Raw genomic sequence first — 67,275 nt, forward strand, 5'->3', positions numbered from 1 at the left:
GCCTCACCAGTGCTGAGTACAGGGGGACCTTGCCTAGTCCTGCTGGCCACACTATTTCTGACACAAGCCAGAATGCTGTTGGCTGCTTTGCTGGCTCATGTTCAGTCAGGTGTTCACCAACACCCCCAGGTCCTTTCCCACCAGGCAGCTTTCCAGCCTCTCTTCCCCAAGCCTGCAGCATTGCACGGGGTGGTTGTACCCCAAGTGCAGGACCCAGCACTGAGCCTTGTTGAACCTCATACAGTTGGCCTCGGCCCATCAATCCAGCCTGTCCACATCCCTCTGTAGAGCCTTCACACCTCCAGCAGATCAACACTCCTGCCCAACTTGGTATCACATTCAAACTTACTGAGGGTGCACTCAATCCCCTTGTTCAGATCACTGATAAAGACATTAAACAGAACTGGCCCCAACACCGAGCCCTGGGGGACACCACTTGTGACTGGCCACCAACTGGATTTAACTCCATTCACCACAACTCTTTGGGCCCGGCCATCCATCCAGTTTTTTACCCAGCAAAGAGCACACGCGTCCAAGCCATGAGCAGCCAGTTTCTCCAGGAGAATGCTGTGGGAAGTGGTGTCAAAGGCTTTACTAAAGTCTAGGCAGACAACATCCGCAGCCTTTCCCTCATCCACTAAGCAGGTCACCTTGTTGTAGAAGGACATAAGGTTTGTCAAGCAGGATCTGCCTTTCACAAACCCATGCTGACTGGGCCTGATCCCCTGGTTGTCCTGTACATGCTATGTGATGGCACTCATGGTGACCTGTTCTATAACCTTCCCTGGCACTGAGGTCAGGCTGACAGGTCCTAGTTCCCCAGAAGCTCCTTCCAGCCCTTCTTGTAGATGGGCATCACATTTGCTAACCTCCAGTCAACTGGGACCTCCCTGGTTAGTCAGGACTGCTGATAAATGATTGAAACTGGCTTGATGAGCACTTCCACCAGCTCCCTCAGTACCTTTGGGTGGATCCCACCTGGCCCCATACACTTGTGTATGTCTCAGTGGTGTAGGAGGTTGCTAACCATTTCCCCTTGGATTATGGGGACTCCATTCTGCTCCCTGTCCCCGTCTTCCAGCTCAGGGGGAAGGGTACCTGGAGAACAACTGTTCTTACTATTACAGACTGAAGCAAACAAGGCATTAAGTACCTCAGCCTTTTCCTCAGCCTTTGTCACTATGTTTTTCCCCACATCCAATTAAGGATGGAGATTCTCTTTAGCCTTCCTTTTGTTGCCAATGTATTTATAGAAACATTTTTTATTGTCTTTTATGGCAGTAGCCAGATTAAGTACTAGTTGGGCTTTGGCCTTCTAATTTTCTCCCTGCATAACCTCACAACATCCTTGTAGTCCTCCTGAATTGCCTGCCTCTTCCCCCAAAGGTTAAACTCTCCTGTTTTTCCCTGAGTTCCAGCCAAAGCTCTCTCTGTTCAGACAGGCTGGTCTTCTTCCCTGTCAGCTTGTCTTTCAGCACACAGGGACAGCCTGCTCCTGCACCTTTAAGATTTCCTTCATGAAGAACGTCCCATCTTCATGGACTCCTCTGCCCTTCAAGACTGCCTCCCAAGGGACTCTGCCAACCAGGCTCCTAAACAGGCCAAAGTCTGCCTTCCAGCAGCCCAAGGTAGCAGTTTTTCTGACACCCCCCCCTCCTTACTTCTCCAAGAATCAAAACCTCTTACCATTACATGATTGGTGTGCCCAAGGTGGCCTCCAACCATCATGTCACCCACAAGTCCTTCTCTGTTCACAAACAACAGGTCCAGGAGGCACCTTCCCTGGTTGGCTCACTCACCAGCTGTGTCTGGCAGTTCTCTTCCACACACTCCAGGAATCTCCTAGACTAGTTCCTCTCTGCTGTATTTTATTTCCAGATGACATCTGGTATGTTGAAGTCCTCCTCAAGAAGAGGGGCCAGCTGCTTACAGAATGTTTTGTCTGCCTCTTCATCCTTGCTGGGTGGTCAGTAACAGACTCCCACCATGATATCTGCCTTCTTGGCCTTCCCCCTGATTCTTACCCATAAACACTGAACCCTATCATCACCATCATTAAGCTCTAGACAACCAAAACACTCCCTAACATACAGGGCTGCCCCACTGCCTCTCCTTCCTTGCCTATCCCTTCTGAAGAGTTTATAGCAATCCACTTCAGCGCTCAGTTGTGGGAGTTATCCCACCATGTTTCCACAATGGCAGCTCTGTCATAGTTCTCCTGCTGCACAGTGGCTTCCAGCTCCTCCTGTCTGTTGCCCATGCTGTGTGCATTGGTGTAGATGCACTTCAGTTGGGCTATTGATCCTGCCACCTTTCTGGGGGGAGAAGCCCTAATTAAATCTCCCATCTTGTGAAAGTTCTTCAGTGGAAGAAATGTCTGCAGTGACATCAAAGAACTCAAAGAAGCCAATAAAACAGTATTTTTAGTAAGAAACAGCTATTAATTGCAATTCAAGTTCTGAAAGGGCTACCTAGGAAACACAGATATTTATTCAACAATTTTTTCACTATAGACTATCAGACAGTGTGAATTTGGGGCAATTTCCCCCACCTTCAGCATAGTTCTGGCATAGCTAGGAGGAGACTTGACCACAAGCTATTTACTGAGATTTATTTTTGGGCAATGCAGAAACAAAAAGGCCTAATTATAATCTTATTTAGACCAAACTAATTTTATTGGCTTTAGTAGATTTTTTCCTGACTGACAGAGCTGTTCCTGAGATGTGAAAGAAAGCACAAAGCACCACTTAGCACTGAAACCCTTGTTATTTTACATTTCTTTGGAAAATTGCATAAAGTCTCTTGTTTAAATCAGTCCCTGAAAGAAAAAAATCTTTGCTGCAGTACTGTGGTTACAGAACCATACTGTTAATAAAAATGAATGCAAAAGCCTAGCAAAAGCATCAGTTCTGTCTGGAAAATTGTTGGGTTTATCTGCTCAGTCAATACAAAAGTGTGTGCGCACACTTCTAAAATTCCCATTATTAAACAGAGTGAGAAGACTGACGGGCTGCCTGTCCAAGGCAAAGAAAGCACATGTTCCAACAGCTCTGGCTCTGGACATTGCCAGCATTAGCTAGCTCAACTTCTTTCATGTGGTAAAAGCTACAAGAAATTAACTGTGAAGACCAGGTTATTTCACAATGGCCTTGGTTACATCAGCACAGCAAGGGAAACACTAGGGGAGAGTAAATAAATGTCAAGGCTCTATGCCTGTGAGACAGCAGCCACCTGCAGAGAGCCTGCAGCGAGCCGAGGCACTGATCTCAGCCGGGCAGAGCACAAGCAGCACCCGGGCAGCACAGGTGCTGCCACCCTCCCGCAGCAGCACAGCTCAAGGCTGGCACAAACTGTGAGACTCAGGTATGCACAGCAGCTCACAGCACAGGGCTGGGGCTGGATGTGCCAGCCCCCTGGTTCATCCCGTTGCACCCAAGCCAGGTTTCAGCACTGCTGGCCAGAGCAGAGGAGGTGAAGCAGGGAAGGGGACATGCTCTGGTGCACCTGAAGTCTCCACAGATGGGTCCAGGCATCTCACTGCTCCATTCCAGCTCCCTCTGCTATGCCATTAACTTTCCAGGGATACAAACTGTCCTAAAGGAGTAGCATGCTCTAAAAATAAAAAAAGAATTAGTCATGGCAGTATGTCTGTGTCATTTTGAGCCACTGCCTTCAAAGGAGAAATCCATAAGAAAAAGGATGTCATAAGATATAAACCAGCATTAACAAATTACATTCCCACCCTATTCCAGTGACCTTGGTGAAGTCACACATGAGTGTCGCTACATATGAACTGAACATATTGGGCCAAACCAGTGGCGTGCAGTCATACTGCTACCTGTGCTGCAGGAAACCAACTGAACAAAAATTAAACTTACTATGAAAAACACCAGAGATCATGTCTGGACAATGACTGGCAGCAGCTCACTCAGGACAGCCCTTAAATCGAAGCTGCACAAACATTTCTCTTGCTGTATCACAGTAGGGAGCTTCTGTCTGAAAGTAAAGCAAGATGTACTGTAGAGCAGGGTGCCTGTTGGCACGGATGCAAGCACGCTGCGTGAAGCAGCTACTCTTCATTTGGATTTAATAGACTCTCAAGAGTGACTTATCAAACTTGGCTTTAAGGAAGATGCATTTCCTTGGAACTTCTGACTGACGTCATCAGCTCCTTCAGATAACACCATCTGGGGGTGCATTACCTAGGAATAAGCGAAGACCTTCACACGCAGCAAGTCTAAGCCAAACACGTCTCCTAGAGGCGTTAGACTGATCACTGCCCCAGAGCCACACCAACCTGGTTACCAGACTTGGATTCCCAGGAGCGAGTGGTAACACCCAACTTTCCCCCCATCCAAGGGTAGGTGGACTCGATGGCAACATTACACTTTGTCACAACAGCCCGTGCCTTTTCAACCCCCAAATTATACTGCTTGAATTTGTATGACATGATTGACTATCAAAAAAATAACACTTTTCTGAAAGACTTAATTCCATTTTGTTTAAACATCTCCTAAAAGGGACCAAATCCAATCTCTACTGTGGCCAGTCATGAATCCATATTCTACCTTCCAATAGGCCAGACATGGTCAGTCCAAGCCCCAACCCATAATGATCCACGGTAGGGTACTTTGCAGAATTTGGCCTTCAGTAGCAAGTCATGCTCTGAAACTATTCAATAAATAGCAAGTAAAAAGTGATGTTGATTCTTTTAGCATTTTACATGTAACATACATTTCCCAGTTGATATTCTACCACAATATATAGTACTTCTCACAGCCAAAGCTCTTATTTTATAAACAATGTAAAGTAAGGAGACAGCTATTTTTATAGGGGATCATAACACTAAGAATGCTTATATTATAAATTGCCCTATCAACATGGAAAAAAAAAAAACAATAAACAAACATAAAATGAGGCTCTGTTCTGATGTCCTTTCATGCAAGTACAGATCAGGTCACTCATCTTTGGGTAGAACTCCCTTTACCAATGAAATGCTCTACTAAAACAGATATACATTCCTCCTCTTTGAAATATGTATGATTCAGGATCCAAAATGAGTAAATGTCTCTTGTGTTTAAAACACAGCTCTAGTTTAATGTAGATGTATCCTAATTTGTACATCTAAATGTGACAGAAAAGTCACATTATTTACTCCTGTATGAATAAAACATACTTCCACAGCTCACGAAGTCCTGTGAAGCTAGTTCATCCCACATGTTGAACTGGTGCACCTCCGGGGGGCACTTCACGCCTCCAATGCTGCTCAGTGACTGTCACTTTACCCCATTTGCCCACATCACCAGTGACGCAGGTATTTAGCACAGCAGAAACAACGCAATCACTAGGAGCCAGCCAGCAACATCTCCTCCTGCTTTGTTAGCTCTCAACGGTGCAGATGACATCATTAGGGAAGGCTGCTGCATGTAATTTAAACTCTATGGAAACACAACAGAGCCCCAGCACTTCGACCCTTTCCCATACATTGCTGCAGTTGCTACAGTGAACTTACCATGTAACTTGGAAAAAGTTACCTCAATGCCACAGAAGCATATTCCTGAGCAATGTGGAAAGCTTCTAAAGCAGTTAACCCCATCCTTCTCTGTTGGAAAAATACCTGCAAATCAAAACTCATTTGAAGACAGAATGGTGTAATAGGGAAAATGTAATGAAGTATTGGCTTAACATAATGAAGTATTAGCTTAACAAAGTAGGTTAGGGAGAACTTTGAATAAGGCATTGTTGCCAGTATTGATAAGTGTGTAATCTTGGATTTGTCAGCTTTTCCTCAGATTTCTGTAAAATATGGCGGACTACAAAGCAAGTTAAGTAAAATGTGGTTTTGAACCCACAAATGAAAAGTAAGAATTTTTAGAGAGAGAAGCTGTGGGGTTTTTAACAGAAGTATTTAAGGCAGACAGAAGAAAGGCTGGAACAAGAGTTTCAGGTACTAAACAATCTTTTCCATTCAGGTTATTTACATCAATCAGTCCCTTCTTGCTGCGTTTTCATTTCTACATCATACAAAATACTATCAATTAAATACTCCACACCTCAGCCACTTCCATACCTGTTTCTTGTTTAGTGACTAACCTGTTTATTGATCAGTCTAAGAATTGACAGATAATAATCCCGTTTAGATAATCTGCCTCTAGATTTTTCTTCTTTTAACTGACTCTAAAAAATAGCTTCTTTTTAAATCTCTCCTACGCAATAATAATAGCATCTCACATTTTCCATAGTCAATAATCTGCCCCTCAAGTCAGGGGAAGCTGCTAAACTTTGGCTTAGTTCACTTCTGAGAAGCTGCATTTTTAACACGCAGATCACACAGCAGTTCCATTTAAAGCACTGTACTGCTGTCGCCTTGACCAGCAGGTCACAACATGCTTTGACTTACAGCGCAGTCAAGGTGCTCACCTGCTTAATGTGGTTCAGAATAAGGAATGAGGTCTGGTAACAAAGAGTCACCTCTCTTGGACCAAATAAAGTGGAAATGTATGGACTGCATAAATGAGAGAAAAGGAAAATGGATGGCAGTGGGGATCTCTGATGTATTTCCATTCATTTACAAGAACATACAAAATTCTGCTTCCTCATGTGCAGAGAGAAGAGATGCATGAAGAGCTTCTCTATGTAAAGGCCCCTTTCAATACCTTTCCCTAGGCTTACACATGTCCCCCTATGGTAGAGTAATGTCAACTGTAGCTTCCAACTCTAAGGCTTTTGTCTCTCAACTTGAACTGTCATTCTTCCCCAGTCTTCCCTTCATCCAGCCCCCCTTCATCCACCTTCATCCAGCCATGCCCCTGCATCCATCTATGCCCCTGCATCCATCCAGCTGGAAATACATGAGCAACCTTTTTGTTCTGGGCAGGTTTTGTCTTCCAAGTTCAGAATTTACAGTTTATGTCACCTGCCTACTTCCATAAAAGACATTAAAAAACATTTTCAATGAAAAACAGAGGTTTCAGTCAACCTCTGCGCCAAGAACTAACCCAGACTGTAACAATAGCCTGTAACAAATATTGAGGCTTTGGGTGCAATACTTCCTGACAACATAGAAGAGACAGAATGCAACTGCAGCGAGCAAGAAATCAAGGTCAGAATCCCAAACAGATGCTCAGATTCCCCAAATATGAGAGGTTTCACATCATCATTACTAACATTTTGGTTACGGTTGATGAAAGAAGTTTGTCAAATCTTACAACCAGGATAAATATCTCATAAAAACATAGGCTAACACACACTAGAGGAAAAGACAAAGAGAGATGTTTGCCTTATTTATTAGGCTGCTAATCACATCCCTCATTACCAGTATCCTTCAAATGTGTCACCTTCCAGTAGCAGTTCTGAAGGACAAAGCATCTTCACAGGCTAATGTCTTTTCTGTATTGATCTCAAAAGCACTTAACAGACCAGGTGGCACAAACTCGGGAATTACAGCTTTTCTAAGACGAGAACTTCTACTATAATATTTCAGAACAAATTGTGTTTAATATTTTAGACTACAGCACTTAAAAACACATAAGGTAATACTAGGTAGGGGCCCCTCTCTATCCAAACTTTCTAACATAAAAAGGGCTAGTGTTTAGTGTTTCCAATATTGTTAGTCTTTCCTCACTATTCTGAGTCTTTCCTTCTAAGTATGGCAATTGAAATGAGTAGTGGCTCCTCAGTTATATCTGAACTTTAGAATTTATTATTTGGGTCTATTTGAGGAGATGTGTACACATGATTCTTGCAATAAAAGTGTTGTCAGAGTTGTGTTAGAGCAGAAGTGTGTAGTTTTGGGAATTTCTGAGTCTTTTTCCCTCATTTAAACTGACTCATTCCCTCTTGTCCACAAACCCACTTAATTACAAGTAGATTCCCAGCTGGATGATAACATAAAAGATTCTGGTTTAGCCCAAATCTTTACAGCTCACTGTTACAGCAAAAGGAATCTTTGTAATCTACAGCTAGGTGCATGCCAAGTTGCTGTTTGTCTCTCTAATCTCTTCTGTAAAATCACTGGATTCTACATCTGGCTTGGATGAAGATCAACCTCTAGCCAGGCAGCAGTTGTTCTAAGCAGCAGTTAAAATGCCAAACTGCAATGCTCTTTTTGGACATGTTCACATACCTTCCCACATGGCCCCACTGTAGGACTGAATTCAACATGTAACTTACCTCTCCCCGTCATTGTCACCAATTCTCAGGGGCTTCTTGCAACAACAAGGCAGGGTTTTTTCCAACACTTTATAGCTCCAAAACCTCCATCAAATCTCGAACAGAAATATACCTCTCTTTCAGACCTCTCCGCATTAATGGAGTAATGCATAATTCTCTGCATTAATGAAAGTCTCCGTTCTCCTCACTGTAATAGAGCATACAAATGCATACTGAAATCTGCTTTCTGCACACCGAGAACCCTTCTGCGCTCCTCGGGGACGGCACCAGCACCCTCTGCTGTCACACAGCAGCACCAAAATCAGCTGAAACTGGTTGCTGTACTGCACACAGGGAACTTCAGGGACAGCTTTCTACATCCTCCACTAAAGATCCCAAGATATAAAACCTCAGTGACATTCAGCAATGAACTCTGCACTTCAAGACAGCTTATTTTCAAAGACAGTGACTATGTCTAGAAATAATCTCTCAGAATGAGCTTATTATATTGGTTACTTGCACTGACTGAACACCTGAAAACTACACTAGGACAACATAAAACCAAAGCCATACTAATAGAGCTACCAACTTCTATAAACACATCAATAAATCACTAATATTTCCATGTGTAACTTATCTTCTAAACTCTTGTCATCACAGGAGACTCAGTTTTTACTTTTTCTCTACATACTTTTTGTTCTCTTGGTTGCAGAGATAAACTTGAAAACATTCATTTCAGAAATCCAGAAGGCAAGTAAATTTCAAATGTAACAACACAGATCCTCATGTGGTTTTCTTATTTTTTAAAGCAACCCCAAAATGTCCTATAGCAGCTGGCTAGCGATATCAAAAACACATTCAAACAAGTATTTACAAGGCTTCCTGTGACCACAAGCCTTCAAGCCAACCCTGTACTGAAGAATAAATAGCTCCAGAACAAAAGGAGAGCCATCAGCTCTCTGGTGATGTTTTAAACTTTTAAATAGCTAGATTTAGAAAAATTCATTAGTCTGACCAACTGTGTTGATCAATCCTAGGCCACACAAAATAATTTCAAAACACACACTAGAGGAAAAGACAAAGACATAATTTCAAATTATCCATATATTGGGTCTGTATTGACCAAAGGTCTCTTTTTATTTTTTCTTTAATGAATGCGGACCATCTATCCTTCTTTTCCCAAGAATTATATCATCACCACCGGTAACAGCATTTAATCATAAACCAAATATGGGAATGGAATACAAAAGGGGTTCCTTCAAGACAAGGATTACAAAAACATATATACATACCAAACATAAAAGACAGAAACAACATTGAGATCAAAAGCAAATACAGGGAAAGAGAGACTATAGTATCATTTTCAGTACTTTGGGTGAAGGATCACAATCCACACTAATAAAAATTTGCTGAATATAGAAATGCACGTATTTTACACAAGGTCAGTAAGCTTGTGATGGGATGGCAGCTGTACAAAACTTCAGGAATCAAAGCTGAGTATGTTCATTAACATTACACTCAGAAGTTTCAGAGAAATACAAATGTTTCAGTCCTTTGTAAAAGAAGATATGCTTCCTAAAATAGAGAAAAATAAGTAGTAAAATTGGTGTGGATTATCAAACCAATGTGAAACTCTTACTCTTTCTGGTGTTAGTATAATATAAACAGTATCTATAGCTTCAATGAGCCTACTTGGATGAGTAAGTTTCACCTATATATTAAAAAAAAAAAAAAATCACAGTCTAGATCCTAATTAATACTGTTTTCAAATTGCAAGAGCTATATATTAAATTCAGGCCAAGACTGGAAGATTAAAGTCTTGCCTCAGCTGACCTGAAACCAAATTTTTTGTTTTGCGGTTAATTCTACCACTAGATAATATTGTCCTTAAAAATACCTACCAACTTTCCAGATAAAAACTGTCCATCAGTCAAGTCAGCCTTCAAATTCTGCACTGACTGTAAACAAAAACTACATAAATGTGCAATGCTGCAAAAACTGAAAAGGACCGGTAAGTGCCACTGCCACTTAAGCCACTAACATCACTTTACAAAGCTTCTTTTTCAAACATCTGCTTCCTTCAAAGTCAATAGCAAAACTTCTGTCACTTAAGTTATTAACTTGAGTGTCAGCTTAAGGGACTGCAAGTCCAGGCCCTGAGAGAACAATCCTTTCCCAGCTGCACATTCTTAGACTGATGTTGAGTTACTCATTAAAGACTGATCAGGCAAGGAGAAAAGCAGATGCCCCTTTTATCACCAATATTAAATACAACTGACTAAATACACATCCATATGAACATGGAGAGTAGAGTAGCATTTGTTGAAAACAAGATGACACCTTCTAGGTAGCAAATAGTTCCCATCCCCAACACACTCTTTAAGAGAAACAATTAGCTGAGGAATCTCACAAAAAATAAATCCCTATTTGCCACAATTAAAGAAAGCACTTCTTTTGGTAGAATGCTCAAATTATCCCAGGTTTCCAAAGGTGTAACCAAAAGCGGAGTATATGCTAGAGTGTGGTGGTTTTCCAGTGCATGGGAGAGAACAGGTATGTGGCTCTGGGCCATTCCAGCAGGCACCAATGAGCAAATCACAAGACCCACAGCATTGTGATTTCAAACCACCCAAAGCCAGAGTTACTCCAACTCACAATTTTGATCAGATCTTACAGCTATCACAAAACAGATCCATTAACAATCAGAAGCAAAGTCAGACTGCCCATCCCAGAGCAACAGGGAAAGAAGTGTGGTGACATCAATGCCCATGAGTCATGATGTGTCAGTGTGCAGCATTATATCTATTTTATAGCATACATTAATTTCTTAGCCAAAACCACACTGCACAAAATACTGTATGGTCTGTGGAAACTTTAAAAACATTTTTCAAGGGAAATGTTTCAAAAGCCTGAAGCATGTCTTCTGAGAATATCACTGACAGATGTGTAAGGATATAAAAAACTGATCAAGTTTTCCTACTATTTGGTAGTAGGAAGTGCTCAGCTTCCTAATACTTCAAATTAAGCCTGCAACAGCATTTCTTCATTGTGTATTTACACACAACAGTCTGATCAAAAGTTTTAAGGCTCTTATTTCTCAAAAAAACGGTCACAGTAAAGAAGGGATTAAATGGAGTTAACGCAGCTATTGGCAATAAAAAGAAGGATGCTCATGTCATTTCTATTGTACAATCTGGGGCATTTCACTCCATGCTTTGGCTTTCTTCTTTGCCAGGGACAGCCACGGTGGTTCAGCAGTGCTGCATGGTGCCATTGGCAGGTTAGAGGAGTGTCTTGCTTCCTTTTCAACAGCAGGAATCACAGATGCTTCCTGAGCAATAGGTCCAACTTTACCTGCCAACAACAAGATATCCATCACTCATCAGAAGGCTAGAGAGTTAAAATCTGAAGTTCTGCCAATAACATTTCCTTCACTCTAAAGCAATTGTTTTATAGCCCAGAATGTCTGTGACTCTAAGTCAGAGGAATTGTTAAAATGAGTATTGCTAGCACTATCTGGTCCAGCTACAACAATGGCCAGGACTAGCTATTGTAATGGAAAAATTGATACTAAGCTGTTAGTGACTAATCTGCCCATAAAAGAATCTTCTCAGTCTCAACAGCAAGGGTCTTTAACTCTGATAAATGAAGAAGTTCTTCAAAATTCTTTAAGTATGTGCAGACTATAGCCCCAGGTATTTTTATAATTCATATTCTTGGCTAACTCATTTCTTAATCTTTTCAAACTCTTTCATTTCCATGAAAGTGCACAGCAAGGAGTTCCACAGGCTTATTCTGCTCTGTGAGTGCAAGAAAATCTAGGAATAAGACTCCTGAGTATGCAAGAAAATGGAAACAAAATATCTGCAAGGAAAGGATCACCCCAGGCTTGCTGTGGGGTTAAAAGTAACTGTATATGTTTTTCAACACTGAGTACTCTTAAAGATCTTTTTCTGTCTTAACTGCTGGCACAAATATTGCTCCAGAAATATTATTAAATACTAGGTAGGGATCAAACCAGTGCTTTATGTTCTTGGACTTGTAAGCCAAGCAGGTGGGATTCTGGGGGGGCTAGGCATTCCTCTTCATGCAGCCTAACACAAGCCTGTCATCCTCATAAAGAATGGAGGAATACAGATAACACTCCTTATATGGCTTCCAGGTACAATTTAGAGGAGGTCTCCTCCATCCACCTTATTTGAAAATTTTCAAGATGAATGTCTTCAGACAGACAGGCTGGATTGGGGCTTCACAGAAAGCAGCTCTGAACAGATGCATCTCTCATTTCTCAAGATATGGTTCACAAGTCTTTTAACATCATGCTCTCTCCATCCATTTCAATCCAGGCAGTACTTTATGTCTGTGTTTAAGTCAAACTGAAAAATTCCAACTTTTTCTCATACTTGATTAGTCTGTGCATGGCATGTGTCAGGCATGATGAGGCTGCTGTGCTCCAGCACAAGAACAGAGGCCACATGGGGACTTAAACAATGTTAAGTACAAGAAGTTTGATCTTGCTTGCACTGAAATCAATGGAAAATGTCCATCAGCTCCATCATTCACACTCCTGAGCAAAGCCAAAGAAATTCTCTGTGTCCCTATCTCAACTCAGGAGGTTTCTGGTCTTTTAAAAACCCTTGCTCATTGGTAGTTCTTGCAGGAGGCAAGTTATACTTAGGAATACTGGAGAGAGTATACTACCCATTACAAACAGGCTGCAGCTCAACATACACAGTACATTTTCAGAAGGATCTAAGGTGATGTAGCAATTTAAGTGTTACAGAAATTTTGATTTTGGAAATTAATTTTACATCTTGAGAGACTTTCTTCTTTGCAATAAGCAAAAGCAAGTCTAAAGCCCTTTGCATGCTCTCAAAAACACAAGGTAAAACAAAACCCAGAAACGGTGGCTCATGCCTATTTGAGGAAGACAGGCTTTTGGACAAACCTCACCATGCTTAGGGTGAAGTGGCAGACAGAGAGGCAAGCTAAGTAATCTTCCCTTGGTTATGACACAGGCTGCCATGCAGCAGTAACAAAACAGTAACGCTCAGTAAAGTAAGGATCTGATTTCCTGGAATTCTCTTTCAAACTTAGCTGATCTGGAGCTGTCCTGGCTCCTGCTGGTGTGTGAGGGATGTATGAATTGCACAGAAAACCTCAACCATCCATCAAGAAAACTGCTAACAGTTAACATAAGCCAAAAAACATGATCCAAATGAATAACTCCTCTGGATATTAAACCTACATCCTTTCCACCACCAGTGCCTTCAAATAGACAAATTGCTAGCTGTGTTAATGGGAACCAAATCAGAAAGAGGATAGTTTACATTTGTGATTCCCAGTTTCCTACTCATGTGCTGACAGTGCTGAACATTTCCTAAACAATAGGGCATGGGTTTCTGAGCAGCAGAGGAGTAGTGTTTTCCTTAAACATCAGCACTGGTCAGAAGTCTTCGAGATATTCAAGGAGTGGAAGACTAGAATATGCCTATAAATGCTATCCCTGGAGAGCAGGAAACAGCCATTGCATGTCAGGGAACTAGGCCAATTGATAGGAAGAGGTGATGCAAAATTCTTGTCATTCTGCCGCAAGGGCCACAAGTGGTGTGAGTTCTAGTAAATGAGTAGCAGACTACTTTGTGGAGTTCTGAATTTTGCCTGAAGGCTGCTGGGCTTCCAAGGTTTAGATCATTCAACACACAGAAATACAGTCTGATTGTGCCAGCCTGTCAAAGGAAGACCTTCTAATGTGAGCAAAAATCTTGGGCTGTTTAGCTTTCATCTCTCACTTTGCACCTAAAACCATAAGACAAAGCTGGTCTGTAACAGAGTTCTTTTTAAAAACTATTATTTTAAACACACACACAGTTAGGCTGGCAACTGACATCAGAGCCTCTGTGTTGGTGCACATCATCGTCTGGTCAACTACCTGTAGTAAAGGAGAAAGCTTATTTTGTGGGACCTGTAGATTAAAAAATGGATAACATCTCTACAAGCAACTACTACAGGGAGCAGGCACAGAGGTATGCCCTAATATCTCTAATACAACAGTTCTGGATGCTGGTGGATTATACGTGCTCTCTTTAGACAGCATCTCTTACTGACAGTGTCAGCAGTAGGAACCTGAAATGGAAAAGCCACTGCTCTGACACAATGGGGTATTTCTTATCTTCTTAGGCAGTATCTGAAATCAATAGCTTTCAGCTAGCACAATATGCTTGTACAGCTGAAGAACTGGCTTATCTATATCTAGCTGGAGAGTGTCTCCAAGGTTTGGCACCACACTGAGTAAGCAGGGAGGGAGAGGCTGCAGCCCAGCAGTAGCCTTGGAAGAGGAATGTGAGTCACGATGTCTGAGTCACTATTCCACTGCATCTTTCTTATAGAGAATCACAGCTAACAGGGCAGGAGAGGAGCCACTGAGCCTCTGTGCTCACCTGAGGGTGGAACTGACTCTACCTAAATTATTTTTGATACATGTTTATCTATCAAACACATCCAGCAATGGAAACTGCACACAGTCTGTAAGCAACCTATGCTATACCACACTTCACCATTCTTACTATTAGAAAGTATTTCTTAACATCTAAGCTAAACCTCCCCTAGTGCATTTTAAGCTCATACAGGGCATAAAGACTAGTCTTGTCCTCTGCAGCAAATTAAGTTGTCTTCTCTAGACTAAACAACTCCACTCCCATCAGTATTTCCTGCCTGACTGGAGGTCTAGAAGACCTGACCTTTTTTGTTGCTCTCTTCTGGACACTCTCCAACTTCAACTGCTATTCTTTAGTACTGACATTTGCCAGTAACAAATCACCATGCTGTTTATATGTCATTCCATGAACTGGCAGTAGAGATAAAAATTCCTTACTTGCTTTCTCTGCAGAGGGAGCAAGACAATACATTGACTTATACACAAACTATAGTCTGAACAGGCCTTATATAAAGTGTGCCGATTATCAAAAACATAACGATGTCCCCACATCACCTGCCACCCACACCACTTGCTCGTGTAAACTGTAGCCACATGTAAAGATGTAAAGAAAGAGAATACCTGCTGCAGCAGACATACTAGTACTCATTTGTGTTTTCTTGTCCTGAGAGCTCAAGCTGGAAGGCATGTTCTTCTTCAATATGTTCTCACTAGCACAGATCTCTTGCTACAAATGGAGGAGAAAAGAAAAGAATGCAGCTAAGAAACCCACTAGCCACTGGCACTCAAAGCTTGCCCTGGCAACATCTCTAAACCTGACTGTGGAAATGCAGCAAGAGCCAGACGAGGAAAAGCCAGACTTTCAGTATGCAGTCTCCAGAGCAGAGCAGTGAATGCAGTCTGTAGGTCACAGACAGTGAGGAAGCTAGAGCAACTCAAAGCAGCTCTTGGGCTACATAAATACACCCTGGGCAACAGGCAAGCTCTGAAAAGTTCAGGTTTGAGTAGTGCAGAGGAACATAAAGGAGGATTACACTCTGAAACTAATAGTCATATAGTCACATGTATTCGCACAGTATAGTCACATGTGTTCGCACACTTACATCAGTTGTCTGTCTCAATTGTCCCTGACAACTCAATTGTCAGTTGTCCCTGAAAAATCTTTGAGTAATGCTCACAATGCACCCCCCCATGAAGATGATACTGAACAGTGTGCAGAAGTACCCAGGCACTCTGGTGCAGGACTCACACCCATGCAACATTACTTGGTACTCTACCTCCTCTTGAGCCACTTTAGTCAAAGCTTTGTCTTCAACTTTATGTTCTTTGGCAAGAGGGTGGTCCTGGAAACCCTTTTGTTTTAGTTTTGCCATGGAGACCCAAGCTGGTTCAGAGGAAGCAGTTTCCAAATGCGGAGAGGTGACTTTTTCTACAAAACAAGTATTTTTGAAGTAAAGAAGGGATTTAGGTCAAGTCGGTCTGAAGCTAGAGTTTTGTGTTTTAAATCCTTCAGCATCTGTAATACCCTTTGAACACCGTGGAGATAAAATTACCTTCCCTGATGATTCTGTCCTTGGCAATAACTCTTTTTCTGTTTACTCTGGAGTTTTTGACCTTACTCTGCTTCCATTTAAGCCAATGGCTGAACTCCCACTGAGATCACTGTGAATCGGATTTTGCCTGAAACAGCATCCTTACATTGCAGGTTAAATGAGTATGATAACTATTATTCTTTCATGTAGGCAGTAAAATACAGAATGCTTTTTCTCCTTTTAAATATTTTAAATGAAGTGATTGTAGAAAAAAAAAAATAATCACTCCTAAGGTTTGGACTGCTGCAGGCTGGAAAATTAACTACAAAACAGCAACAAGTTTTTAAAAACTGTGTTAAAAATCCAACTATATGCGCAAGCAGGTCATACCAGAAATGTTCCAGAGGCCCTTAAGCTATTACTCTTTTGCTATTCTTGCTGGAACACACCCCTCATTAAGATAAGACAAGAATTCTCTTGACTGGCCAAATCATGAAGCCATTAAGTTATGGTGCTGATGAACTCAAGGCTGAATTTAGTGCTCGTCAAGAGGATTTTTATCTTTTACTTTTTGTTTGCTACTCTGCCAAGGCTCTTACATGACCACTGTTTTCTACAATGTCTGGATAAAAATACAGCATAAATACCTGAAGGTTTATGACCATTTTGTTTCTTTGCCACTTCTTCTGATCTCGTCTTGGGAGGATTTTTGTCTTCTAGGAGATCTGTTCTTTTACCAAATGATTTTGTACCGACAGGAAGGCCCAGAGGTGGCTTCCCAGTGCCCACTAATTTCTGATCCTCCTTGACTGAAGCAGAAGAAGCAGTGGGAACAACCGAGGAGATCGGCTTTGGAGACTCAGCACGGCTTTCATTCTGGTATTTTAGTAAAGAAGATGTTCTCCTTAGTCTGACCCCAAACGGGTTTTCAACGTTTTGTGTTTCATGGTCAGCCCACTCCATAGAAAAATTCAAATGTAAATCACTGCCCTTACAATCTCGATCAAATCTATCTGTGTTGCTTTTTGCTGATTCCTGGATGACTGCATCAAAATGTGCGTGTTCTTTTGTCATTGCTTCAAACAACTCCGGCCTTATAGGGGACGTTGGCGAACTTCTGGTATAGGAATCTTCCTTTGAATTTGAACCCCCTGAGAGAGATCTTTGCCAAGCTGGTGCAATTGTAAATCTGACTGGTTTAGCAGAAGAAGTCTTCAGTGGACTTTTTCCATTTTCATCTGAAAGTCGACAGTCTTCCACTGTTTTTCTGTGAGAATCTGTACTGCTTATCTGGTACTCCTTACTGCCATCATCGGAACAGATATGACTCTTCAAGCCAGCCAAACTTGAAGAGGCAAGACATCCAGTGGAAAGTTTTTCAGAAATGTATGATGTGTTTGCCTGTGGATTGCCCTGGTTACCCTTCAAAACAGAAACAGTTTCTGCTTTAAAACATACTTCCAATTTACTGGGAGGTAGCGTGCAACCTGCTTCTGAGACAGATGCAGCAGTGTCTATTTTTTTTTCTGCATTGCCTTTGGATGACTGAAATTCGATTATTTCACAAGTTTCTTTGTCATGTCTTGTTACTGAACTGTTTTCAGGCTTCAAAACTGCCACTGTCTTGATGTCAGAAGATGACTCTGAATCAGCTACTGCAACATGTGAAGGGCTTGGTGCAGCATCAGAGACAGTGTGGCTGGAATGATTCTCAATAGTTCCTAAGTAGGCTTCTACTTTGCCAGTCAACAGTGGATCCCCCTTTCCCTGGTCATTGATCTTTGGGTCCACAGAATTTACTGAGGACATTTGTGCAACATCTGCCAATATATCTATGCCCTCTGTTTCTGCACCACTGCTAACCAAGTCAGCTGCTAGTACATCTGGAAACACAACATCTTCTCCTTCAATTTGTTGCAATTCTGGAAGCGCAGATACTTCAGTATTGGTATTTTGCTGATGTAATTTCAACTCATCAGCAGACTCATCTGAACAGTGTGACACTTTTGCACTGTGGTGTTCCTCCAGGTTCACTGGAGAAGGTTCAGGTCGCAGAGAGGGTGCAGCTGCTGTGTAGTGATGGTCCATGTCTGGAAGGCATGTGTCCTCTTGCAGCAGAGCACAAGAGTCTTCTGCCACAAGTGTGCAATCACAAGAGTCACAGGCAGAATCAGTGGGACTTTTTACACCCGGCGTCTCCTTAGAACCATCTCCCTTTGCACAATATCCCACCTGGGCTGATAATCCTGTATTACACAGAGAGGAACAGTGTGCACTTAAAGGCTACAATTCAAGCACCACCTGTATCAGTAATTCATTCCAGACAGTGCAGTCATTTAGCGTGAGTTCCCCATGTCTGGGCACTGTTGTCTGATAAATAAGGCTGTTAAAAGTGTATTTTGAAATGGGCTGTCCAAGTGAGGAGACTAACAAAGTGTTTGGTTTGAACATACCTAATCCCAGGAATGACTGAAAGTTGTTGTCTGCTTAAGGTGTACCAAATCAGTTGTTGTTCAGTTCTTTTCTGTGCATACCCCCAGTTGTAAGACTACTAGCCAGATTTCTCTAGACATTTCCTCATCACATGAGAGGCTAGAACGAAAGAAAGGCTGTCTAGAACGATCTGGAGGATTTTCTATATTTAAGCAGAATATCTCAGCATCAGGTAGCTCTGCCTCCTGCAGCTCCAGCAGGATATCTTAGATGTGTCTACACACACAGTAACTCTGATGTATGACAACATCAGGTCCTGAGTCTGCCCTGACAACGAAGTGCCAAAATTCCCACTACACAATAGCATTACCAGCAGCCAGTGCATTTGTAATGCAGTGCTAAAGACAAAAGTCTTCGGTGCTGTTTTAGAGAAATTTCACCTGCTTTTACAATTACAATTGTGTTACCACTGGTAATTGGCTATTACTCAGATGGTAAGGGGGGGAGGTGGCAAAGGAAGACCTAGCAAACACAAGCCAATTACAGTCACCTTACACACATAACAGATATAATGCTGAGGTTAAGGTTCTTCTGAGTTTCAAGGAACTTGGATCCCCAGTCAATGAGATCTAGCCAACAGTGTAGCACAGGTACTTCTGAACATGGTACTTTCACCTCATGTATTTTTTAATGCTGCCCTCAAAGTTCACCATTACAGCACCACCACGTTGAGTGGAGTACCTGAATTTTTCCATTATAACACTTTAGCTGCCAGGATTTGGTTTATGACATAAAACCAAAAGATGCCTAGTTTGAAAGGACTTAAAATTCAAATAGGTCCTGTCAGCCTTACGTAGAAAAGTTCAAGTACCAAAGTAGCAATACATAAGTCTTAATTACCTTCCCAATCACTTTTATGCTGGTCACTCTCAAGTAATTCCACTGAATTTCCCTTCTCTTCTGGAGTTGCAGGAAGACATGCTTCATTTTCCAGCTGTTCCACCTAATGAGGTGCAGCAAGAAAAATCTTTCATTTAAAGAATAATGCACAAAAAAATTGTATTTTATACACATGGATGTTTATGAATACTCAAATACTCTAACTCCAGGATAGATTTTCACGCACAACTCTGGTGGAGAGGGGAACATGCAGTAGAGAAGCATTAGTCCTTATTTCTGTCACACTCCAGTTCAACAACCTTTTCTATCTGGTGAACATCATCTTCACAATGTGTTTCCTAGAAGCCAGAATGAGAAGCATCTCATCCTAATATCCCACATGCAGAGCCACATTCCTTCTCAAAGTCCTCTGTCTTTCCTTTGACATACAAAGAATTAACTTAAAGCTGATCTGAAACTGTCTGTAGAAATATACTTGGGCTTCTTCAACTGAAAACTAGCTTTTCAAACAACAGAACTGTTTTTACAACATGTAAAAAGTGTAACCCACAACTTTTTTGGCTAACTAATGAAAAAACAAAGTTGCAGTTTTCTTCAGCTTCCATGATATAGAAGATTTCTGAGCCTTTTCTGGTTGGTTAGTGGAAAATAGATGCTTTCTCTTCTTCCAATGGAAGAACAAAAAAAGTAAAGGATTGTGTATAGGAAATTAAAAAAATTTAAATATTTAAAATAATAATTAAAAATTCACATCCATTTCCTTCCACACAATGATTCTTTTGCAGAAAACACTTACATGGGGGGTTTGCTGATTCTTGCTGGTAAAGCCTTTCTGTTTCCGGGGATTTATGGCAATCCTGTGCCTGGCTGCTGAGGTGTCCAGGCAGCCAAGGGGGCTGGCAGGGATGGTGAAGTCAACAGGAAGGGAGCTGCTGCCTCGTGAGCTGGAGGCCCCCAGAGTGGCAGAGGATGAAGGACTGATGGGCCTGGAGGAAGCTCCAGAAGGTATCTGTAAAAGACAAACACGTCACTTTATATTTTGCTTGGTTTACCCATGTCTGAAACAATTCCTTCACTAGCTCATTCCATTTCAGAAGCCTGAAATGGCTGTATTTTTGGACATAAATCCTCACTTTAAAATGCAACCTAATGTCGGCTCTGCATAGAGATTACTCAATTCTGTGTATGTTACACAAAAGTGAGAAATATGTCTCTCCCTCTCCCACAGTAAGAGCCTCAGCTTGTCCCCTTCTCAGTTCTTAACTGAAAAAACACTTGCAATATATGTATGCACCAGCAGGAGACACTGGTGCAGTTTTTATAGCTGCCTTTTCATCCCAATAATGTGACACATTGGAGGAATATGTTATTAAAAAGCCACAAAAGTAGCACGGATGCTTGCTTGTCATTATTTCTAAGAAAGTTACCATAGCTGCTTTGCTCTTTTAATATCCACTCTCCCAGGAAAATCAAATTATTCTCTCCCAACAGGTATCCCAGAACCATCTTCCAAGACAGTGAAGTGGATCTCATGCTCACAGCAATGCTGCTCTAGGGAACTACCAGTAACCTTAGATTAGGCTATCAACATAGAGGGTTTACAGAAGTGTTTGTAGAGAAACCCCTAAACATGCAGTTTGACTGGTTTTGTTACTGTTTTGAAATGTAGACCAGACTTTCTGGAACATTTGCAAAATTTCACAGACATGCCAAACAAGCTTAATTCAGGGTAACATACCTGCTGTTTTGGCTTTGCCCATAAAGGTAGGTGAAACGCAGCCATTTAACGCTGCTTGGCATTTAGATTTTAGTTTTATTTAAGCTTAGGATATAACACAGCATTTAACATACATATGCTGATGAAGTTTTAGAGATAATGAAAACATCTTCCCATCTGATCTACAAAAATTGTCTAGATACATTGCTTTGTGTTTAAGGTACCTAAAATTAATTTCCTTATTCTCCATTGAATTTTTTAAGTTCCTAGATCTGAAATAAACCATAATGTATTATGACAGATAAAGACTCTTCTCATGAAATATTTACACATTATGAAAGAGAGAAGGAAGAACACAGCTAATAAATAAGCTGATTATTGTTATAATTCTAAAAAATTAATGATAAACCTGTAAGGATCACTAGAAATTACTAAAATAGTAACACTGTTACTTGTTTCTACATACAAGTTCTTCTGCATTTCAATTATAAAATTACAGTTGTACTTATTTAATATAAAATCACCCGAAGTTAGTATCAGAGCTACTGCTGTACATAAATGGCAAATTCCTGACTCTACTGAGGATTCAGGATTTTTTTTGCTCTGAGCACTGACAGTTGATATCTTCTCTCAAAGACAGTGGAACAGGCACAAGATTTCCACATCAGTGTTCAAGTGCAGGATATATTTGGTGCTTGTTGGTTACTGGGCAGAGGCAGGAGCCTGCACAAGGAGAATGCTGCAGCGAGGAGGCCCATTTCCTAAAGAATGTTTGTGCCAAAACACTGTCCTCAGCCCCACAGGCTGAGACCCTGTTTTGCTTTTAATCAGACTACACTGAAGATGCCAACAAGGAAGCGAGATTTCCATAAAGGCTATCTGGCAAAGGCAGGGTAATGCTGGTTAATGTCTCTGGGAAGTCACTTGCTGTTCGCTTTGAGTGATAGCCCCACATTTAGCTTTAGATTAGTCAGAAAGTGGGTATTTATAAACATGGAAGGCACTGAGAAGTTATATGGCTGACCGATTAGGGTTTCACACAGAGGTGACCCTGTGTGTAACTTCAGATTGCTTAGGCTCAAATCATCTTTTCCCTTTACTAAATATACAACACTGTTAAATGGAATAACTGGTGTAGATTTCTTGGTGCTTTTCACAATTTTTCTCATCTTTAAGATGAGGTTATTCAGTTTAACAACTTGTGTTTTGCTAGCTCAAATCCTGGCATTACATAAATAGTTTCAAAAGCTACTGAAAAAAAAATATTTAGGAAAAGGCTTTATATTTTAGATAAACATATTGGCAATATTTCTGCTAAGCCAAACTGCTGACTAAGAAAAATATTTGGGTAAAGGAACATACACAGTATTGTAGAGAAGCTAGACAGATCCCTAGTGTGTTGGGAAGAAAAAGGAAGAGCCTTTAAATGGGGAATCCTGTGCAATATAGAAAAGAGAAAAAAAGTTCTCTTGTCTCTGTCTGTCTCATAGAAAATGAGGTTACAAGACCAAAAGATCTAAAAGACAGCAGAACTGGGCAGAAAAGGGCTTTTTGCACTGTAAGGAAAAAACAATATGCAGGCTTACAAAATGGATCATTTTAGTCAAAATATGAAACGGGAGATGAGTTAATAAAATGTACATTGAAGTAATGATAAAATATACACAAGAAGTTATTAAAAATAATGACAATCCAAGTTACCTAGATCACTTGGGCCTCTAGCATGACTAGTAGTCTACTACGAGGGGGAGACACTGCTTTAACTTTCTATCTCTAAAGCAAAAGATCTCAGAATGACTGAGAAGGAGTGTGTCTGATCTCAACCACAGACAGGAAAGTTGAGCTGGTCTTGCCCAAAGTTTGCTCTCTCCCTTCTCAAAGACTGGCCAAAGAGAGAGTAAAAGGGAAATCTCCCTTAGCAGTGGGGTTGGCACCAACTGTTTGACCTTCAAGATGCTGCCCGGGCTCCTTAAGGTCCTCTTCATCAGGAAGGAATCTTCTAGGTACTCTGCTACCTCCCCTTTACTTGTGGGCTATTCTCAGTGTCACAAAGCATGAAACTGTGTTCTCTCTGGTGAGCTTCTCAAGCAGGGATTCTGTATGGAGGACTGCAAAGCTTGGGCCAAAATGGCCAGTAGCTGTTCTGAACACATAAATACTCCCCTTCTCACCTAAATGGCAGATTATTTTACTTATACAATTGCAAGAGCTATCCCATAAATCGAATCAGCTCTGTTGGAGTGGTGGCTGCCTCTGTCACTGGCATTTGAAGACCCTATTGGCATAACTGCAGTCTGACTGGCCTTTTAACACTGAAGACAATATAAACAAACCTTGCAACCTTGCAGGCCTGCCTTGAAAGCGTGAGATGAGCAGGAACTCAACTCAGCTTCAAGCAGCGGAGACAGTCAAGGTGAAGGTTCCCTAGGCTCCACTCCAGAAATATGACCTCTGTAAATTTTTCCAAGCTGGTGAAGGAATAGACTGTGTTGGTCTGACAGCAGAACCTGCTGCTTCTGATAGTCACTTACCATCCAAAGAAAATTGCAAATGAACACAGACCTTTTCCTGTGGAATATCTGCCATCAGAAAAGGCTGATCCTGCAATTATTTCCCATGATAAGAGAGATGCAGGGCATTGCTCACAAGTCACTGCTGACAAGCAGGTGTTACTAAGCTATTACTGCTGTTGGGTATTGGGGCCCTGGGATATGGAAGTGGAAATGAAGTGCTTGCCTTGTCCAATTTTCTGCTGTGTAACTCTACAGATTCACACTGTGTAACAGAGCTGACTGTGCCATTCACACAAACCACTTACCAGTAGATTTCTGCCTCTCCTTTTTTGGTTCTTATTCAAAACTCTGTGAGAGGTACATTTTCAGTATCATTTGCATCACTCTGGACTGTTTATGAATTCTTTGCTAGGGTACAATGTATCCAGAATAGATTTAAAAAATCCCCAATGATTGTACTGGCTCCATACAGACACCACACATGCTGTCTCAGGAAAGTTTATTAGCAGGAAAAGTAGCTATTTACCTGTTCATCTTCACTGTCTGTCCCGCCTAAACTCAAAGAGCTATGACGCTGAGCAGGGTTGGAGGACTGTGGGATAAAATAAGGAAGAGGGTAAGTCCAGGGAAGTATCACATTGAATCATCTGGGCCTGGATATCCAGTGCTACTTATGAGAGAACACAAGAGGAAAGATAACAGAAGGGTCACTGAGTCCCTGCCTCACAGAGTAGGTTTCATTTGTTCACTGGGGATCAAACATAAAGTAGAGGAGCTTTAATCTGCTGTGAGATACGTTGTAAGAATTGACCACATAAGTCAATACATTATTTATAGTCACTTTGACATACTTTTTTAAGATCTTCAAATTAACAAATGCTCACATGCTCACTCAAGTTCAAATCATGTATTTACTGCGAAAAGGCAATTCCTAAGAAAGAAGATAATCCAAACCTCCTCTGAATGCCATCAGGACCTGTTCTCCTCAGACTCATAGAATTGTCACTTTCCTGTCAATTCAACTAATATTGCCCTGGTTTTGAGCTATTTCATTCCAAAACCAGTAACTGTTTAAGATTCTCTTGCAGTCCCCATTATTTTTATTTTCCTCACTAGCTTTAAAACACCCAAAGATGTTTTAAAGGATGAAGGAAACTGCCAATCTCTCCAGCTCTTTGAAGTTGGAAGACATGGGAAATTCATTTGTGCAGTGCAAGTACCTCGTCTTGTTCTCACACTGGAAGTCACAGTAACACAACCCTCACCCATCACTAATTGAGATTTTATGCTTTCTGCGATACAGATCTGTCAGGAGAGAGCATCTTGTCCAAAGGCACTGAGAGTTGTCACATCAACTGAATTTCTCTCCTCTTTCTCTAATGATACAGGTCACAACTACCCCAGCCCTGGTCTACATAAAAGAATATAAAATTGTACTCAGAAGGGGTATTTGTAAGGTCACTTAGTAGGTACCCCTCATAGTAACAAGTCCACAATCCACCTAGGTAATTTGTTCTAGTTCTGACTGATCTGTACCATCAGATTTTATCACAAGCAAAAAGGTCTTCCCCTTTTCCAAGCAGGTTTTCTTTTCTGTACAGGTGGTCACTAAAGTGACATAATAATTATACCTTGCTTGGTGAATCTGTCAGAACTTCATGAAGGGTTGAAATTTCAGGAGGGCTTCTAGGTAAACCATCATCTTCAGAAACAGCACCTGCATCTTCTAGTTTCTTTCCAGTTATGACAAGAGGAGGAGATCCAAGCCTGATGTTCTGCTGCAACTGAAGCTGTGGTTGAAAAAAAATTTAGAATATACACTTTCAATGGCTTTATTTATAAGGGACATTCTGGACACTTTTAACCCAGTTGCTCTCATTAGGCATGCAGAATCTCTTAGTTAACAGAAATACTTGAAGAAATAGAGCATTTACAGACAATAGCCATTAATAAAATTTTATTTAGTTACATTCATCAAGGACCCATCATTAGAACTGGCTTTGGTACAAAACTAAAATCAAAATCAGTTTTATTAAGTTGTTACCAAAGACAGAAGTTTCACAATTCCAGAAAATGTACAGCAGTTTAACTCAGTTTAAATTTAAAACTTTAAAAATTCTAGATTTAAGTATTCTTTAAATAATTACATATATCCTGATGTCCCAAATAGTCACACAAGGTATTGTCAGCAGCAGCTCCCAACCCCAGGTTTATGTGGTCAGCTTTCCTTCATAAAGTCCTTCCAAATATTGAGAACTAGTGACCACTCTTTCCTGCACAAGCAGCTGAGTCCCACTTTTTATACAAAGACAATTTAATTCGGTTTCTGGTCCACCCTAATAAATTCTTTGTTAATTTTCCCCAGCATCACATCCTGGTCCTGTCCACAGCAAGAACAGTAATAGCAACCAGGAACAACTTTGTTTGTACAGGAGTATGGGGATTCTTATCCAAGATTGCACAAAAGAATGCTCTGGCAGGCCCTGACCCTAGAAAAATAAAACAAAGTCTGCAACCTCACAAGCAGCCAGATGTTCCCTCAAACTAAAAAAGTTCAGATCTCAGGAAACACCATTACTAAAATTCTTGGCTTAAGTCTGACAGCCATGTCAAAGCTGGAATAGAAACAAGGTCTGAACAGAAACTTTGTCCTTCAACTCAAAACATCTCAACTGAATATTCCCCAAGATAAATATGCAGACCTGCTTTTTCTGTTTCTTTGCTTATTAAACCAGACTGGGAAATTCTAGGCCTAATTATGTGCTCTTCTGCAAGCTATGCATTCATTTATATCTCTGTAAAATAGATCTAAATAGCTGCCATTCTTATTCAGCAAGATTGACTTGCAATGTAATTCCTATAGATGATCTAATAGCCACACAGGATAGCACAATGTCACCCTTTAATCCACCAGTCCCCCAGTTCAAACAGTCTTCTTACCCTCTTACCCACAACAATCAAAGAAGTATCACCAATATAATCTGCAAAAGCAGGACTGGTGACAAACCGAACAAAGATTGCAATATATGGGCAAAACAAGACATACAACATACCTGTGCACCTCATGGGAAGGAAAATACAGAAATTCAATTTTGCTTTTCTCTCTTTCCACAACTTCACATCTTTGATTTATTAAATTTGTTACATGCAGACAGCAGTGTTTTGGGGGGGGAAATTCTGAATTTACAGTCTGTCTTCTACTGGTAGAAGTTAATTTACATTGCTAAGAAAATAACAGCTTTTATTACTGCTTGGCTTTTATTCTGACGAGAGTCAAGCTCACAGAAAAAGGCTGTCTTTTATGACTATAAAAATAGTGCTGGCAGTATTACATTACCATGCAGGATAATGGATGAATGAAGAGAGGGCACAGTGGACTGGAGATAGAATGAAAAGAGCTTTTTTCCCCCAACAAATTTCTATCATATACAAACATGATTTCTCCTGCTACTCTTATTGTTACACAAAAAATACCCTGACTTGAAGCTTAGCCTGTTTTGCAGTCTTATGGAAGAACAAATCCCTCTGTGCATCTTCTATTACTTAACATGTGATCAATTGTGTTTTGCAACGTGAAGCTCACACTGAGTAAAGGAAGAATTTCAATGGCCTTTGGCTGCTTTATCAACGGTTTGTTTTCAGTCTCTGGAAAAAACTTAAATTCTTATCTCAGTACTCTGAGCTAGGCAGTTATTTAAATGCAATTAATATAACCAACAGCTGATATGGAGCTGTCAAGGAGGGTTCAGTATGTGCCTTGGAAGAAGGAAATGACCTAGCAGAATAGAGTATCCTTTGCTGGCAGAGACTAGAAGAATAATGATATAAATAAAGCTGTCACTAAGAGTGCCCTGACATATCCATCATCCCACACGCTTACACAGCTGCTGGTGTTAGCATGTACAGTGAAAACATCATAGCCAGAATTGCCAAAAAGGAGAACGTATAAATAATGTACAAAGAATAACAGTGCAAGGGACACGTTACAGTATAAATAAATGGTCTTAATCCAAAAGCAGTAGCTATGAAGTAAGGAATGGAAATCCCATTGGAAGAGGACATGTTCATTAAGGAAAGTTTCCAAGAATCCATGTGAGACCTAAGCAAGGCTGAAAGCACCAGAACTGCTCAAAGATGCAGCTTCCAAGAGGCAGAATAGATCCAAAAGTAGTAAATCTGGCTTTGCACACTTTAGTCAACAAAATCTTAAGGCACACAGCAGAGGAGTCAAGCAACAGAGTTTCCTAGGAGACAGCTAATACAAAGCAGCACCATGAATGAGGGGATGATGTTCTCACCTGCAAAGTTTTCACTCTTCCAGGTATGTTTTCCTGAGACAATGTGTCACCTGCCACATTTCCTGGTGCAGACTCAAAAATGAAGACGCTGTCATGGGACAAGGCTTTGTTTCCCATGCTTCCTTTGGGCCTGACAAGAAAGAAAGAATGGTCACTGCACTTGGTACAGCCCTCCAAACAGTTCCCTGTACTACTTGACAAGGGCAGAAGGATCATAAAGAGGTCAGGGTGGGATGCATCTCCCTTAACTTCAGATTTGTGCATGTTAGCTGTCTAAGGTAGTCCCTGCTAGCTCCTTTTATACTTAGAAGGAAGGAAGAAACACTTTTTAGGATGCTGATCAAATGCAGGTGTCTCTTTTCAGATGTATTCAGCATCTGCACTGAACACACAGGCCAGTCTCTGTGGACTAGAGAGTCCAGGGTGATCTGGTCAAATGCTGGGATTTACTTGGATGCCTGCCAGCCTGAGAGATGTCTACAGTGCAGCGGGAGACAACAGGAGTCCACTGCCCTCCTTTGGTGGGAATGTGCCTGGCATTAGATATTCAGGATACAACCTTTGCAGCCTGGTGTTTCATACCTGCCAAAGACTGTGGATTACTTTTCCCCTTCTTGCAAATGCAGGCAGAAAATGAAATTTCACAACATTAACAAACTTAATTCAAAACTTCTCATGTCCAGCAATAAAAACAGTTCTGTTCACGTGTATCATGAACATCGTCACATCCCAAGCATATTAGACAATGTAGATGGGACAAGCGTCCATGGCCACAGTTACCGGCCTATCCATGGCCAAGTTAAAGTACCCAGGTAAGATATTCTTGCTCTGCTCCATGCTTACTGGGTGTTTATCCCAGCGAAGCACGATGAATTCCCACAACAGCTGTTAACTGAGTTGAAATCAACAGAGGTCAGTTGAGGTTGGGCTATTAGGTTGTACAGGGCAAATTTTGCACTTGGGTGGCACAGCAAGGAAGGCTTCAAATCTTTTATTCATCAAGTTCTACCAGCACACACAGGCACTGTCTGTACACAACTTTGTCCAAAAGACCACAAGGATGGCCTCTACCAGGATTTCATTCTATCATTTACCTGGAAAACAACAGAGAATACTCTCATGTTGTTGGCTGCCAGACTCATAACTCTCAAGTTACAAGGATTCCTTGGCTCTGCTGCCATGCAAGCAATGCTCATTGCCTCTGGAAGTTGGACTCTTGGTATCAGGGGATGATCAGGAACAGAACTCTGACAAGGAAAATCCAGTAAGCCTAACACTCTTCTGCAAGGAAAGTGAATAGAAGAGGTCTCTGCTATTTGCCTAACCCCAGAGTCTCTATTTAGAAGAAAGTCCTGAAAGACTGTGAACTTTCATAAAGTAAACACACCATGTAAAAAAACCCAAACAAACGACTCTTCTTCCTCCTGCATCTCCCTTCTTTACATCTCCGGAAACAACATATCCTTTATCTGCTCGACTAACCCTCATGTTACTCCAAAGGTATAGTCAATCAGTGTACAGTTATGCCGAGTCTCACAGCAGAGCAAAATAATTTTGCTCTATGTTTATGTTGTGTCAAAGACAATCTGAGCTTTCTTTCACAGTACAGGTCAGAGTTCGTGGTTCCTCCCATTATATGTAATAGCTAAAGTCTGTGTTATTTTATAGGACAGCAATTCTACACACAAGTAAGGCTTGCCTTGTTTCATCATCAGAGTGAATGAAGTCATCCCATCTTTTTGTGTGTTTGATATTAAAGTCTTTTTCAGCATGAAAGACACCCTATATGGGCAAGACAATTTTATTGCATTCAGAAATACAGTGTCATTCAACTTTCATTTGCTGTAATGTATATATTATTATGTATTATTAGTTGGCATATTTTATTTACTGAAAAGAATGCATGTGTGTTAGGATGTATTAACCTTTTTAATTTGGGATTTCCTCACTTCCTTTAATTGGAATTCTTTAGCACTAAGAGCTGAGGTTTCCTTGTTCTTGAGACTGCCAGTACAAGACCTATTTCTTTCTTTCTTTGCATATGTATTGTATGGGGTTGCAAGAGAATCACTGTATTTTCTCCTGGCAGTCACAAAAAGAGGGTTGGATTAAATATAGAATTAACTGCAGCTTTAGTACAGCTGAGTCTCTTATGTGCAAATATATGTTCATGTGTAATTCCAGGCAGTGTATTTATATTTGCGCTGAAGATAAAGATGCACTGTTAGCCAAACCCCCAGATATTTTAGCCACTGTATCTCCACACTGATTTCCCTACACAAATGCTCAATTCATTCATGTGTATCAACACTTGACTGAGGAAATGACAAGACTCTACAGCCAGCAATAAAGTCGCTCCTAAACTCATCATGGCCTGTGCTATATACCACTTCTTACTGCTGCAACCCCACTTTATTAATGCTTGAGGTACGGTGAAGAAAGGTGACAATTCCATCAGGCAACCACTCTCAAAACCAACTGCAGCCTCTCAAAGGAGTAACTGTTCATTACAAAGACCAGGACAATTTTATGTATTGTCTCAGCAGTTTTTCCTGCTCAAAGCTTTTTAACTGGAATAAGGCTATTCGAGACTCAATTTTCCTCTATATAAGGTCCTTTATCCTTTTGATGATAGAGAAAGAAGTCATCCATGGCACATGCTTTAACTTTGCCATAAAGGTTTTTCCATTTGCATTCAAAACTCATGCCCCTTGGAAGATAAAGAGGCAGTGGCATATAATGTTCCCTTCCCCTTCACAGATGCCCAATCCTGTTGATTTCCTACAGCATCCTCACATCTGGTCACATCCCTTTGGCTGCTACAAGAAGTATCTGGCACATCTGGGGGTTTGGTCTCTGGCTAGTATTCAGGAAAGTTAAATTTTAAAAAGATTACATGAGGGGAGGGGTTTTTAAAAAAAAAAAAAAAAAGAAAGAAAAAAAAAGAAAAACAGTGCTTCTGCCTCAAGAAGAAAGCAACAGCAGCATTGTTCTAGGATTGGTTTTGATATTCTGCATGTCAGAAATTGCAAAGCTCAGGGTCCTGCAATAAATCCTTCACAAATTGTATTTCCACTGGCTTTCAGGATCAGGTTTTCCACAGGATTATGTAGTTCAGTCTCTCTAGGTACTTACAAAGTGTGCTTATGCCATGCAGGGTCTGGACATGATACCGTTTTCAAGTAGCGCAAACATATGCTCTCATTTTTTCAGAAAGGCCATCTAATCCTATCTCTAAGGGTTTTACTCACTTCCTGATCTCTGATCTTGCAAAACTGTTCATAATCACTGGAGGATAGCACTGAGGTAAACAGCAATTGGACTTGAAGTACTCGGTTAAGGGCAAGAGCAAGAGTTTGCACCCACACTGCCTCTGGAGTAGAGAGATGATTTTAAGCCAGATCCCTCCTATGGGCTGATGGGATAAGCTCAGCTGTTTGTAAACTTTTTGGACTGGGTTAGCTGGGTCGCTCTAATTCCTCTTACCCCAGGAGACTGGTTGTGTGGTCACTTACTCTGTTGCTGTTATGATAACAAAGAAAAATAAAGAGATCGTTGTTTCATTCCCAGATCATTTCCATGATGCAGTTGCATAAACACAACAGAGCATGTAGAAGGTGGGGTAAGGAGGAACAAGCACCCATGAGAAAGTAAGATCTATAAGCTGTATCACCAGAAGAAACGTAGCACCCAGCTCCACCAAATGCCTTATTTGATGACACAAAGCATTTGGCAGCAATGCTGATTTCAGCATGTCCCACTCCAGTCACTTATTCATACCCATCCAACGTCCCCTCCAACAAAACACTGCAAACGATAGGATGTTCTTTCCCTTTACCTCAGCCATGATGGAGGGCACCACCCATGCTAAAACACAGCAACTCAACTTCACATGTATTCTCTGTACTAGCATGACTCGATCATCAGTCTCCTTTAAAGCTCCTGCTGATCAGACCTTCCAGGACAGATTTCAGACACTAAAATCAATCAAAACAATCTGGGCTATCTACAGTTTTAGAGTAAGAGGTTGGATCACCTCTGCCCCTGGCTGCCCTCCCCCTCCTCTCCATGCTGGCTTTTGAAGCATTAGCAGAGAAAGAGGAAATTCCTGAAATTCCTACATCAGCATTAAGGCTTGTTTTGCACAAACTTGGACAGAGGTTGCTCCTAAGGGGCCAACTCCTGCTTTCATCCTACTGTTGTGAGAGGTCCGCTTTTATTTATTTATTTTCCTTCCCCGCCAGCTTACCCAGCCTCCTTCGGTGAATGAAGTGTGGTAGTGTCGAGCACAGAGATACTGACATCGCTGCTGGACTGGCTAGGTTTTAAATTACTTTCCCCCCTGGGAGGTGGAGGCTCTTTCCTTTTCTTCTTGGCAAAGAAGTTCTTGAAAGTCTGAAATTTGGATTTTTTCTTTCCTGCAACATGAGAAAAATGAAAATTTATGGAAATTGGAGGTGTTGCTTGGCTTGGAGAATGTTATCTCTTAAATTCTGGATGAAGCCTCAAAGCTAGAGCAGCCCATTCAGTTTTAGTCAGCTCCTTTGTAAATAATTCAGCACTCGAGTCCAGTGAAAGGTGAAGCTGCAGTTCTTACATTTGCTGCCTATAAAGCTACATTGGCATCAAGCTGACAATAGTGGTGCCTACTTAGGTTCCAGTTTATGAAAAATACACCTTATAGAGAGAATGTATCTACCTACAACTGAACAGTGATCATGCCAATCATATTTGATATCTTTTCAATACAAAAATTGATGCCAGTATCTTTAACTCTTATTGCACTTTACTTAGTTTAGTTCTGCTTTCTCTTAGTGCTGTAAGGAGACCACTTGAAGGATATTCAACAGTTGGCAAAAAAGATTGAAATTGACAAAATAATCTGTAATATGTAAGAATTTAGAAATTCTAAAACCAAAACACCTGTTTCCACTTTAAACCACTGCCCCAAAATAAAATCAACAACTCCTCCAAGGACAATGGAGCAAACTTAATTTAAGACACTGCCCTGTAGGAAACCCCCAAACATAGCAGCCGTAAGAACACAATTAGAAAACTGTTAATCTAATTTCAGATTTTTCCACGGTCCAAATGAAAATACAAAAACAACAATATAAACCATACAAAATATCACTGACCTCTTTAATTTTTAATAACCTAGGATACTTTAAAATTCTTATTTTTATTTTCTTTTAGCACACAAGTGCTGCATTTTGTCACTGACCCTTACATTGAGGGGTCAGTATGGAGTGGTTTGGGCCAAACTATTGTACTAAGACCCCTGTGATTGACTGAAATACATATGCAGAGCAGTAACATCACTGCGTATCTGAGCCAAATTCATTGTTCAATTAATACTTTACAGGAGCTGGCGTAATAAATGCCCACAGCTGGAGGATTCCTTCATAAGCAAAGCATTATTTCAACACAATTATTGTCTTCCAGCAATGATTTAGTCGGCGTTGCTCTGTCTCAACGTGTGCCCTGTACGTGTGGGGATTTCTGCCAATGGGCCTTATCTGGGCTGAAACTGTGCCACCACACAGCTGCATCAGACAGTAGCCACTTTGAGAAATAAACAACGATACTGAGATCTACTCACCCTGCCTCCTCCCCGCTCTCAAGACCAGTGCCAGCGTCATGCGTCAGGACACATAAGGATGCTACTACACTGTCCAGCATGGACTGATGAAACAGCTACCTCCCTGCAGAACAGTAACAGCCAGGGAAGACCTGCACATTGCCTTCCAAGAGACTTGGCCTATCACTGAGACCAAACTATCTTTCAAACCATGTAGAGCAAAACTATCAATGGACTCCCACTCACCTGAATAGTAATGGGATGTTGTGCTCCTATGGAGGGTTTATCAGTGGAAGACCTTTTTCTCTTCCACTGCTGCTTACCAGGCAGTGGGTCACAAAAAACATACAGGTTATATTGCCTGCCCCAGACTACCAAGCTGACCTCAGGGCTTTTGGATTTGTTAAGACACTCATGGGGCTCAATGAATTTCATGCTGCACCCAAGAATTGGTAAGAGAAGACAGGTCATGCAAGCAGAAGACCAAAGTGCCTCTCAAATAAAACAAGGGTGTTCAGTGTCCCTTAGAGAGTCTTTAGAAATGTCTCCCTGCCATTACTGCCATTCATATTAGCAAGTAGACAACATATATGGTATTTTCCCAGAAAACTTCTCAGAGATGAGTTGGTTTATTTTAGATAAGCAAAACAAAAGATTTAAAAGTTTCATGAAAGCAGTGCCCTAAAATTATCAACTCAGCAATGTCTGCTAACACAGCAATGACTCCAAGAACAAAATGGCAGACATTGCTACATGCAGAGAGCTCTGCAACTTAAAGGCAGTCTAAATGAAAAACAGACATTATCATGTACACTGATCAACTGACAGTGATACAGACAGAAAGCAAGTTCAATTCTTGTGCAAGTAGTACCAATGAGCTTAATTAGATGGTGGGAATGTTAAAAAAAAAAAAAAATCAAAACACCACCACAATACAATAACAACAGAAAAAGAAGTGATCCTACGGACACTTAAGAGAAACAAACATATAAGTCCTACCGCAAAGGATAACATTGCCAAGGTAATACTCAAAATAATTGTTTAGATCAGAAGTGGTGCTAACTTTAGAATGGAGGCCATGGAAAGGATTTGCAAACACTGCCAGTGAGTAAACCTCAGCTGGCATGGGACAACACTTGGGCACCGTTGTGCAACATCCTCTGATGCAGACACATCAATTACTTCAGTGCTTTCCCTAGCCTCTAATTTATTACTGATGTGCAGGGCACACCCCCTCCAGCAATAATTCCTCTTCAGCCACACAGTGCTCAGCTGCATGCCTTCAGCTGTTTCAGATGAATGAGAAAACAGTAAGTGTTCCTGCAGTTCCAGAAGATGGGCACTTGCTGTATTATTACGCAAAAAGAGATAAAGTCACTACTTAGTGCTGCATGCAGATGAAAACTGTGGGACTGCTCTATGTGAGAGCATTTGTCAATAAAGACACAGTTTAGAAAGATAATGTTAACATTAATTTCCTGATGCATAAGTTGCACGCTGGTTTCACACACCATTAAAAGGATGTCACATTTAATTAAAAGGTGCCTACATTTCAGTGCAGCATATCACTAAATTGGTAGAGTGCTCTATGATACTTGAACCAACAAAATACAAGAGGATCTTTTTACTTAAAATAGAAAAAAATCATTGCATAACAAAAATCCTGCCAAAGCAAGGAGAGAAGACCCAAGCTCAGACAACTATGCTTATTTCCCCTTCACCCACTAATGAATTCATGATGTTTGAATTCTGATATAAAAGATTAAATTTAAAGGCTACTGCCCTAAAAAGCAAAAGCCTTCCCAAAAATTAGTTGCTTATGTTAACTATGATTTAGCCCACTGTAACAGAAAAGGAGCAGGAGTAAGCATTTTGCTTTCTCTGTAAAGTTTGTTTATTCTGTATTTTTTACTGTTTGTGTACTGCCTATTTCATTGTTTCTCCTGTGCATAAACAGAATTAATGCATGTCCTTCTGCCCTTTGCATGGTTCTTCCCAATAACAAGATAGAAAAGAGAAAGATGCTTTTTCCAGTGCGAATCTGAGACCATAAAAAGCACTGGGAACATCTGATCTGGGAGCTCAATTATCATATTTAAATTAAACAGTTAATTTTGAGATCTTCTATGCTCTCTGACTTCCTAAGGTGTGTTCAAGACACATTTTCCATTTTTTCCTCAAATCCAAGGACTAGATACTTTTACCACTAAAAACACATGGTAAAAAAACTCCACAGACAAGATTCTCAGAAAATACCATGATTCTAGCTTCATAAAAAATACCTGATATTGCCAGAAAGGCAATTAAATCATGGAATTCCAGTTTTTTGGACAGTGACCTGGTTACTGCCATCAAGAAGGAGCAGCAGGCACTGGAAGCCCTCTACTACTACTTAGACAATAAGGTAAACCTCAAGAAATTAATCTAATTGACTAGACTGTGAAGGCTGGGAATTTTAGCCTCCTAGAGCCTTTACATCATAAGCCAATTAGAGCTATAAAAAGGAATAGGTGAGGCAATCCTACATTACATAGGAAGTAAACAAAAGATCCTAAAATGGCTTTATCCAGGTCAAGTGTCTCCAATACTTCAGCAATAGTGCTGCAGCCTGTAACTTTTTAAAATTTTGGTTCAGTTAGAGACAGAAATATTCCTGGTGGTTTTAGGATCAACACTTAAGACAGCAAGCCATCTCCTGCCTTTCCTGTCACCCGGGTCAGAATTTGATCCATTTTCTGAATCTTCTAGTGAACCCAAGTACAAAATTTGCATGTATGGGTTTCACACAAGTTCACCAGTTTGCCATTGATAGCACTGGACTATGTGATAAACTAGATTATAAATTTAAGAAACCAGCTGCTGATGAGCATCCATCATTACTCTTTCTTCACCTCCATCTACTTGCCATGCAGAGTTCAACAGTCACTTTGCCATTTGCTTCTCTCTTCTACCAATATTCTGACGGTGGCAAACGAAATTCTAAAGGATAAAGCAAGATGATGCTTGAAACAAATATTTAAGATGACTGTGAGACATTAGCCAAAGAAAAGAAAAAACCCCCAAGTGATATGACAGCCACTTCTGAAATGCCTCAGCCATGATGCTATTCTTCATATTCTATCTCCTCAAGAATAGTCTGATTACTGGCAAAGGGGATTTCCTTTAACTAAGGCAACTCTTCACCTTAAGTAAGATATTTTCCTTTCTTGCCTATTATTCCATTCCCTCGTGGCTGTTTGCATCAGTCCATGTCACTAGATTAAAGAGTAAGTAACAAGCGGTTGTGTGGTGGCCAGAAGCAGAGAATAGAGGCTGCAGTGGGGGCACCCATACAGCTCCCACAGGCAGAGGCTGGCTAACAGGCTCAGCTACCACCTCTTCAGGATCCATCAAAGCAGGCACAACAATCACCCCTTCAAGCTCTAACATCCTGGTTTTGAAAATCCAAGCCAGAATCAAAAAGAATATCCTTCACCAGGTTATGACCCTCCAGTTCGGCACATTAAAAGACCCTTCCCATAATATTGCCAGCTGACAAAGCCACACAGAATTATTTTTTTTTACACTACAAAAACCAAAACACTGCAAAACAAGTCACTACAGATCCCACGACCTGAAGAAAATTAATCTTGACTTCCAAATCAGATATACATTTGGAGAACAACTGCTTACCTGTGCACTCTTCAACTGTCTCTCCTGTTTCAGGTGACTGCGTGACCTCTGTTGGCCCTGTGGCCATGATATAGTCACTGAAATAGAGATTAAAGCATCAGTTAAATTTTAGTCCACCTTCCCAGCAGAATATGGTCCCACCCAGCATGAAGAAAGAATATGGCTAGATCCCTTCTGAAAATGCACACCCAAACACTTATCACAAACACGGCTTGCACACTTTTTTGCACTTCGGTCACAGAACTTTTCCTCATTTTTCAGTAACACTTATTTCTCCAGCCAAAACTAACAAACCAGTCAAATTTCTTGCCACTACCCCCCTCTTTTTAGGAAACCAGGGTCAAAGTTTCCATTAATGAAAGATGTCATTAAACTTGCTCAGCAAAGACTGTAATGCTTCCCAGTCTCTGAATAATCAGCCTTTATGATTGCTCTTTGCTAGGGAGTGACAGCTCCATGCTACTGCAAAAAACATCTTAAGTGCTCTACTGTGTATTACAGTGGCCTTACTAGCACCAGGCTAGTCTGTCAGCATTATTAAAATTAGTTAAGCATCAGCACTGAAGCATCATCCTGAACTATGCTACATTTGTGGAAACCAATAGATCAAATTTATTTTGGATGCAGTGCAATCAGCTTTTAGCCACAGGCTTTGAAACCTTATCGCAAGCCGGGCTATTGATCAACCAAATTAGCTGATGGCATCATCTTCCTCCACGATGAAAACAAAAGTTCAGCCTAGTTTTAAGATCATTCAATGTTAACTGGCTCCACTTTGTATTTTCCAAGACTCCTACATGGATGTCTGTTAGAGACAAAGGAATTAAGTAGCAGACCATAAGAGTTAACAGTACAAATGTCGAGCAACAATGGAAATGTGACAGTTTAGCAGGGCATCTCATAAATACTGCCCTTTGTTACAGAAGATACCTAGGTGATACATTTACATAGTTAGCAGTGCCAATATGCTGTGTCAGGACTTAAAGAGTACGAAATCTTTACAAACAAATGCAAATATACAGCAACAAATCCTGCTCCCTTTTCTGCATAGACCTCATGTAACAATTTTTCATCTGAAAGTGGTACAACAATACTGCTAAGTATCTTAACAGCAAGCAAGATTATGATTCTATACTGATTTGGCCAGTCAGTAAAATATTCTATTTCTTCTTTATTACCCACATGTTCTATAATCTGTCATGCTCAAAAACACTGGGACTTTCCTACAAGCCCACATCCTCAGATAACCTTAAAAGATAAGGTGCACAAAATCAGAGGCAGAGCTGATGGGGCTGTCAAAAAAAAATAAAAGGGAGCAGACCATAGAGGTAAAAGAGGCAGATCTCCTGCAAAAACCAGACCATGAAGTAAGCTTTCCCTGTACTAGCCACACAGATATGCAAACTGTCATGCTGCTGAACAGTAGGTAGAAATGGAGGAGATATAAAACAGAAGAAAACCGTGGTCTAACAGATCATCTATGAGCAGTGAACACAGGAGTGCATTAACACACTGTAGTTCCAAATAATCTCATCTCCGCTTGCTAAAATCAACTAAAAAGTCATTGCAGCAACCAGGACTAATTATAACTTTTCTAAATAAAATGCACTGAGGATGTTTTTGAAAAAACGGTTGGACAATATTGAGAAGCAATAAAAAATAAGACTTTTAAAATTTTTGCTTTTAGATGATCATTACTATTCAGCTCTTCTCCCTTTTTTCTCCATGTCATCAATTATCCGTGAAAATGTCTGCATTTCCTGCATATTTTGATTAAAGTGGTCATCAGCAGACGCTCTCACAGACTCTGTATTAAAAAGAAATTTGGTTCCTATTTCCCCCCTCAGCTTCATACACCATGCATACTGATTGTTAGATTTTTCTTGAGGGAATATCGTTTGAAACATAACATGAAGAAAGCAGTCAACAAATCTGCAAAGACAAACTGGCAAGTCCCCAGACTTGAGCTTATTTCCACAGAATGTGAGTCGGCCTGACACCTCGCTCATTTAGACCTCTAACTTCTGCTTTACCCACTTTCAAAAAAATCAAAACAAGAGAAAATGCTGCTTTCAGATCCAGCCTTGTTTTCACCAGCTCTACATTTATTTAAATTACATGAACATCTCAGCTGCTCAGTCAGAATCCTTCTGGCCTTTGGAGATATTTTGACTGTTGTGTTTATTATAACTGCAAGCATTTATTTCCAATTGGTATATCTTTTACACAAGTAGAACTATAATTGCAAAGCAGTTCAGCTCCGAGGCAGTCTCTTCACAGTCAAATCAGCTCCAGCGTTAACTCGATTTTATAGCTGAGTTCTCTGAGGCATATAGAGGTCAGGTGTCAATTGCAAGGGTGGATGGGTTGTTTGCAAATGTGCTCCATTTGAGACCTAATGGCTTAGTGCCTTTGCATACCTCCTCACAGTATCATCTTTTTCTGAATAGTGACTTGAGGTGAGGAAAATCACAGATTTTTCCAAGGTTTAAGTTAACAAGTATTCAATAACAACAAAAAAAATATTTACAGCGAAGTATAAGTTCCATCAATGACGTACCTAAAGGAAAGTTAGCAATCAGACAACATTTAGATTTCAAATTCTGGTGGCAGTTGAGTTGTACAGCTAGCAAATGTTCTGAGCCACAAACCCTGGCCTGGAGATCAATGTAATGGAGAAAAAGAGGACAAACACCCATCAATACAAATACATGTGAGTGCACAGGCATTAACTGATTGAACCTTCAGACATTCAAAACTTCCAGGCCTTAATGACAGCTGACAGACGCAGTGTCAGGACATATCGATACCCGATACCATGTACATTCAGTTCAATCAGCTGTACTAACCATGTGCACTCTGTGAACTTTCCCAGAGCATTATGTCATTAGAGACGAAGTTTTAAACAAATACTGTATGCATATTGATTTTTAGTGATAAAAATATCAGGTTAAATGAGTGGCCTCTTAAAGCGGTATTTCTGATACTCTTCAAGCTAGGCGATGCTAGAGGACAGCTGGGAGAAGGAGCTTGCAGAGGGATGAAGGTGACTGTCTCCTCAGTGGGGGAGCTGTCAAGGCAGAGCAGCGACAGATTGATAGCTGCCGGTCAAGACCCAGATACTGTTTCCTTCCCACTAGAAGCGGAACGGTGGGCACATTTCCTCAGTCTACAACTTTCTAATCATGTTCTCTCAAACAGCATCTGCAATCCCTGCATATGTACAGGCCTCCTGCTGCAGAGGTACAGTACAAACAAGATGTCAAGTCTCTGCTAGATACCTTAAAAGCCAGGCCTGGCTCTGTCCAGTAAATCACTGCAGCAACTCCTGTGTAAGGCCATGGAAATGAATGAAAGCTTACTGAGAACGTCAAGGATTGACTACATGGTGTTTACCTCTCCATGCATAGGGTGGTGGGCTGGATTACTACACCTATGAATTAATTACTTACAGTGAAGCAGCTTTCTATACAGGTGCAATCACAACAATCAACCTGACATTACTAGACCCTATTTGCATTGTCAGGGTGTATTTTAAAGCCATAAAACTCCTACAAAGCTGCAAGGCTTGACTTACTTTCAAAGCAGGCAAAGGGACATAGTTCACAATCGTCATTACCCTCACCTGGTTTGATGGTTCCCTGCTATCCCATACACAACTTCCATTAATAGCCCCACTGTGTTACATTCACTTGGAGCTCTTCAACTCATTAAAGGACCTAATGAGTCTTAAGAGAAAAAAGAAATCTCCAGGACAAGGAGAAATATCCTTGCCTTGCTTTTACAAACTGGGGCAACTGGACAGACATTTGGAGTGCTCCAAATGGGAGGGCAGCGAGAGGGCAGAAGAAATACAGTCCCAGCGTGGTGTTCTGACTATGGCCTTTCTCCAGCTAAGTACATTGCTGAACACAGACATCATATGGGGGGTGGGGAATGCTAAAAGAAGAAAAGACAATTCCCTTTCACTTGGTTTGTGTATTTAAGGACTCCTGGGAAGTTAACATTGTACAGGACTCACATTTCCTGCGTTTAACAAAGACCCAAGACAAACAGAAACACTTTCTGCTCAACCTCAGAAAAGGGACACAGCCTCCTTGCTGTCTCTCCAGCAGAGCAGAAGACTTGGAGACTGCACAGCAGGCAAGCGCCTACCCCACCTTTAGTGTTTCTTCAGCTTCAGTCCCATGCTTCTCTTATAAGCATTCCGGAAGGCCTTTATGACAGAGAGATCAAAGGAGATGCTGAATGCTGAACAGCCTCTTTCCTATCAAATAAACCCTCGAAGAAACAAAGACTCAAGAATACGAGGCAGTGTTCAGTTAGCATCTTCATAGCGTCTAGAAGACAGCCTTGGCAAGCAGCCAAGAGAAAAAAAAGGTGAAATTTTTGCCTGAAGCTTTTAAAGACCAATTTCTGTCACGCTACAAAAATTATCTGAAATCAAGCTTATGCTCCAGTTTTCAGGACACCTACTTTGCACAGCGACATGGATCAGCATAGGAAAATTCATACCCCTCATCCAGTCCTCTAGCCTACCACCCTGCAGCCAGCCTCCCCCCAGAACACACTTCAAGCTACTGCAGGACCTCAGAGAAAGCCTCTCTATTTCTCCTGAGCACCAAGTTTCAGAAAAAATGCAGGATGGTTTAGTATTCAGATTACATTCTGCAGCAAAAGTTGACTGACAGGTTAAATTTTTACTCTATCTTAATAAAGCACATTAGAGGACTTTGTTCTGACAAAATGTGGTTGATTGCCTTCCTCTCTGGGAACCCTACAAGCTACCTATCAATGAACTCATTAATCCAACGACAGTTAAGCAAAGTAAAGTTTACCCTCTGCAACTCCATGGAACAGGATTTCAGAGTCAATCATAAAGCAATAACAGCGCCAGCAAGATTTCTATTCAATTTTCATATCCCTTGAGCATATCAGAAACTCGACAAACAAAGCTCCCTTTGCTCTCCATGCAATGAGCCGAGTGAGCTGCACTTCAAGGTCCACGTTCAGGGAACATGCTGAATAGCGTGGGATCCCACAAACAACTTTGCTGAAACAGGGTACGACCCAACATGACAGCAGGAACTGGGATCTGACCCTGCACAGCCGCTCCCATTGTACTCTCCTAGAGTGCAGTGTTTCTAGGATGAAATCCCCAGGTTTTTTTGCCAGCCTCTAGCTGGTATGTCCCTAGCCTGACTATGACTGGTTTAGGTCGGCATAAAAGAATAGCACAAACAGCAGTTTCCATTAGGACTCTTGTCACTGCCTCCACTGATAACAGTGAGGGGAGGAGTTTACAAAGTTAATGAATATTTTTTACCCTTGTAAATTACTCCTGTAATTTTCAGGGAAGGAGGGAGAGTTTAAGAAAGTTTAAGGTCCTTTCCAAGGATCATAAATAATACAGCAATAGTAGCCATCAGGAAGTCTGGATAAGCAACTAGATAATATTTAATAACAATAAAATACTCTCCCAGGATCAAGTAGGGGGTAATAATTCCCCATAGCAACAGACAACATTCAGCTCCTACCCTTGACGAGATATCCAGAACAAACAACCGTTCACATAAAGAAATCTATTCACAGCTTTCACACTTTGCATTCAGATGACACCCCCTCACCACCCTCTGTCCCCACACCTTGGCTTCTTCAAGAAAGTTTGCCAGAAGACAGGTCCCAATGTGCTGAACTCTTTTTACCTACGGTCTGCTTTGAGAAGCCTCTGTCTGACAGCGATTCTGAAGGATTTCTGCTATTCAGCAGTGCCTGAAGCATTATGTGCTGCCCTCCTAGTGAGTGTGTGTGTAACACTAATGGAAAGCAGCTGGTGGGCTGAAGCAGACTTTAAAAAAAAGTAACAGGAGGAAATGCCTTTCATACAGTCACACAGGCTCAGTCTGTAATTGTGTGAGAAGCCAAAAGGCTAAGAAGGGGGAAGGGCAGATGAGACAAAAACATTCATAAGCTACTACAGAAAAGAGTGGAAATGCACTCTGTTACTAGTCCAGGAACTGAGAAAGTAAATGCCTCTGGTTCCCTGCATGCTGTTCCATCTCCCTCTCAGCAGTCATGCCATTTGCTAAATCACTGCAGAACTGTCTCCCTGCACACGGGGACACGGCTGCAGCACATATACACAGACCTGTGTTACCTTAAACCTGAGGCAGGTACCAGTAGCAGAGCACCTCTTTCTTTGTACACAGCTTGAGAGGCCAAACTAAAGTCTGTTACCACAGCTTTGCAACACTTGGCATCCATGCCAGACAGATTAACCTGGTTTGGACATGCCACTTCAGGCTGCCCTCATACACCTAATTACTCTGCAGTTCTTACTAGTATGACCTTGCATAGCTGCTGTCAGCAAGAGGATCTGCCCTGCAAGTTTATATCTGCTCAGACAATAAAGCAAATATCTACCTGTTTGCCAAAAGCTAAGTAAAATGTCTCGGAATAGCCCATCCCTGATAACAATTTATCACATAGTTTTTCCAGTGCATTTTCTGATCTGCACCAATCAGGAGAAATGTGACAGCACTTTGCTCAAATCTAGACTGGCACTAACATAGTCATGATCTAAGCACACGCAAGAGCTCAGCCAATATTCCAGACTGCCTCCATTTTAAAGGAATTTACATTAAATGACTCAGTTGAATTGCACCGTTTGGCGTTAGCATAGGAATAAGTCAGTGCTTTTCCCATGTAGTAATTCTTTTTCTTCACACTACTACACTGGGGAAATTTCAGGAAACAGCTGGAATGAGGATCTTCTTCCACTCTTCCTAAAAAGAAGTAAATGAAGTAAGAGTCATCCAGCAACCGTGCTAAGGAGCCAGCAGTAGAAGAGAGACACTCTCAGATCTACTTGACACAGATATATTTGGAGTAGTTGGAAGGAGGGGGAACACGCATTTAAAAATCAATAAGGATGTAACCAAAGGCTGCCTTTGCCAGTTAGAGAGCTACACGCAGTAAGCATTACTGCCTTTAGAAACAGTTTCAAGAGCAAAGCAACAGGAAATGTCAAGCCACTATCACTAAACAGCAGACATGCCTCATGCGAGCAGAGTCAAGATGTCAGAGTCAAGTATGGGAATAAAAGTAAAGCTTACTGTCTCTGCCTCTCCATGTGGCAAATTCAACAAGTATGCATAATCTTCCATCCCACACCTGGGTGGTGAGCATATTTGGTCACTGTTTTCTAGCTCGTGTGTGTGCTTTTTACTCCCTCTCCAAACTCCTAATTAATTTTATTCCACCTGTGACCTCCCAGCAAAAAGTTAGATGACTTATCTGACCTGTGCTGTGCAGAGCCCTGGGAGTCCACAGGCTGCTTCGTGGGGATCAACAAAAGGCAGCTAAGGAAAGTTTACTGTCAGCTGGCTTCAACATACTCTACAGGGGCTTGAAAAACTGCATGTCTGAGAAAACTCCATGGAAATTGCCAATATCTGCAAACTGTGAAGGTGACAATTATTAGTTTAGACAGTAAAATCTTTGAGACAGAGCTCATCTTTTAAACATATCCTAGCAGACGGAAACTACTGAGCTGGGACTTGGAGAATTGGCTGATTTTCCTGGCTCTATCACTGGAGAACAGGGCAAATTAATGGATTGCTGACACTGGCTGAGTTATTTATCGCTCAGCCTTCAGTTTCTTTACCTGTGGAATGGCAATGGTCACACTGAATGCCTGGAAAGCTTAATGAGCACTATGGAGGAGCTAAGCACTTCCTCCGCTATGGGAGACCAGCATGCTGGAATTGTACTAACTGACACTGCTATCGAGTACTCCCACTACACAAAAGATAAATAACAAAACCCATTAAATTTCACAAGAGTAGCCTGCATATCTGCCATGCCCCTGTATTTGACTCTCACGCTGATTTCCAAGATCTTATTCTCACAAAATGTGAAGAATCATTACATCCTGGGCCTGAAAGACAGACTCTGGAGACATTTTTACCAAATTAAGCTGTCTGAATATTGCAGGGGAAATGAAGCTGAAACAATAGCAAACGGAATGCCAGAACTGAAACATGGGACTTTAGGCTATGTCTAAAGCTTTCTTTTTTTTAAGGTTTTTCCAAAACAGATATTTATCCCTTAATTTGTGGGTTAAAGAGCAGCTTAAGGATGAGAAAAATAAAAAAATTATTCAGATAGATCAAACTTCCCAGGACACATTTCTCCCAAGAGGAGATAATATAGATATTTAATGTCCAAGAATTCAAAGCACACTGAAAAATAAAGAAGAAGCTAACAGAAGTTTCCAGGCCAAACTGTGTCACAAATTTTCACTCTGAAGATCAAACTGTCATAAAAACAGTCAGCCATCTTTGGCTATAAGAGAGCAAATAAAATGCAGGCTTTGTGGTCTCAGAGGCTGCCTTTGGCAGGAAGCTCTGGAAATCTCTCTCCATGTGAAGTCCCAAAACCTAGTTAGGGCAACATCTACTGCCTGTACACACACAAAAATAAAAACAAGGCCAGCTCCTTCCTATGTTGAAACATACTGTGTCTGTCTGTCTAAACCTCCTGAGATCCCACTGCCTGTGGGTATTTCTGGAATTCAGACCCCATTTTGGCTCCTGAGCAAGGAAGGCCTGGGGTGACTTCCACAGTTGCAGAAGAAGCTCTTCTGGAGCTGTGTGTGAAGTTTTAGGGTCTCCCTTCTTTTGCTCTAAAGGAAACCTCCTGCTGTCCCTGCTCATCTCTCCTGGCCACTCTCTCTGCAGCCTCAGGTTAGGCAGCTTGGTCTTGAAGCACATGGAGAACTGCTAGATCCAAGGGAGATCATGCATGTGTCTAAAACAATCCCTGAGCCATTTCTGTCCCAAGGGCATCTACTGACTAAACTAAAACCACTAAAAAGGGATCCTACTTCTCTGGGATTCCAGACACAAACACCTCTCTAAAATAAGATCATCTGAAATAAGATTTTCCAAGCTTAATGCTGTATTGCAGCAACAGAATATCAGCTGTATTCAACTGTGTTTTAAGAAGGTGGCATGGTAGCATCAGGGAACAGAGAGGGTACATGACAGTAGAAAAACCCAGGAGGATGAGATCAAAGGCAACAAGGACTGCAAGATGGGGTACTGACAAGTAGGCAATGGCAAGGGTGGGGTAGGGAATCAGAAGAGCATAGACATTCTGTAAGGTCTTCACAGGCCAAGGCTGCAAGAAAAGAAGCAACAAGACAATTTGCATTTCTTGAAGGAAAGGAATGAAATTTCAACTTCTGGAACATTCTTTTCACTAAACTGAGATGATGAAAAGCAGTATCACTGCTAGAGTGAACCAGCAAACAATTCCTTTGCACCTCTGTCAAATCTGTATTTTCCCACAAACACAGATAGCTTGATGATTAACATGATGTCGGCATCATAATTCTGAGCTAGAGTATTCAAATACATCCCATTTGCATCCAAACTACTGTGTGGATCAGAACTGCGTTGTTAGATGAGTGATACTTACAAGCCCTGGCAAAAGCACACAGTTACATATTTCTGAGAATGAATAAGCATAAATGAATTCATCATGAATGTAAGTCAAACATTTAGTTCACTAATTAGCACCAGATCCTTGAAACTCAGAGGCCAAAAGAAACAACCACCACAAAAATTTGAAGCTGGAATGCCGCCTTAGCTCTGGCTAGATGGTTAAAAAGCAAAATCAGGAGGCTTTGTCTGCACAGCCAAGTTACCCTGCTCTGACTGAGAGTGCTACAGTCCTCTCTTAACAGTCAAAGATACAAATATGTCATAGCATGGTGACAGGATACAACAGATCACAGAGTACCTTGGCCCCTGTATACCTGTATGAATGCAGCAGCACACACTGGATTAATGACACAGTTAAAAAATTAATTATGATATGTGTGGCCCAGGTCTTAGCTTTTTCATGTACACCATGCTGGAAATGTTGAGCTGTTAGCACAGCCTGGACCGTTATGAACAGTGACAGCTCAGCATCTGCAAGCAAGATCAGACAGGCTATCAACTGACTGACATTTTTGTGTTGTTTAAATAGTGACTCCCACAATAGAGCTGTGGAGGGCCACCTGCTATCTTGATACAAATAATTATGAATAATATAACAACAAGATAAAAAAAAAAGTTTGCAGTTAGTATTTGTTGTATTCAAAATACTGCTTAAAACTCCTTGATCATCATAGTTTTACCAACCTTGAAACTACAACAGATTTAATACAGAACTATAAGCTTGGATCACATCAGAGCAGAGCAACTTGTGCTCAACTGTTTTCCTACAGCAGCAATCCTTAGGGGGGGGGGGGGAGAAAAAAATCAACCTTGGCATTACCTTGGAGGTTTTTTTCCTGTTTTCCCACAGACAGACTTTATCTCACATTTTCCCAAGTTTGGCTGGTAATCAGCTAGGTAGGTTATCTACTGGAAGTACAGCTTTGACCTACTACATTTTTGTCCCACATATCTATAGCCAGATTTCAGCTTATAAAGCCAATTCTAGGCCTTCACATCACAGCTATTAAACTTTCTAGATCTCTCTATGAGGAGCAAATGACAAATTAATCTCTCCAGCTGGCTGTAAGGATACAAAGCCAGACACTTAAAGCAGCAGAAGTTTTTGTATAAGAAGAGAACACAAAGCAAAATTATGACATTTTCACGGCTCAGTCTAGCAAAATAATGTAGACAAAAAATCTGACAGCCAAATGGTGCAGAAGAGTGAGAATTACATTCAGCAGATTGTCCCAAACCAAGAAGCTTTTGCTCCAGTGCAAGAGGACAGGCAGTATCAGAGGTGCACATCTGTTAAATACTCAGCACCTTGGTGATAGGGAAGGGGCTGTTCTGCTGAAACCAAACAAACAGGCATGTCTGCTTGGAATTCCTCTGCCTACAGCCAGCAAATGCACCACATCACTGTGGCTGCTAAAACAAACACCATCCAGAGAGAAGCAGGAGAGAAGCGAGGAGGACTGGGAGACGTGGAGTGACTCACTGGTGTATTAAGCCAGAACTGAACTCCTTGTACAGAAATGAGTCAAATGGAATGAATCAACAGAGAGAAATAGTTGATCTTTTTGTTAATAATACAGCACCATTGTACTAACTGTGCTCAAGTGCCTGCAGTGCCATGGTTCTGCCACCTCCTGACTGCTTTTGTTCACCCTCTCCACTATTCTTGAGTAGCAAAACAGGACTTAAGCCTCCACACACTTAATACCAGGCATAGCACTAAACAATCCCTGTGGTCTGAAGACAAAATGCTCACAAATGTCCAAATACTGTGTATAATTGCCATGTACAGGAACATGCTCATAGGTTGTGTATTGGAAGATTCCCCTGAGAGACTCACAGTGACCAGGGAGTCATGTCACCTCAGCTCACCCTCTCTGACTTGGTCCCAGCTGGGAGAGCTCTCCACTCTCCACAAAAGCACATCTCTTCTTCTGTTTAGTGCTTTGCCTCTTGCACCCTCTGTAAGCTGTTTCTTCAAACTCAGTATTGTCACCCTTGTGTGGATCCAGGGATTGTCTCTGCAGTGGTGAACTTGTTTTGTTGGGCTGGAACCACCTTTCATCCTCAGATGTTTTCATCTCAAAAAAAACCACTGAAAAACTGTTAATGAGTGACTCTGGCTCTCACTGGGAAATACCGTGTTAAAGTTGTATACAATAAAGACAAGTAAATGAACATATTTCAGGATACCGAAGTGTTCATGAGAAGCATTTCACTGGCCACAGAGACAGACCCCCGGGTCACCACAGGACCATGGCACTAGTTCCTCTACAGCTCCCAGGTAGCACGCACTGACTCCAAGGCCACACGGCCTCCCGAGAGCGGCCAGCCCTGCTGAGCCAGGACCACTGCTGAGCCAGGACCGCTGCTGAGCCAGGCCGAACCCAGCTATGCTGAGGGATGCCACAGGCAGGGATGACCAGGGAACTCAGTGTCTTCCTTTAAACAGCCTCTGAGTCCTGGAGAGATGCCCCATGTTTAAAATTGTGCCAAAGAGCAAAGCATCATGTACTGTAGACAGTCAGTAAACACTCAGACCCCGCAGCGATTACATGACTCCAAAAAGTGAGAGAGGACACAGGAGGTGAACGAGCTGCTGACAGAGAAGAGCCAACAGTTTTAAACTGCCCCATTCCCCACAGTGCCAAGTTGCTACTTCAGTAGCAGTTGATGGAGCTTTAAACCACTTCCAATTCACTTGCTAGTGTCCAAGCTAAAAAAGCAGCTGCTTGCTGTGGATGGGGGACCAAAGGCTCTAAGGATCCCACACATATAAAAGCTGTAAAAAGTGTATTACACACCAAGGATGACAGAACTTCTGGCACTCCTTCCACTCTCCCCTGTGTTGTGTCCCACCAAGAGAGCTTGGGGCAAAGGTGTGGGAGGCAGTGGACAGACATCTCAGGTTAGTTGGTTATCCACCAGGTGCACAGCACTACACCATCTTTGCAATAATCCCAGCAAACACCAAAATCTCTTCCTGACACTCATCTGAATAGGCAATAAGGCAAGCTACAACAACAGAGCAACAGCACCTAACCCAGCAAACACATTTTACTCGATTTCATGGTCATACTATCATTTTACATTTGCAATGTCTTTCATCTCAAACAATCTAAAAATATCTTGAAAATTATACTGAAGCATCCCTTGATCAATTTATTTTACCCAAATGCTGAACTTCTTTGAAGGATAAGAGTGCACATCAGGATTTTTTGACAATTTCAGACTGTAAGAAAAGAACACAATACCCCACTGGAAGTACAAAGCTTGGCATAGCAGAAGACATTTAAACTGAAATATGTCCATATTCTGGGACTGCTTGTGAAAGGCACCATTAAATCCTGACTGACCACATTAAGTACAGATCAGCTAAATACATTTCCTTATAGGCTGTTATAGAAACCAGTTCTGAGCTGGCATGCAAAGCCTTCAGCCAAGTATTTTATATAGCTTCTAACACACTATATTTGTCCTTGGAAATTGGCAGTTTGCATTGACCATCAGTGAACCCTACTATTCAAGCAACCACATTTTCAGCTCTTAACTATGCATTTGGCTAGTACCAAAAATTGAGCAATGTAGGGAAAGGTTCCTCCACAAGCTTTAAAAAACCTCCATCTTATCTGTCCAGGTCTAATATTTTAATCTGACACCATACTAGGACCAAGCACAACAAAATTTTGCAGCAAAGGTGATGAGCTATAAACTTACTGGAAGAACAATTTAAGATTATTCAGGATACAGATGCTGGTTGAAGAGAAATATGAAAGCAATCTACAACTTTTATTTCAGTGGAATAGCAGCCAAGATTGGGGTTGTGATGAGGAATTAGCTGGATTTGGCTTTGGGCTTTTTTTTTAATGTGACATCTCATAAAAGAACATTAACAAAGCACGCAGACAGGACTCTGTAAAAAGATCAGATTCAGCCATACATTAACACAGTGGACCAAGGTAGAGCCTTTGCTTCCCCTTGGAAAATGGGGGGGTGGGGGGAGAAGCTGAATGTGACAGCAGCACAGGACAGCACTACCCAAAGCAGCTTTTAAAAGAGTCCAGGTGCTTCAGCTGGACCCAGCAGCTCAAAGCCCTGGATAGAGCCCTTTCCCAGTGTTAGTGGCAGATTTTATGGCCTGCACTGAGCTCTTTGGCTAAATCCCTACTGGTACCCAAGCCAATTGTTTAAAACAAAATGTCGTTTCATTCCAAAATAGCTTTCATTCAGAAAGCAGACCAACTCCTACAGGTCAAATGACCACACGAGGATTTGGGGAAGCCGTTCCAATGACCCATTTGTCCAGAAAGACAAACACTTCAAGTCAAACTCCAAACAAATTTCATCCAAATTAATCTCAGGCTAAAAACATCACTGCTACTGCAATTGGTGTCTTAGATTCATTTTAACTGCCAATAATCACAACCAAAGCAGCATATAAAATTTGTAAAGACTGCAAAGTATTAATAGTTGCACCAATCTACTTGGGAACATATCACAGGGTTGAAATAACAGGTTGAGGAATATAATCTATATATATCAAGTGTAGAGACCTAAATGAAGAGTAACAAGAAGAATTTGTTGAAGAAAAAGCCCCCGTTCCTCACGAATCAGGTATAGATCCACCAGTAAAGAAGAGATTGCATGCCACATGAATGAAGCTCCGTCTGCTCAGCCTTTAGAGCCTCTCTCAGACTTCCAAGTTTGTTTTAACTGCATTAGATGCTGGAGGATTTGAGGGAAAAACAACTTAGCACAAATCAAACAATGTAAACTCTTTTTTTTTGTTCAATTCAAGTGCCAATCCTCCTTGCCTTCATCAGGTCTCACTCTTAGCAATTTTGCTAGTTCTCATCACATCCTCCCCCTTTATCTAAGGCAGCCTTACTTTCCAAATAAGTCAATATGGGATGGAAATGCTAACTGAAATCCAATAGGAATTGCATGCCTTTGCAAATGCATATTTCCACCAGAGTAATGCAAGATAAACTGTTGGTATGAAGGATACAACTTTTAGGAGAGGGAAAAGGAGGAAGAGTGAATTGCCAGCTTCACTTTTGAACTATTTTTTTTAACTCTCTGCTAACCAGGACTTACCCATACATTTAAATGTCAGCATTCACATCTTAAGCCTCAAGACGCAACTTTGCTTGCCTTTCACTGTGCATTTTCATTTTCTTTAATCCCATACCGTATGCAAGAATAGAGCCCTCTACAGTCTGCTGATGCAAAACATTATCAAAACCCACTGCTCAGTTTTTGCAGCAGAAAATTTTGTTCCATTCCTTAGCAGGGAGAATGTAAAAAGAAAAACAGAATGTATCTCTGTGGTGGTTTAAAGCACAAATACTAACGTGCATTGTCCCATTCTCTTCTCCTTTTATATCTACTCCAACAGAAGTATGTCAGTGAAGCAATAAAAAAATATTTATTTTAAATACAGCTAAATCTCTCAGCAGGGAGTGATTACAGAAACAAACCTCAGGTTGCTTATACAAAAACTGAGCACATTAAGTTTTCAAAGAGCATTTACTGCCAGATTTCTAGCTGAATGTGTTTTTTTTAAATCCAAAGTGCATTTCTGTAATTCTCACTTTTATGTGTTATATAGCTGATCAATGAGGAAGAGGACATTTTCCCTCTTGCTATAATTAGACAGGAAAAGGTTCTTAATTCCTTATTCAGTATTTCATGTTTATACCTCTGAAGGAAAAAACCACAACCAATTTTCACTGATCTGGTATCTCTGCCAGGATTGATTTTTTGCACTTCTGTACTCAGAATGGTACTTCAGTCTCAAGGCATGATCATTTTGTTCAGTGCTGCTGCTGAAATACAACAAAGACAGAATTTCAAAGTACCCACTAGACTCAGCTCACTTTGGAAAGGTGGAGGGGAGGGCTCAGCATGGCACTTACTTTTTACTTTTCAGGCAACCGTAGAATCCAGCCATGGTCCTTCCCGGGAGGCGTGTGTGCATTTAATTCATCCTTGTGTGTGGATGCCAGCACAAAGATTCTGCAGCTTCGTATCCTGCTCACCAAATGCCCACACACGCACACAAGAAAGCCAGCATGCTGATGCAATTACTAGCCAGATAAAGTTCCTGATCTGAGGCCCTCAGACTCCGCTGAAATGGGTCCAAGGAGGGTTGTGCCTGTTCCATAAATGGTTATGAATTGTTAACTCCCCCTTTTCCTGTCTCCTTCCAGCTCTTGGTAAGCACAGCATCCTAAGTATAAAATACCATATGGCATTTGATTCTGTCTCCCTGTGGGACTAATGAGAGGCTTGGTTGTAATTAGGATGTGAAGAAGCCCTGAGGAGATTAATTGTTATTGTTATTTTTTAGACAGAGAAAGACTACAGAAAATACTTGTAACATCTTTGAAGTAACCATTAAAAACTGTAGTCATTCTCCAGCACATAAGGGGTGCATGGGACCTTCTAGAACAGGCATTATCCCATCTCACTGTAAACCACAATCTATTCTAACAAGCTATTCTGCACATTAACAGGAAAAAAATACACCCCTGTAATACTGCAAGGTCAGGCAAAAAGCTCTGGAGTTTAAAGTAGCCAGCACATCCATATGAGAAAAATACTGTCTGGTGATGCTCTCTGACAATACACTAACACTTGTTACTCACTACCACAACTAAGGAGGCCCTCAGTGGGTGTGGAAGGAGGAAAATGGCTATGGTTTAATGCTGAGGAACATAAACCTCAAGCGGTTTCATTCACAGGCGTGACCCAAGCCCTGGGGACAACATAGCTGCACACCTTTCTGACATTATATTGCATTAAATTAATATAGAAATTAATCTGCATCATGGTTGTTAGTGACCTCTGTTGAGGTAAAAGCAGAGTGGTGAAGCAAGACATTGCTTGTGCTACCTGCACACAACTAGAGTATCAGCAGCCACTAGCAAAGTGTTAGCCCGTTCCTGGAGTCGCATGTCTTGGTAAGAATGTCAGCTCTTGATTAAAAAAAATGCATGAATATTTAAACGTAGTAAGTTCATAACTCTCATAATTGCAAAGGAAAGATTTACACTCATTCCTAAAAGATCAGAAGAAAACCACATTTACTTGTATTTCTCATCTAGTACATAATATTTGAATACTTGGGTCTGGCAAGCCAGTAAGAGAGAGTATTACAGGAGTATTTCTACATGAGTTCCTCTTAAAGGTGTTCAGTAGCAAGAGCAGATCGAAGGTAGAGAAGTTCTTCTGGAATAGTAGGAAGAAAATATTTTATTTTAACACCTTTCCCATAAGAGAGACATGAAGTTTGAGAAATGCACCTCAGGTGAGAAGTCCCATAACTGACTCACCTACGGCAGTTTCATAATGGTGCAGAACTTTGAAATCTGTGAACGGACACCTCGATTTCTCTATTTTCTATAAAACCCCATACACAAAGGAAAGCCATGACACAAATAATAAATTAAAGCAAGTGCAAGGGCCATCACAAACAAGAACCAAACCATATTCTAGTTTTGTTTCCCACTTAGCAGGAAAAAGAAAGCCTCTACAAGCAGCCAACTCCAATGCCATCCCCAGTAGAGCTGCAAATCAAACCTGACCTCAAGCAGATACACTTTCCTGCTCTTGGGAAAAGACAAAGAAGCAAAAATACTGTAACACTAGTTGAAGTTTTACCCAAATGAGTTTTGCTGTTGTTCTGAACTACTGCATTTGTCACGATGACTTTGCACTGAACTCCTAGTCCTAACAGAAAAAGGGTAGCTAGAGAGCGTTAGGGTCCACCCATCAGACAAAGCCCACAGGAAAAAAAAAATAGTCAAAACCAAGGCTCGGGTTATTGGGTAACAACCACCAAGAAGGAATTCCTGGAGATTACTGGAGAAACTTTCTGACTGGCTTAATGTACAAAACCTTGGACGTAGGAGTGCATCTGAAATCTGCCTGGCATTTATTTCAGAAAATGCTGCCAATGGAAACATTTATAGTAAGAAATGAAGGAGACTTCATGAAAAATTCACAGTTGTATTTAAAAGCAAGAAAGATCAAATGGCCTTCCAGTGGGAAGGCCCAGTCCCTAAAGCCAGTAGAGTACTGTAATCCTGATGACTTCGGAAGAGTTTCATCACTTTAACTGGTATAGAATACGGCTCACAACCTTCAAAAGATCAGATTTTTTGCTAACATGAAGCAGATTCCCTGTCTGCAAATCTCCTTAGAAGGTTTGTCTTCAGAACATGCTTCCTTTCATTATTCTTTTTTCTTTCATGTATTTTTGTCTTGAAGTTACTTACTTGAACATGCAAATCTTCATCTGTTGGGTTCCATTTAGGTCAAACATAGTCCTTGTTCCCAGGAACTGGCAGTTTAGCAACACACATTGCACCATCTAGAAACCCCCTTACTTTCCAAGAAGCACAGTCTAGTAAACAGTCATTAAAAATAATTACTCCACCGCAGGATTTAATCCTTTTTGATTCTCTATCTTCATATCAGTCTCCAAGCCACTTCATGGTAGCATTTATTATTCACTGCTCTGTCTCTTTATCATTAGCACAGCTCCAAATAGTTACACACTGAGCTCTTTGAGTATAGATATGAAATCTTAGATGTTGATAAACATTGTGCTCTACTTCCACAGGTAAATCAGTGCAAGTAAGCAGTTATATATTGTACCCTAGGTCTGACAACCAAACAGTTGCTGCGCTGACATTAGCTCTTCACTTGTCAAGTGCTAAAACTGATCTACTGCCAGTTAATTAATTAAAGCTGTTTTCAGCTTGGAAAGTGGATGAACACCAAATAACCACAGAATACAGACCTTGGCAAAGTAAAGATGGTTCTTTAAAGATAAGGAAGACAGCAAGTTTTAAACACCTGTAAGTTGAATCAGATCTGGACTTCCTCTAAAGTTTGTGTCTTGGCTTGATTGAAATAGCCCAGTCTAGGCCCACTTTCATTTGAAAATTATGGCCTTCTGAACTGACTTCAAACTCAACGTCACTGCTTACCCTCAGCAGCCCAGCATTGCACACCACATACCCCACCATGATCACTGCACATCCAAATCCGCCTCGCTTCACCTTCTGCGTCTGCAGGCAGAACAAGCAGGCCAGGTGGCAAGCTGCCCGCCCGCAGTGGCACTGGCAGCCATGAAGAGGTAGCAGCAGAGCTCCCAGCACCTGGTAAACTTCCCAACAAGTTTCTTAACTTCTCCAAAGGGAATGAGGGAGGCAAGTCTGAGCAAGGCCCAGCAACCCAACCATTGAGAAATGCTTGCACAAAAATATAGCTCCTAAAATCATGAAGTTACTTGTTTCACAGGTACTTTCACCTGTGTCGTTGCAAAAAAGGCCTCTTCAACATAAGCAACCAACAGTAGCTAGTAATCCAATGGAGAAAACTCAAGCGAGCTAAAAAACACTGGCATGTTTCCACAGTCACTTCCTACACATATACACGTACACAGGGTACATGCCAGCAGCCAGACAGCAGAGGTGTTAGGAGCTACACACACAACCAGCAATTCAAAATATGTTTCATGTCCAACAGATCTACTGCTTTTCTTGTAACTGCTTGCAGCTAGATCTCTAAGGCCTAACCATGTCCTTCCCTCCCCGGCTCACTGATAGTGAACACTTCACAAAATGTCCATTCAAAGCTGGCTTGCATGCAATCGGGACACATGCACACTGCAAAGCAGCAGGGATGGGCCAGATGTCACACAGTTAGGAAATCCTATGATTCACAAACTGTGTTTAAACATGGATGTTTGATTTATAATTTTTTTAAATTTCTTTTCAGAAAGGGACAAAAATTTCATGTGAATTTGGTCACCAAACAAATGTAGGGGTAGAAGTAGAAATCCTACCGCAAACTGATAGACCGAAAAATTTCAGATTTCCTGTATATTTTGGTGTCTCTGAACTGACTTCTTGTTAACAAGGTAGCCTTTGGTCTCTCACTTTTAGCCTTTAGCCTCTACCAAAATCCAGTCTCTCTCTCATAGTCACCATAACAAATACATATTTTGACTGCATTCCTCTGGTAAGTTTTCCTGTTGCAAAAAACTTACCAGGTCTATCAGGTGAGAATTCACTGAAGAAGTTTTGCAGCTCCCCCTGTCACCATTGCAATGGGGTGAGCAGTCATATACTGATCTATATGCACTTGCATTTTATATAATGAACGATTCTGTGTATTTCTACCCTAGCAACATTTTGCACTTTTCAATTATTTTGCCTCTCTCCAGCTTTCCCAGCTACTGTCAGCCTGAGCACCACATGCCCTCCTGCATGCTGCAAGGCAGTTGAAGCCATGCAGCTGCACAGACTCTCCCCTCCTTTTAGAGCTGCATACCCCCAAACAACTGATACTGTCTAGTTTAACTCTTTAACATTGCCGGTTTATCTCTGAAAAAGTAACCCTGTCAGTGTCTGGACATCAAATGAGGTATGTGGGGCAAATCCAGCAGAATCGAAGTCTAGCTTCCAGTTCTCATGTCTTTACTATTGAGCAATAAAGACTAGATTGAGAACCTTCAGACTAGATTTTATGCTGCACTTGATCTTGCCCAAGTATTTCTAAAAATGTGCCATTCCAGCTGCATTGCATGTAAAGCACTCTTTCCATTACAACCTGGAATAAACCCTGCACAGAAATCTAACCATAACATTGCAAGTCACTCTTCCCATACCACAATTCTCTCTGCACTTGGCATGTGGATTGTTTACCTGTGTGCTAATATAAATGTGATTCTCATGAATCACCTTTTAGAAGCAGAAATGGATTCAGCTTTCTTAAAAGTGAGCTCTCCCAGGCTGGCAAATGGGCCTGTCTTGGAAATTTTCAGTTAAAACTCTCCAGTACTAAAGAAACAACTAAACATGCATCACTGTTAAAAGCTGCAGTATCAGAGCTTTAAACAAACAGCGTTGGAATCAAACACAGTACTCTGCAGAAAACAAAGTGCAGATAAGAGGATTTCTTCCTTACAGAGTTTATACATCCATCTGTGATTAATAATAGGAGAAAAACGAGGGTCAAAGCCTATCTCTGAAATGGAAAGTAGAGTATAGTTAGGGGCCTCTAACTATACACTGCTACCAGTTTTTAATTCATGCATATAAGCCTGAAGAATTTGCCATGATACTTGCTCTGGAGTCTAATTACTGTATGTTGCTCTAATTATGCTTATTTTTACATTTGTGTACAATGTGTGGGATTTGAGGGATTTTTGTTGTTGTTATTCCCTGATAGAGGACTTCCTGCAAGCTCCTTCAATAAAAAGAGTATTTCAAGGAAAGCAGCCATACATATTCTCTTTGATTCCAGTGTTTGGTAATTCTGAGTCTGAATTGTTTCTTGCAGTTTATCAGAGACACACTGTCTTCATGTCTGAAGGAATGAAGATAAACTTTGGTATGGGGTATCCAGTGCATTACTGAATTCTAAAATATGGCCAAAAAGATACTGATATGCTAAATCTGTCCTTGTGTCCCCACAGTCAAACGTAAACTCTTCCTGGATTATCTGGAGATGAAGGTCAGGCCAAGTGTCATTCAAAAGGTAATTTCCCGTAGATTTGCAACAGGATCATGGATGTAACCTCAGACTTCAGTGTCAGAAAATATCGATTGCCAAACAAATAATATAGATAAAGAGATAGAAGTGGGTTTTTGACATTTTACAAATCTACAACAAATCATTTGCATATAAATATGTCATTTATTTATAAAGTAACAGCATCCCTGTGTACAGAGGCAATATAGACAGGATGTGCTGGCTCTCACATATCTGCTTTTTTAATCCAAAATCATAAATCTAAAATCTAAGATTTTAATGAGTCTGAATGAAAAGCAGATTATTTTTGACACAGTGGAAGAGCTTGGTATTTCCTGTGAAAATACTAGCACGGTCAATATTTTATATACTGGGAAACTGTGGTTCTTTTGTCTAAGAGGGGGTAGTGCAGAAGCTGAACAAAGGAGCTCTATTTCTACACATTCTGACTTAAGAAAATACCATGTTAAAAAATATTAAGTTCCAACAACACAACTTTTCCTTCTCAGTGTCCAGGCAGGCACCAATATACAAGACCATCTGGAAAGAAATGTGAGAACACAGTATGTAGCTACAGGCACATGGACCAGTGCCTAGTCTAGATGTCCAACATCAGAGGTAACAGTTACTGAGTCTAAACAAATATCCTGAGACGATGTGAATAATGAATTGAGTTTTCTACACCCCATTCTTCCCAAATTCCCTCTAGGGATAGATCCAGTCAATGTCCTTGCAACACTCTTGCCAAGCTCCCTTGGAGATAGATCAGACCAGCATTGCCACTAATGCTTGTGCTGTGAATAGCAAACAAGTTTAATGACTTCCCATGTATATTAGTTTTGCACTAATGTAGGCTCACCTCTTCCACAGAATTGCTCCCAATTTGTTTGTACAGGTATAAGCAAGAGGAGAAATAGGGCCTCGCACATCTGGAATAATACTCCTAAAACCATCAACATCCTGAATTTCAGCTGTGACTGAAATCAAAATTCAAAAGTGAAGGTCATCTCTGATAGCATCTCACTGGCTGTCAGCTGAAGTAATAATACGGGAAATCACAGAAGCGCAGCTCTGGGGAAAAGGCTGTCTGACTCCAGTGCCTGCAAACACAAGGCTAAAGATAAAGTGACCATTAACCTTCAGGGAAGGGCAGTGAGGTCCCACAATGTCCTGCCTGCAGGCTTTATTGCTCCAAGGGGAAATGAACAGAAAAATAAAAATCAAAACTGCATACTCTTGACATTTAACGCAAATTAGTAGGCAATGTCACCACTGCACGCACTTTGTTAGCTTTCCTCTGTATAAAGGCATGAATACAGTACCTGGCTCTACAAACTGCAAAGTAAGTAGAAAGCACTGAGTAATAACAAACTTATTCCTACTACTTGATATCTCCAAGATTAAACACAAGCACCAGACCTGTGTCCCTCTGCACAGACTATAATATAACTCCATACAGCAGATACAACTGGGGGGAACTGAGGCAGAGTAATTCAGTGACTATTTCAGAATCCATAAGCTGCAACTGAACTCAAAAGTTCCTGGTGCCTGGAATTGTGTTTTAGAGTCTTTCCCCATCCTCCCCTGCTCAATAAGGACAGCCAGAAAGACCCTACAAGAATAGTCATCCTATAAATATCCCAAGATAACTTAAGTTCACTAGCCAGCCTTCAGCCGTGGGAACTCTTACAGGATCACTGGCATCAAAATGCTCAGTTAAATTAGAAATCAATGACTGCACTATATGATTTGGCACAGATTGTCCAGAGTTTTAAAATCATCACATAATAAAAAAAACCTCATACTGAGCCAGTTTCACCAGAACAGACACATAGCACAGCAGAGTCCTCACAGGGCAACCCAAAGCATTACTCAGATTCAAGTTCTGGGAATCTTTAAATATCCCAGTGTGTTCCCAATTGTCTCTTAAATATGCTGGAGCTGTTCCCATCATAATGGGAAGGGAAAATATCTAATAAATATCCAGAGGCAGGAAATAAGCTAATTGCAGAAGAATTTTACCTAAAACTGTCGAATAAACTACAGTTCTGTGTCACTAAGTCATATAATCACATGCTTAAACTGGATCTTTCCCATTTCAAACAGTGCAACCACAGAGCTGGGCAGACACTTAAGTAATGCACCGAGCTGACTGTCTGTCTATCATCCCAGGATCAATGGTATCTGAAAAAGCTACAGTTAAGAGTCATGACAAAGTTAAGTCCATTGCCTTAGTGTATTTCTGCTTTACCACGGAGATTAGAGGATACCTACAGCTTTCCTAGGATAAATGCCACTTTCAGCCTCACCACTCCAGCCCCTACTGCTAGCCTTTAAACAGAACATCCTTGGGATCCACTGGTAGTGGCTTCAGGTGTTGAATCCTTGCTATTAAGCAGTTCCTCCCATCTAGGTAGTTTCCATACAGTGGAACACCAGCCAATGCTACAGGTCTGAACAGAAAGAGGAGCAGCTGTCACCATGCACCATGTAGCTGAAAAGTAACCTACCCCTTCTACAGGTTTTATCAGCACCTACACAAGAACAAAACCTCAGATCCTCTAATGAAACAGCTCCTATAGATATAGCATGGAGGCTAATAGAACTGGTACTGCCTGGCATGGTACTAATTGACTCCTCAAAGGACTCAATATATCACCTGGTGATTAGGTAGTGTGAAGTCTAAAGATGAGTTATGCTTGTTCTGTATTCAGAGAACTCCCTTTGGTCATGAAAATACTAAGCAAGCCCTCCATCTGCTAAGGAGTATTTATACATCATGTGTATAAGAATAGATTGTATTTAAAAGCAACTAAAGGTCGATGAGCTAAGTTACAAGATGGATTTGCACTGCTTTCTTGATTACACAATACCTATATTGTAGTATTTTCTCACTGTGGATGAATTCTAACATTTCACAAAGGCAACTGCAACCAAGTACAAATGCTAAACGCTAATAAGACTTCTGGATTTTCTTCCTAGTTTGTGCCAAGTTTTCTCACCATGAATTCATATGTAATTGCTAAATATAATGGGATATTAGTAAAAAACATCCAAAGGAAATGCCATTGAATGTCACAAAATAATCACTGGTCATCAGTAAAAATAGTATTAGTGGTGATATGATCAAGCTTTTATTTTGATCAGAATCAGCCACAAAACCAGCAAATCCACTATCTCTGAAGAGTCCCATACACACTAGAAATGTAACACCCCTTCAACCAAAATGAAAACCTGTTCAAAATCTGAAATATTTTTTCATTTGGAGGAATGAGGATACAGGATTGTGCTGAGCTGTGTAATGTACAGTAGAATAAAATTTAATTTACACCCTATGACTGTTTTGACCCCTCTTGTAACTGCAGAAGAAAAAGCAGTGGCAATGGCCATAGTTTGAGGGCCAGCAGAGCAGCAGAAATGTGATCACCAGAATCAGAACATGTAAATTGCCTGTATTCCTTTTTTAACTCTAACCAATCCATAAAGGTTGTGGTGGTATTGGTTTAACATAGTTTCCTCACACTCATCACAATAATAATGGTTGGTTTGCTTCTTATGTTCTTCTTTCCTCTATTTAACATGATTTTACACTGTTTCGCATTAAAAAGATATATAAAACCTTCTGCATAGCCTAGAAGCTTGACAAATCAACTAAAGCAAGAACTTCTGAGATAAACTATAATCTTTCCTTCACTATTGCTTTAAGCTGATTTATCGTAAGAACCTTAATATTTTAATGTATTTTCTTGTACAACAGGATACCATTTTTAATTATGGCAGAACCCACAGCTTTAGGTGTTTAGCTCTCATTAAACCCACTCTTCAGTCAACACAGTAGCAACAAAGTGATAATGTAAAAGACAGATCCAAAAAAAAGAAAATAAGGATTAAAAAAATAAATGCTTAAAGAAGTACATGCTGGTAGTTAACAACAGGTATATAAACAGTCTAATGTTCTTCTGCTCACTGTGTTGCTCTTCAACTCTTAAGAGCACAAAAACATGTTGCATTGTAGTTTTGAGATTTACTCTGATGTGGAATAGCTGCATGCTATGTCTCTTTCAAAGGACCAAAATCTTTAAAAATTTAAAGCTTTATGCATCTGTAAATAAGGTCTTTCTTAATATATCTGAAAAGAAAGAATGAAGGACTTTGGAAAGAACTTTTATTAGTATTGTACACAAAGCAATTCTGAAGTGGCATCTCCAGCTGAGTTTACTCTCCTAACTCACAGGAGGTTTTCTATGCTCCATTCTCCATAATATTGTGTTGACATCTCTTTTTTTTTTAACAAAGACTTAAAGAGTCAATTACACAAATCCACATGCTCTCTATGAGGTGTAAAAAACATTTCCTGGCAGACTTGAATATCAGTATAGATTTGAAAAGGCAACAAAATCAAGCAAGCACCGTTCATACACACTCCCTGCTTGTAGCATGTTCCTGGGAAATTATACTACAAGTCTATAGCTTAATTTATAGAGAAACTCTCAGACCATTTCTCAAATGTCACAAAGCCTACCTCCCCTGCTTTCTTTCCTTTGCCCTTTCACTTCCTCCTACTGCTATAATGAAATGTATCATATAAGAAAACAGAGGGTAAATTCAGAACTCAGAAATCTTGACACTGCTTTGGAAGAAAATAGGACGAGAGAACGTATCTTCTCTAAACCTTCCCCTTCCTCTCATCACCAGTGCTTAGGAATATATGAATATTTTCTTAAACCACAGGGATAAAATTTATCCTGACATTGCAAGGAAGAGCCTTAAATCCCTGTTACGTGGCTGTAGTCATGTGCAGCAAGTTGGCAACAGGCCTGGGAAAAGATGCTGGTTTGCCAGGTACCATGATCCAGATTGAGACAAATGTCCCCAGGTCGCATGGTAAGGGCTACAGCTCCAACTCCACTAAGCTAGGAATCTTAAAAAAAAAAAAAAAAAAAAAAAAAAAAAAAAAAAAAAAAAAAAAAAAAAAAAGCCTTGGCACTAGAAAGCTGACTAGCAAAGAACCAGCCAAATTACAGCAGCATTAACCTCTGATGTGCTGGCAGGTATCCTTCCCATGTAACCTACTGAATACAAAAATGGTCTCGTAAAGTGTAAACTGGGAGAAAAAAAATTACACACCTGACTGCAAGCTATTGTAACATCTTCTGGCAAATTACAGCAATAATATTTAACAGACTTCAATGAATAATGGCAGCCTCTTCTTACTAGTAAATATCAGTTAAATTTAAGAAATGCATGTTCAGCAGAAAGAAGAAAAGGCTGGAACAGCAGATGAAAAGCCAGAGAATGGTAGTGAAAGCAGAATAGGCTGTATAACTCCTTGACATACTATTTTGCTGAGGTTAGCTCTAGAGAGGGCGTCAAAGTTGTAAGCAAATAAGTATGTGCACTAACCTCCATTTTCTCCCACAGGCTTTTAAGCAGTAATTTAAAAAGAACCTGTGAAATAAGATCCTCATTACTTGCTACAGTTTTAAGAGCTTAGAGCAGTGCAGCCACCCCAAATTCAGCAAAACTATGCAGTGGCTTAAACAAGCAGGTATATTGGAAATAGTATTTTGTGCTCTCTTAGTTTTCAGTTTCTGAATCATTAAAGATCCTGCTTGCAAGCTTTGTGGCTGAGTATGTATTTTGGCAGTTTTGTCTGCTTTCGGTTGGTCAGAAGAATGTTCAGAGTCTTGCATGACTGCTTGGCTGTGTGAGCTATAACCTGACGAGATCTCATGAGATTTATGGGGGAGAACTGCAATGGTCAGCAGGAGTGAGAAATAGTAGTTAAAATGATCCTTGTTAATAACATCAGCTGCAAATCTCAGTGTCTGCTGCTCACACAAGAGATGGTTTCAAGTTCTAACCTGTAGCACTCCTTCCATTGCACATATAAACTGTCAACTAAGATATGGAGATAAACCCCTCCAGATGGAGAAGAATTTATTTGGCTTTATGCTTAAACTGCACAATAGATTGACCTTAAACAGACAGAAGAATTGGCATAGAAATTCATCTGAGGGAATGATAAGGGGACAGGACTGCATTTCTACGAAAACCAATGTCAAGTATAAAAATTCATGCAATGTGTTTGAATTCATTTAGAAGAAACTGATGAAATCCAAATGGCATCTATGCTTGTGGCATTGGCATTCCTTTTGAAAGCTATTTTAAACTTCAAGGGGATTTATATGTATCTGTGTGTGCATGACTCAACATGATGCTGGTGGCATTCCAATAAAGTCAAGCCACCAATTCTTGAGTTTGGGTCATATCCAGAATTCATTAAAATCAATTACAGTCTTTCCACTGAATTCAACTCTTGCTATCATAGCCTAGGCTTGCAGTCTGATGTACAACAGGGACTACAGTCACACTGCTTTGTCCCCAGTTCGACCTACTGCACAGCTTGATCTTTATGTTACATAACTAAAGATATTGAGACCAACTACGCCACGTACACTGTCCACAGTACAAACATAAGGATTACTGAAAATCCCAGGGAAAATAAATAAATAAATAACAACTCTCCAGTTTGCTAAACCAATGGATACTTTTCATTTAGAGAGAGAGAGTTCATATAAATAAACAAATAAGAATGAATCTCTAATAAAACGTAACAAATACAGCAAGTATTCTGGTCAAAGTTGTAGTGGACTTTAGCAGAGATTAAGTAGTAACGAATAAAAGTGTGTTTGTTGGTATTAAACATATTAGACTCTCTCCCATGTACACAAAGTATTGTTCACTGAGTGCCCATTTTCACAGCTGTTCAAAACTGAGTAACATCTTAGCCCTTCTCTTAATGCTTATGCACGATCTCAGTATTTGCACTTGCAGCTAGAGCTTTCCTGTGAAATATTCTAAGTAATCACTGATCGCTAAATAAATTTATTCAGAATCTAAATAAATGGGCCTGTATTAAGAAGGTCTTTGGACCAAGTACAATTTCTCCTTTCTTCTTTGACTGTCATACATCTTCTGGTAAAAGAAAACATAGCTGTGCATTTGTCTGCAGCAAATTCTATGACTGGTAAAATAAGACACATTTCAAGTGGAGACAAATACTAACTTTGAAACAGAAGCCAATGCCAGTAAAACTTCTTGAGTTGTAAATCTTAACCTTTGCTGGTTAAGTCTGCACTTACTGGCTACCAGGAAGACTAAAAATAAGTCTAAAAGGGGATCTACTTCCCAAATGTGTGAGTACATCCAAAAGCCTGTGCTGTGGGTTCCAAAGAGATTTGAGCCATCAAATCTGCACTGGGCTTATCTCCTTCTTTGTGGTCAGAAGAATCTGTGACATTTTATTTTAAGAAAACTTCCATCAAGTCTGATGGAAACACAAGCAAACAGCTCAAGTGGAAAAGTCTTCCAACTCACAAGGATCTAAAAGAAGAGTTTACTTTTGGTTCATGTAAAATCCAAGTAACTTGGTTTTGCATACAGAAAAAGTATTTGTATACATACATAATCACATAGAGATATATTTACGTACACTAAACCGGAGTCAGTCATAAAGTCCAAAGAAAGAAAAAGTGCTTTGCACTTTCTTATACTACAGTAAGAACCAAGCCAACTTTGAATTTTGCAGCTATGGACCCAAATTCTCTGTTGGGCTGGACAGTTCTGGAATCCTTGCAAACCTCACACCCCATCTGTGCAACTGGACTGCATTTTTTTATATGGGAGCTCAGTCTGGAGAACTGTAACTATGTTGATCTTGTGAGAAATCATGGATTGATGTTCTTTAGAAACAGATGAGCAATTTCATTAAGTCAATGTGCAATATTCTTCAGGAATTGTCCTGAAGCACTAGCAATGTCCAAACCATAACCAATCAATCAACCAAACAACGCAAAAAGTGATTTCATGCCCATGAAACCACTGGATTAATTTTTCACTGTATTTGTTTTACAACAGTAATACATACATATTTGCATTTCTTACCTTATAATGCAACTGTAAAGGTACTGGAGTCCTAATTATCATTCATTGTATTGTGTGAGAGAAAAAGAAATAGAAAACCCATGTTCATGAAGCTGTTAATAAAAAATAATGCCATCAAACTTGTCTGTTTTTTCAGAAGAACAACTCAAAGTGTAAAAGATCTACTGTGACTGTAATCCCAGTAAACTCAGAATATGTGCATTAGGCTACCTCTGTCTAGTTCTCCAATCTGCTACATCAGGTCTCAGATTAATAAAAACCCATCCAAATCTGCATCAGAGAAGCTCTGATGATTGCGTGGGTCTGAGGAGAGAGATCTCCGTAGGATGTGGTGCTAGGACACGGCACAATGGCTGGAAGGGGAAAGGGACATTACAAATGACATTTCCAAGAAAGCAGTTGGACTAGACTATGGAAAAGACTGGAGGTGGTTTACTGGGATTCTTGCGTGCTCCATGCTCATATCCTGCCTGCAGCTTGCTACCTTGATGAAAGCACTTGCTCTCACACGAGCCACTCCTACTCGCACAAGGAGCGTGATTAAGGCTTGACTCTTGCATACAGCTGTTTGTAAGATCTACCTCTTCAGCTATGGAGTGTATCGGCAAAATAATCATGACAGAAAAGACACAGTGGGTGTCTTTCTGTTCTACTACAGGTTATGGATCCGACCCGCTCCCTTGGCAAGACCCTACACCGCTCCTCTCCCGCCGGCACCGCACGCTCGCTCCGGGGTCCCCCGGCTTCGCCCCGTCCCCAGACCCGTTAAAGCCTTCGCACCCGGAGACAGCCACAGCAACCGCACTGACGGCGAGAGACACAAAATAAAGTCCAGCTCTTATCGATAACCGTGACTACCCCAGCTAACGAACACCCGTTAAAACACTGGCTTAGGGCATAAAAAGCAGAGCCGTGACACGGCCAGACGGCGAGCCTGTCGAGCAAGGGGAGGGGGCCGGTGCAGCCCTCACTGGCGGGAGGGGCGAGCAGGCGGCAGCACGGAACAAAGAGCGCACCGCGGCCGGCTCACGCCGCC

General features: G+C 40.9%; 1 protein-coding gene across 10 annotated transcripts; it reads right to left on the reverse strand.

Moving 5' to 3' along the window:
* Window positions 1–9,269: 9,269 nt before the first annotated feature.
* On the reverse strand, window positions 9,270–52,831 carry KIAA1210 (KIAA1210 ortholog). 10 transcript variants are annotated; one of them, XM_026848608.1, is made up of 12 exons: window positions 52,661–52,831; window positions 37,234–37,310; window positions 32,230–32,398; window positions 27,981–28,110; window positions 25,314–25,472; window positions 24,209–24,274; window positions 20,249–20,461; window positions 19,453–19,555; window positions 16,767–18,365; window positions 15,865–16,016; window positions 15,209–15,314; window positions 9,270–11,505 (listed from the first exon to the last, which is right to left on the reverse strand). In XM_026848608.1, the coding sequence occupies exons 1-12, from the start codon at window positions 52,720–52,722 to the stop codon at window positions 11,333–11,335; spliced, it is 3,009 nt and encodes a 1,002-aa protein (XP_026704409.1). In that variant the 5' UTR covers window positions 52,723–52,831; the 3' UTR covers window positions 9,270–11,332. The 10 variants fall into 10 exon arrangements, with proteins under 10 accessions (XP_026704409.1, XP_026704415.1, XP_026704418.1 ...); XM_026848614.1 differs by lacking the exon at window positions 52,661–52,831 and adding an exon at window positions 42,939–43,021; XM_026848617.1 differs by lacking the exon at window positions 52,661–52,831 and adding an exon at window positions 42,943–42,961.
* Between the last annotated feature and the right edge of the window lie 14,444 nt (window positions 52,832–67,275).

The sequence above is a fragment of the Athene cunicularia genome, assembly GCF_003259725.1.
Source record: "Athene cunicularia isolate RWA chromosome 4 unlocalized genomic scaffold, athCun1 chr4_part3, whole genome shotgun sequence".
NCBI classification, from domain to species: domain Eukaryota; kingdom Metazoa; phylum Chordata; class Aves; order Strigiformes; family Strigidae; genus Athene; species Athene cunicularia.

What these genes read in the sequence shown, in the direction of transcription:
- KIAA1210 (XM_026848608.1), bottom strand. Translation starts at nt 52,722, where the DNA reads ATGCACACACGCCTCCCGGGAAGGACCATGGCTGGATTCTACGGTTGC. An exon ending in GCATAAAAGTGATTGGGAAG is followed by an intron (nt 18,366 to 19,452) that starts GTAATTAAGACT and finishes TGTGTAATACAG; the next exon opens with GATTATCAGCCCAGGTGGGA. An exon ending in AAATGGTCATAAACCTTCAG is followed by an intron (nt 16,017 to 16,766) that starts GTATTTATGCTG and finishes CTTGTTTTGTAG; the next exon opens with AAAAAGTCACCTCTCCGCAT.